At 36.0% G+C, this 57,762-nt stretch overlaps 1 protein-coding gene across 1 annotated transcript; it reads right to left on the bottom strand.

The window, feature by feature from the left end:
* Window positions 1-11,501: 11,501 nt before the first annotated feature.
* Window positions 11,502-43,813, bottom strand: LOC105101507 (transmembrane serine protease 11A). The gene is made up of 8 exons (XM_064489833.1): window positions 43,735-43,813; window positions 41,789-41,907; window positions 28,342-28,409; window positions 26,249-26,406; window positions 20,214-20,385; window positions 14,879-15,138; window positions 13,438-13,580; window positions 11,502-11,687 (listed from the first exon to the last, which is right to left on the bottom strand). The coding sequence occupies exons 1-8, from the start codon at window positions 43,811-43,813 to the stop codon at window positions 11,526-11,528; spliced, it is 1,161 nt and encodes a 386-aa protein (XP_064345903.1). The 3' UTR covers window positions 11,502-11,525.
* Window positions 43,814-57,762: the final 13,949 nt, after the last annotated feature.

The raw sequence follows: 57,762 nt of genomic DNA on the forward strand, positions 1-57,762 counted from the left end.
TATATACGTTCTTTCTTCTCCATCTTTGTATTTCCTGGAGCAATCAGCAAAGCCTTTTTTAATGAGTAGGCGCTTAGTCAACACATATTGTTGGCACTTCCAATAACTAAATATATTAATGCAGATCCTGGTGTCCTATTACTATTCACAACGGAACTTGGGAATGAGTCAGACGAGTGGGATGGGAAAAACTGCACTCAGTATGAAAGCAGCTTCCTGTTTCCTGTGGTGAGCTCAACGCAGAAAGAGAGGTGGGGCATGCGATTATGGTTTATGAGGCAAAGGAATTGCTCTTAACAGGGACTAATTCAAAAAACGTTGACTCTTAATCTCCAGATCCTCTGGGCGTAGCAGGATAGGACTTGACCCTTCTATTCTTGAAGTGCAGCCATTACAAGAGTAAGCAATGTAAAAGGACATACAAAAAATATCAGAATCCTCTTCTTCCCTGCCATAGACTTGATTTTATTCCTCCAGCCGTACATTTACAAAACCGAGACAGTCTGACCTGGGAGGACTGACAGGAACACGGTTAATGAGAGAGATCATTTGTTTTGATGGAGGATACAGTACTTGAGCTATTGAGCTGGGATTTCTTGCCTTTCTAGGCTGAGGAGGGAGATCCTGGTAAAGAGAGTATCTCCGAATACACAAGTGTCTGAAAATAGACCTAGCTTTGAAGGAAGTATGAGTCACTCAATGAAACATGCCATGACAATATGAGCAGAAGAAAACAACCCAAGAGCTGATGATCCAAGAAGGTGTGGGCCGGAGTGTTTTCTTTGAATTTGGGGTTTGTTTAGTCATCAGGTCCAGAGCAGCACAGTCATGTGGCTGTGGCTGGTAATGAATTTGTCATGACCTCACTCACAGAGTTATTATACAGATAGAAAAAGAAAGATTTTGTGCCCACCATTTGAAAGTTGTAAAATGTTGTTTAAATATAAATGTTTACATTTATTGTAAATGTGAATTTAAAAGTTGGGTAATAATTGGATTTTGTAAATATGGCCAAGTTTAATTTTATGGATTATGACTTGTAGGCAGTGGGAAATAAGTAGGTCCTACTATGTTTCAAAGGCTTTTGTTTATTTAGAAGGCACGTTGTAGTAGAAACAGTACACTCTTTGGAGTTAAAATACACCTAGAATTAAATCCTGGTTCTTCTGTTTACTACCTCTCAGGTTTCAGAAAAGTTGTTTATCTGCGTCAGCCTCAGTTTTCTTACATGTACAAATGAAGTTAAAGTACCATTCTCATGGAGGAGTGAAAATTAAATTCAGTCAAATCAAATCAAATGAACCAACAAATGTAGCCCACAATATATAATGTGGTCGTTCTTTCAGCAGTGATTCTGAAGGCAGTGTGTGTGTGTACATGTGTAGGGGTCACGATTACTGACAAGTGGAGAGAGTATACAATTTGAAAATGGCCCCAGGTGTTTCTAAAGTACCCCATTTCCTAGATTCAACATGGGACCTTGCCTTCTCCAAACTAATCTTATCCCTACAGCATTTGTTCAAACATAGTTTAAGAAATCCAAAGCTTATTACAACTTGGGATGGCTTTCATATTGGCAGTCTGTTATTTTCTTGTGCTATCCACATACTAATTTTTTTAATCAGTTTCTTATAAGGGATCAAAGAAGCCTCTTGGTCATAGATAACTTTTTATCTTGTTGAAGGAAGAAGTATATATCCTTTACTCCTCTCCTAAGTTCTCCACATGAGTCTCCCTTGGGCTGCATAGAGCTGTTTTCTTCCCTAAAGGGGTAATTTCCATTTTCCTACATACATATGCAAATTTGACTATTTTATTTTTTCTCTACAGTCAGAGAAGCAATCAGGACAAATAAATATATGTATTGATATTCAACATAAATCATCTCATCAGCTGAAAGTTTTGATTGATAAACTCAAATTAAAATTATCCAATATATATCCCCCAAAGGCTTTAAGTGATTTTTTGTTTAGTTGATAGCAAGAACAGTATGAATACATGTAACTCTTATAAGTAGTATCTATTTTAAAATTGATCTCATTATTGATTTATACCTATTGGTCTTAACTGGCTCTTCAAAACTGCTCTGCCCAGCAATTCAGCCAGATTTCCTTGGTTAGTGTTTATAAAAAACATTTCAGATCTTCTCTATTCTTCCCCAAATATTTATTTTCCATCCCTTATTCCCTGCCTTTGCTTTCAACAGATGATTTACAGTTTTACTGTTGGAGAAAAAGATAGACATCTTCAGATGGACTCTCCCTCACTTGCTACTGTATCTGTAAATCTTACACATCTGCCTGTATTCTTCCTATTATAGTGGAAGAGGTTTTCGTCCTCCCTTGGGAGCCTAATCTTTTCACTTGTGCTTTGTCTGCATGACTTTGTCCTCCTTCTTCCTAATCTGCTTCTCCACTATTTTCAGTCTCTACAAGTCACCTCCCATTCACTCTGGTTCTCATACTAGAAATCTGAGTGTCAACCTTGACTCCATCTTTTTTCTCAATGTCTTAATGTGCATAAATATTTATTGAACCCATTTTCCCCCTTGTCCTTGTACCCACTGCCACCACATGACTCCAGGCCACTGTAATTTTTCAGCTGAGTTACTGCTACAGTCTTGATTAGCTTTTCTGCCTCTAATCTTCTCCACTCTAGTCCATTCTTCATGGCTACAAGAATGATCATTACACATGTTATGTCACTGTCCTTTTAAAATTTTTTCAGCAGCTCCTCTTGTGTTTAAGATAGAGTTCACTCTCCTTAACGTGGGTGGCAGATCTCTGCGGCATGTAGACCTTGCCTACCCTTTCACTTTCCTTTCCTGTCCTGCTTCTCACACTCTATACTCTATCCACTGAATTTCCTTTAGTTACTTTAACATACTGCCCACTCTGACTCCTCCAGGTCTGTTCCCTCAGCTTGCCCTCATTTCATGCAGTGGATGAGCAGGAAAAGCTGAATACCAAGCACAGAATTGGATAGAGTGGCTGAAGTCCAACAATGATTGAATATCCAACAGAGACAGATCTGTTATTCCAAAGTTAGAGCCCTGGTTGGTAAAACTTAGGTCCTGATATGTAGGATGTAGTTATCTGGCCAGATGTCCCTGAAGATTTTGACTCTGCAGATTTCTTTTGGGCCTCTGAGTCTGCAGAAGTGGATCCTTTCTCCTTTGAGAGCTAGCATTCTGCAGGGACACTGCAGAGGCCTCTTCCCCACAAGACAATAGCTTTCCTCTCCAGGAGCTGCATGCATCTTCTCTCCTGGCTGCCAGGCCTATTACCAAGTCACAATAGAGCCATCTGGGAATGTGTCAGGCCTGAAGAGAGAGGAAAAATTCTGCGTACCAAAGGGGCTACAAAAATTTAGCAGCAAATACTGGTAGGGACTGTGGGAATACTTTGTGCTTGAGTAGATTCCAAGGGTGCTTGATCAAGGGAACTGGAATATAAGGCTGGATATATTGAAGGGATTCTTGATTTGGAAGCAATCTCTTAGTATATAGGACATAACGCCTGACAAGATGCCTAAAAAATGGTTTAAACTTGCTGCTGGCATGGCTTCTAGAAGTCTGGAAAAAGCAGTGGCCCATGCTAAGCAAAGTTAAAATTCCAAAATTTTTTTGGGAGACAGTAGAGGCCAAGGGGTTAAAAAACTGAGAATTGGGCACAGTAAATGAATAGATTATCTCAAGGCCCATCAGAAAGCACAGGACGATCCAGATAATACACCATTTACCAAGGCCATTGGGAATGTGCTGGTGAGAGAGGGACCAGTAGGAGATCAGCTCGTTCCGTTTTGCTTGGGACTGTCCAGGCTTTAGCATTCTGGACTCCTCCTCAATCCTAGGCAGGCTGGCACAGTTGGCCACTCTAGACCAGTATCACTAAGTGTTGGCATTATGGGCACATGAATGGCATGGCCACAGAGGGACAGATGGAAGCCCTATGTGGGCCCAACAGCATAGACTCCCTCTTGTCAACACCAGTCCAACTCAGAATGTCCAACCCATCATCAACAGGGACAAACACTGAACCCACAGGATGGAACTATTCCTCAAAGAGACTGACTGGCCACCTGGAAGCAGGTTGACTACATTGGACCCCTTCCATCCTAGAAATACCAGCTATTTTTTCCTCACAGGCATAGACTACTATTCTGAATGTGGGTTTGTCTTGCCAACCCAGAGGGCCTAGCCAGCAGTACTATTTGGTTTGTTCTGAACATCTTAACTGGGTAGATGCCTACAATCAAGACAAGGGTTTTCGGGTTTTTGTTTTTTCTTCCTGGAGATACTTCTTTAATAACTGATTTCATTGTGATTGTTACAGGTTATTAAAAAAATACCTTATATTATCCTGTGCATTCAGTAGTGAAATGAGGATGTCTGGAAATATCACCTGACATATATTTTCACTTTCTTGACAAGTAAAGAAAAAAATCCAAAGAACTCACAGGTTTTTTGGAGTTTTGTTTATTTGTTTGTTTGTTTGCTATGAAGTATATTCTTTTCAGGTTATGACTAGGTGTAATTTGAATGTGATATGGGATTGACATAGTTTTTTCCACTGTCATATCTTTATATCTATATTTTCATTTTAATAGAATTCTTGAGCAGCAATAAGACCATGAATTAGTATTTAAAATTAATACTAAAATTGTATTAAAGACAATATAAACATCCTGCAAGAATTTGGTACTTGCTAAGTGTTAAACTATTGTATAGAAGATTCTTTCTAGTAACATTAGTGGCATGAAAGATAGCAAAGATGATAAGTTAGAAGGAATTTAATTATAGTTTTAAAGTCAGAGATAATGTCTCATCATATATTAATGAATATATAATAGTATTTTAAAAGTAGTTTTTTTTGAGTATATGTATAGTTATGCAATCTAAATCTAAATCTAAATCTAAAACTCTAAGGGCCTTAGAATCGATTAAATAATAGATACAGATTCCCATGGTATGTGCTCTTTTTAGTATCCTGTTGGGAACCACCTTGGCTTCCTGCAAGAGCACAAACCAGGCTTCTGGCAGAGGGGGAAATTTCATTAGATGAGATGAGTGGGGGTGTTTGGGGAGATAAAATTACATTAAATATTAGTATAAAACTTTTTTCATTTTTATTTTTACATCCCTTAAAGGAAACAATGTATATATGTCTTAAAGAGAATGAATAAACCATTATTAATAAGAAGTAGAAAACATCCCACAAAGGAAGGGAAGTAATTAGAAATATTTACTAAGGTCTCTATTGGTCTGGGGATGGGTGTGTGATTGAGGAATAAAATATAGATAATTTAAAAATTAGTCAGAAAATGTAAGAAAGAAATCATAGAAAAAAAAGGTAAAGGAGTTATACCAAACATAAAAATTACACAATATACATGAATGGTTTAAACAGATGTAGTGAAAGGCAAAGATTCTTCTGATGGTTTTAAAAAGAAAGTCCAGTTATCAGAAGTCTGTACACGTCAGATACACAATTAAAACAAAACGAAAGCTAAAGAAGAGAGAAGGAACAAAGATAGCAGGCAAATTATACAGAGATGGCAAGGGTAGAGGTCCAAAACAGCATTAACCAAGATAAAGAGGGTAATTTGTATTGATAAAAAGTACACACCAAATATTCAACAATTTAAAAAATGAGAACAATAATGTAACAGCAGATACAGAAGACATAAGAATACATGAAATTATACCAAAAATATTGTCTCCAGAAAATAAATTTCTGAAAAAAAATTACTGAAATTGAATCAAGAATGAGAAAACTTGGACAGAAAAATAACTGTGGAAGAATAGTAAATATTCTATAAAATAATTTTCCTGAAAGCATTGGCACTGATAATATTTCAAGAAAGTTATTTCCTATGCTATCTTAAGTCTTCTCAAGTATAGAGTATGCTGAAATCTTCTCAGTGAACTTTACAACACTGATATTATCTTGGTTAATTAAAATCTTGATAGAACATTAATAAATGTACCAATCTAGCACTGAGTAATTATTAACTATATTTGAATTAATAAACCCCTGGATCTGTCTTTTCTAGAATAAGCTACACAGGATTGTCTACAAACCAAATCCTTGTAATTTAGAGTGTTTGCCCTTATGATCTTCAATTTGGGGTTGGTATTTGAGAATACTTTTTTTGTTTTTTGTTTTACTTATAATATCCATAGCAAGTCCTACTAGATCTTTAGTTACATAAACCTTTTATGAAACTTGGGTTTTTCCTGCTTTGATCCAAAGTTTCTTGATTTGGTTTTGTGGGATTTTTTTATTGTTATTTTGAATAGGTTGATTTTTCTATTTCTTTTTCTATGTATTTTCTGCTAAATTCAAGACAGTCTACTGATTTTCTCCTCAGTTTTATTGAGGCATAATTGACATGTAACACTGTGTAAGTTTAACATGTATGTGTGATGATTAGACACACATATATTGCAAAATGTTTACTGCAATAAGGTTAATTAATACATCCTTTACCTCACATAATTACCGTTTCATTGTTGTTGTTATGAGAACATTAAAGCTCCACTCTTGGAGCAACTTTCAGGTATACAGTACAGTATTATAACTAGAGTCACCATGGTGCATATTAGCTCCTGGGACTTACTCATCTCATAACTGAAATTTGAATCCTTTAACCAACATCTCCCCATCTCCCTGTTCCCCAGTCCTTGGCAACCTACTGTGCAGCATAGTGACTGTAGTTAATAATACTGTATTGTATACTTGAAATCTTCTACGAGTAAATCTTAAGTGTTCTCACTACAAAAAAAAAAAAAAGATAAACATGTTAGTGATGGGTGTGTTACTTAATGCGGTATTCATTTCACAATGTATATATATATAATCAAGTCATCATGTTGTATACTTTAAATTTACACAGTTTTATTGCCAATTCTCTTTCAGAAGCGTGGAACAGATGTTAATATAGTCCAAAACACCCTCATAGAAACATCCAAAATATTGTTTAACCATATATCTGGGCACTGTGTCCCAATCAAGATGATACATAAAACTAACCATCACAGAGTTCAAATAACAGACCCACAGTGGCTTAGCTGGTAGGCTGTAGAACTGGAATTCAAATAAATTCTGTTTAATTTCACATTGTTTACTTCTATGTTATGCTTCCATGCATGCTATCCATCAAATGTGTGATTTGGTAGTATAATCTTTTACAAATAGTTTAAAAGATTATTTGAACCTATATTTAATAATTCAGCTGATTCAAATGAGCAACAATGGCCAGGCTTTGTATTAGTGTTGAACTCTTTCACTAATCTGTGAAACATGTGATTGTAGAGAGGTATACTTGAACAGGATTTGAGGTCATTTGGAATCATGAAAATGCATCATAACATCCTTTTGACACAAAGATAACAATTCTCACTGTTGAAAGAGCATGCACTTGAGTTGTTTTGTTTTTGTTTTTGTTTTTAGTAATACTGGTACATTTCCTCTGATTCATCCTTATTTGTTTTTAAAGACTTTTGAACAAAAATGTTCAAAACTATGATAGTTTTTTGGGGGATTAGGAATAGTCTGTAGTCATGGAACAGGGAGAAGCTACCAGTTCACCTTGGAATCCAGTCTGTTTTTGTTTTGTTTTGTTTTATTATTTATCCTGGGCTCTAAGCTGTTGATCTGATTTCTTTTCAGAGGCATCTAAATGAGAAGGAAATAAAGAATTTGATTCAAGTAGGAGATGGTGTAATTATCTCCTATTTGATGGTTAGGTTCTGAAAATGGCCCAGTGAAAGGCAGTGTGAGAGCAAGGTGTTTTTCGAGTGGTTTTCATGAAAAGTCAGAAATAGTGTTTGTGCTTCTGCACTATGAGTAGTATTTGTTGCCTCAGACAGCGTGGGAGAGAGGAAACAGAGCTGTGCTCAGCTGTGATGTGACTCCTCACCTAGAATGGGCTCCTCCATGCTCCATTCTAACTTTCCCTTATGAATTTGGGATGTGCTCATTTAAGAGAATATGGGGAAAAGTTTTTGATTTAGAAGGTCTCCTGAAAGGTCAAAGCCTTGCCCTACTGTATCTTGATTACTTCTGGTGTAGGCAGAGAGCAGGAGGTCTTTAGAAACATTCAAGAACATGCAAAGCAGGACCAGCACAGATTGGAAAGCAGTGTAAAGAAAGTGACCCTGGAAAGCAGTTAACAACTGAGAACTGAGGTGTGTTTCCTTCATAGAAATCATAACTAGCCTCTGTTAATTTATTCTTTCACTAAACATAGTATATACAGAATATTGTACTAAGTACTATGGGGAATACAAAGATGAATAAAACAACCTTTAGCCTAACAAATTAGAATAGTTTTAGAGATAATAAATGTACATAAAATATTACACAGTAAAGTATGAGAAATGCTTTAGGGGAAGAACAAAAACATTTGATGGAGAGTAATTTTGTCTGGAATAATAAAGGTATTCTTGGTAGAGGTGATAATTGAGCTAAATCTCATAGAGTGAAGAGAACATTGCATGACCTACTATCTACGTGTTCTAGAAATAAAGAGTAACATTCAGTGTTATAAGAGCACTGAGTACAAGTAAAACAAAACTTACTGGTTGTTGGCAGATTGTAAAGGGCCTTAAAAGCTAGGGTGACATGGATTTAGACTCAGTTTGTCAGGCAAAGGGAAAATCAGTGAAGATTTGAGTCCATGGGAGTAGCATTCTTGAATAGCATCATAACCTAGCGACAGTTTGCTAAATGGATAGAGTAGAGATAAATTAAAGATGGGGAAAGCAGTGGGAGCAGGTGACATAATAACAATATGATGTTAATAATGTGAATGATTATTCCAGAATGTTCTATAGGAACTGCAGGTTAGGTTGTGAAATCAATTTTGTTGGTGGAGCAAGCATTTTTAAAAAATGAAACAGAATAGAAAATATTAGATTTTATTGTATTTAGTAAGGTGGGTATTGTTTTATGAAACTTTCGTTTCAATTTCTAATACATACGGATTTTGTTACGTATCTATGGAGCTATGATATAAAATATATTTCTTACTGTGGATTGTTGTCAAGATGGAAAAACTCTACTACAGGGTATATTCATAGAAAACCTGTCTTTACTGGAATGGTTAATGGTGCTCCATGAATATAGTGAAGGTAAGGGTAGGAGAGAGACTCTCTAAGCACACTGTGTGTGGAGATCACTCTGTATTTGAAATAGCCACTGACTAAAAACACTTATTCTGCTGTTTCTTTTAGGAACATGATAGTGAACATACAGTTTGACTAGGAGTTTGTAGGTTTTGAACACTTAGTGTCTTAATTTTGAGATAGCTCTGGCATTTCTGAAAATAATCAAGCTCCTTTGGAACAATAGTTCTCAACAGGGATAAGTCTCCCCTTAGGAGACATTTGCCAATGTCTGGATATATTTTTGAGTATTATAATTTTGGGAGAAGGAGTATGTTACATCATCTAGTAGGTCAGGGGTGCTGCTAAAATTCTACGGTCCATAAGATAACTCTCAAAGCAAAGAATTATCCAGGCCAGAATGTCCAAAGTGAGAAAGTTGAGTTGAGAAATCTTGCTTCGGAGTGACCCAAACTACTTATTTAAAAGAAATGTGGTTTTAACAGCATTTGAGAAAAAGATTCATGTTATTAGTCTAACACAGATTCAGTGATATTATTTGTAGAATGCTCCAATCACCAACTTTATTATTAGATTTTAAATGATACAGTGGTATTCATTTACATGTGACCCAGAATTAAATATTGCACAAAACAAATGCAAAGTTTTACCTCTAAGATAATTTCTTGAATCTTAACACTAGAAATCAAAATTATATCTTACCATCATAATACTGAATAGTTTATATGTGTATGTATAATTTTACATGTGAAGAAGCAACTTTATCTTGAAGTGAGTTCAGAAAATTGACAGCAAGCCAATTTAAAATTCTTAAGAGTTTCTTAATTTAAAACATTTCATAGAACTCACTGTAATTTTTCTACAACTGATGATTCAATAAATATAGACAATCATAAAGATACTTTGTAAGGAAAAGGGCATGTAAAATTGGCACCTGGGTATGAAGACCGCTGGGGATACAAATTACCTACAGCTTCACCAAGTCATTTACATTCCTTGCCTTCAGTTCTCTGAACCATGAGTATGTTGGCGCATGTGACATGTCGTCTCTCCTAAGCTTTAAAATTTTGTGAGTCTAAGTTACGGAACAGTTTTTGTGATGAATAAATTTTAAATCTCTTCTAGATTATTTTAGGATTATTTTCATGCCTTATCAGTTGCACGTGGGGGAAATTACTACAAAGTGATTTTTCCACTGGTTTGGCTTATATTTGAACCACATAAGTAAATGACACTCTGCCTGTAACCCTGATGTTTAGCTAGCCTTGTGACATAGAGTAACAGTTTCCACAAAAGTCTTCATTTAATTGTATAATGGAATACATGAGCCTGACGGTCCTAATGTCTTCATGAAACACTACCTAGGGGGTTTATTTGCTCTTTCAGATCACTTTGTTCATGTGTTCTGTATGGTAATCCTCAAAATTTACATTTCTTAATTTTTTTTAAACTAGTTTTCATGGTTGAAATAGTCAGGCTATTGCTGCAAGCCTTAGGAGATAATTGATTGCAGTAATACAAAGGAATAAACTTTTTCTATGTGGAAAGATAATGCTCATTAATTCTTCAACATATTAGCAAATTCTCAATTTTTTCTAGGCATTAATGTACAAGGACGCCTCCTGGTGGTCCAAATATATAAATGCATCTATAAAATGTCCAATTTTTGTGCCATTGTTTCGGGACTGCTCATAAAACTACCATCACCTTTCCCCTCTGTAACAAAAATACATTTTGATTAGCTAATTACTATATATATTTACTCATTAATCAGGTTTTTCTGGGTATATCTGAAGTTAAGTATATTGTGTGTGTATATATGTTAAAGAATCACCAAGAAATTAGGGAGGTTTCACAGCTGACAAAAGTTAGATTTCTGGCTTGATTTATCACCATACTTTGTTTCCTAGATATAACTTTGTTTTTAAATGAGGATCCTTTCAATGGGGTTATAAATAGAAAATGTGGGAAATCTCTTTGGAAAATCTGGAAGAACAAGAAAAAAAAAGAAGTATTTGTGAGCTCTGGAGAAATAATAGAAAATTATATAAGGGTTTCCTGAACTCTGAGAGTTTAAAAAGTTTCTCACTTAAGGGGACACCCCTAACAAAGACATTCTAAAAATATCGTGGATTGTCCTCAGAAATTTGCACTACTCCTCATTAATATTCTAGCTTGCATGATTTAAAGAGCTGCAGGCCAGGTTAAATTGATCCACTACTTTACAGATTTAAATCTTTTTTAAATTGGCTATGGGTTTTTGACTGATGAAAGCAGTGTTGAACTAAATCATGTCATTTAATCTCACTTCATTGTACTTACATCCACAGAATATTTGGATTCTCATACATGTATGATCTGCATACAGCTCTCCATGTTTAACTTGTATAGGGAATTAGAGGCCTGTTTTTGAAGCAATCCAGTTTCTGTAATAAGTCACTTTTGTGTAGACTCCAGGTTTGTTCTTTTGACCACAGTTATCTCCCCAGCTCACAATTCCAATGAGGTACCAGGTATCTTTAAGATCCTTTCCAACTAAAGGTCCCCCAGAATCACCCTGAAAAGAAAAAAAGAAAAAGAAAATAAGCTAAATATATAACTTATTACTTAAGATATTTTAATGAACCACATGCTTTATTATTGGTAGTAAATGTATAGATTACCAATTATAGGATAATTAATTGAAACATGGATTTCAAAAGTTATAAAGGCCTCAGTTCAATTTCAACATTTTAATTTTTAAAAATTTTTCAGCTTTATAGACAAATAATTTAAAAATACAATTATATATATTTAAAGTATATAACATGATAATTTGACATATATACTTTGTGAAATGATTACCACAATCAGGTTAATTAACACATTTATCACCTCACAGTTACTTTGTGTGTTTGTGTGAGAATGTTTACGGTCTACTCTTAAAATTTCACGTATACAGCACAGATTGTCAAGCTGATGTTGGATTTCTTCTGACTCTAAGCAGGGTGCCTAGACTTCTGTTTTGTCAGGCTAGGTCCCTTACCATGTACTCAGTAGCAGTGACTGTATTCCTGTCTTAGAGCTCTGTGCCCGAGTCATTTCCTCAATACCTTACCCAATTTTCTATGACTAGAGCTCTTATTACTTACTCACTGTATAGTCAGGGGGCAGGAATCTTACCTCAGCTCCCCAATCCAGTGAAAGCACTTTATGATCACCAGTCTTCCCTGAGGCTTATCACTAATCTCCCCGTTTGCCTAGATTCCCACGTCTGGTGTGTTCCTGCACTCTGGTCACCACCTTCCACTTGTCTGTCATGGCATGAACCTCTCTTTGGATTCCCTGAATTCCAGCTGCCTCCCTCTACGTTCTCAGCAACTGAAGCTAGATATGGACCAGATGCTGCCCTTACCCATCTTACTAGATGCTGCAAAACTTGCTGCTCTTTTTTTGACAGAGGTGTCTGTGTTGTGTAATTTGTGGGACTCTGGGCACGGCTTTCTGCCACCTGATAACAAACCAGTTCCTGTCATTTCACCATGGAGAATCACCTCCTTGGAGTTTTTAAGAATCTCATAAAGCAAGTGCCACCAGGAGGAAAAACACTTTACACCTTTGTCAGAAAATATTCATGCAGAATAGATGCTGTACAATAGAGGGGAGCACTGGAAAAGGGACTGATCCACCTGGTCGACTGTAACTGCATCTCACCTCCCATCCTCCACAGGCTGAGACCCATCACATTACTTGGAATTGCCTCAGATATGAATTGTAATTTCACATCTTCATAATTTTGGCGATGCCTTTTCTCTTTTTTATAGTATTCTTCTCTTATTCTATAACTGGGTGCTATTTATGCTTCAGGCTTCATCTCTCTAATACTTGTTCCAAAAATGTTCCCTTCAAGCCAAAAATATTTGTTCTCCACACTTGAAACCAACACAATATTCTCAGTCAACTACACATTAATAAAAAAATTTGTCCATTATGTAATTTATAATATCACATCAGAATTCATTGTTCATGATTGTTTTCTTTCTAGATGTGAGCTCTTTAAGGAAAGGGATTCTGCTTTATGAACTTTTGGGCTTCTGCTGTTAAGAAAATTAAATTTCATTGGTTAGTTTATTTGATAGCATCAAAGAAACTCTTCACTTATTTCATTTTGCTCAATAAAACATTTAAAAATATGCTTGTGTTGTGAAATTTGCAGTTAGAAAAATTTGAAATAAGATATCTGTACTTTACTAATATAAAGAACGTAAAATATTTCTTGAGACAGATACATTTTTTTAATGATATCAGAATATTCTCTCTCCACCTACCCTGCAGGCATCATAAGTTCCTTCCAGATACCCAGCACAAATCATTCCAGATTTTATATCATTCCCATACACGTGTGGCTGCTTGCACACATCGTCACTTATGATTTTCAGTCTGGCTTCTCGAAGATTATTTTGGGATTCCCCTTATAGAAAGTAAAGAAAACAAAGTACAAAGGAAAAACAAAGTAATTTCAGTGTTTAAAACCAGCCTCCTTAATGGAGAATGAGAATTAAAGGTTTATTCTTCAGAGTTTATTGTGTATAAATAAATTGTCTAGAGCTCTGTGAATGGATGTTACTCTCCGAAAGCCCTTTCTTATCTTCTCAAGCCCAGAGTTCAAGAATCCCTCTCACTATTGTTATATGTATGTACCTGGACCAGATTTTAGAATCCAGAGTGTGTCTGACTAAGTATGCCCCACAAACATTCAAAAATGAAATCATTTTTATTTCTTAAAAGATTGAGTTAGTATACTAAGTTAAATCATTTTTGAGAGGGCAACGGAAGGTTTGTTAGCAGAGACGATTTCTCTCTCTATAGTAATCTTATCCCTGATCACTCTTAATTAGTCTGTTTGGTTCTGAAGCATATTATGCTACAACTGCAGATCGGAGCTGAACAAAGGAAAATTTTATGATGTGACTGAGGAAAGTGAAAATGAGTGATGGAGCAAACTACGGGGAAGAGGAGATGAAAAAAAGAGAGAGGAGGCTCACAGAGATGGGCTCAAGGTGAAGGAGTCTGGGAGTGAAGGTGGGTGTGAAGATCACAACACACCTAGTGCATACCTGGCTTTGCATAGAGAATGGCACATAGATTTTAGTGTTAGAGGGAACATTTTTTTCTATCTTCCCTTTTGAAGCTGTCTTTCTCTAGTTTCATATGATTCTGACCAGGCTGCCAATCACATACCTGCCTTTCTTTGTACAGATGTAGAAGTGAGTCTTTGAGTTAGCAAGTCTATCTGAGTACCCCTGGGCCATAAGAAACCATTTCAGGAATTAAGTAGGTTCTGGCAAAGAGAGGGACATGTTCTGCCCTCAGCATCAACTAGGTGAAGATGACATAAACACTGAGCTGCTGTTGGCCACCTTTGCCACTATGTGGAGCTAGAGTCCCTCTATATGAAGGCGACCTAGGAGAAAACAGCCAAGTAATTAATGAAAAGACTCAGAGATTCAGAGCCTGATGACATCATACAAACTCAAACTGTGTCTGAAGGCAGACTCATCTCTTGACTTCCAAATTATAAGGGCAAAATTTGCAATTTTATTATTGCTTTTTTAGTTAATTTGAGTTGAGTTTCTGTCACTTGCAAAACAGGAGCCCTAACTAATCTGAACAAACTGTAGAAAATCTGACAGGATAATATTGATGTGCATCAAATCATACTGCCATAAATAGGGCTAGGTGCTCTGTGATCCATTTTGAGACACCCACCACCATAGAAGAGTGCTCCAAATCCTGTGATATAGACAGTTGAATTTGGTTGGAAGGACGCAGAGGCTTCTGGCAAACAAACCCGACGGATGTCATCAGTAAAAGTGACTCTGGGAGAGAATTGCACTACAGCAATGTCGTACTCTCTTGCTGGGGAGTGGTACCTCTCATGGACAATAATTTTTCTGATACTTCTTTTCATTAATGGAGGGTTGATTGTTGTTCCAAAGCTAACAGTCCATTGACTTGGATTTGCTTTCCTGGAAAAGGTTAGAAATGAACAGAATATATGAACTGTGTTACAGTAATCACATGTAGGCTAATAAAAGAGAAAATTTCATCCTGAAATACTTGGTTGCAATGATAGGTTTCTTTGACCACTTAAATATAGTTTACTCTTAACATTTTGAAAGGTAAAATGTACACAAACAGTATCTTTGAGCTGAAATCCAATACAGAATTATTGAGTTTTAGAACTGTAAAGCACATAAAATATTATTCATTTATTTTTTTGGCAAATCTCTATTAAACATCTGTGTTGTGCTGAAACTTATTTGAAGTGCTGGAGATAAAGTGGTGAAGAAGACAAAATTCTCTGCTGGTGGGAGTATTTGATGGCAGTGAAAGATAAAGAACAAAACAAATTAACAGATGAATAACTTACAACAGTGATAGGGTTATAAATAAAACAGGGCAACAGGATAGAATACAAGGGGGTAATTAGACAAGTCTCTTTTGAGAGCGTGGCATTTGGGTTGAGACATGGTTGACGAGGAGTCAGCTATGAGAAGATAGGAAGACAAGTTTCCAGTCAAACTTCCCAAGGGCTTAGACCAAACAGGCTGTGGTTCATGGCACAAGGGAAGAAAGGTGGGGGGTGAGGTTGGAGAGGTAGGCAGGGGCCAGATTTTAGAGTGTTTTATAGGTCATGAATAAAGCGCTTAGGTACTATGCAAGTGAGATGGGAATTCACTGGATGAGAAGCTGGTGGATCATGGTACATCCAAGGATTGGAAAGGTCATCTACTAAAGCTTATGTTTATACTTAAGAAAAATAGGGCCTAGATGTATTAAATTATATGCCTAGTATCACAAGTCGGCTTGTCTCTCACTACTCTTTATAGGATACCATCTCTCACCAAAATCTATTCATTAGTAACAAGACTAATATTCCTTAACTAAATAATTGAACTGACATCCCCATGAGGGATAAGCAAAGATACCCTTATGAATACTCATTTCTCAACCTAATTATTTCTTAACAGGTAGCTTTAGTCATAGGAAGAAGAAGATAAACATATCAATGGGATTTAAGTCCAATTTGACAGCTATTAATTGTGTTGGAATTATTTTTATTCTTAAGGCAATTTAAAATTTTGTTTTTATACAAAATTGCTTTTGTACATAAAAATAACTATCAGTTTTTCGTGAGTTTTATTGGTACAGATCTGGTCAACTTAGTCATGCCTGGATGAATTTACCATAAATCTAAGTATTTTAAACTTGGAAATGCAAAGTATAGAACTTGCATTGAATTTACTAAAATGAGAGTGCTTATTTACAGCTTTCAAACAGTGCCCTGATATTGCTTAATACAGGTTGTGTTTATTACATTTGAGGATGACAAACCTGAAAAATACACCTGACGTGAAAGATACTAAGTGAAGATTACAAATAAACTTTGTACGTTTTTAATCTGGGCCCAAATCAACAAGATGCAATTTAATAATGATGACTATTAAACTATATTTAGATCACCAAATAATTTATAAAAATTTGAAATGGTGACACCTAATCTGGAAGCCATTCCTATAAAAAGGATCTGAAAATTTTGTTGATTATTAGCTTAAAAATAACCAATTATGTGATGAGATTTCTTCAAGTGTTCACTCAATATTAAACTGCAATAATATGAAGTAACCTCAGAAGTCATTCAGTCCTCACAGATATAACGCTTAAAAAATGGGGCTTGCCATGAGGAAGACGTGCTTGTGTTCAGCTCCACCATCTCTTAACATTGAGATCTTGAGAAAGTTATTTCACTGATTTTCTTCAGTGAAAAAGGGCTTACTAATAAGCAGGGTTTACCAAGTGAAGTGGGTGTAAGAATTATACAAAACAAATCTTAAGCACCTAACCAAATATTTGTAGCATCCTTGAGCTTAATAAATAGTCATCATTGTTACAGGAACACTATCACTTGACGAGAGTCTGTGCTCGAACCCTTCTGCAGATGGGGATGTCTTCTTTGCTTTAAAGTCCTTTTCTTCACCTTGCAATCCCTTCATCTTTGAGCAGCTCTGACAGCTGACAAGTCTTTCCTTGATTCCTGAATTCTCTTCCATAAGAAAGTGCCTCAGATATATGAATAAAACTACCATCTCTACAGGCTTTCTCAGGATAAAATGTTTGCCTCCTAGGATGGTGTTTCCCAAGCTTTAGTGTGCAAATAGCCTGGGGAGCCTTTTAATACAGCTCCTGATTCTGTGGGGCTTGAGATTCTTGCATTTCCAACACATTTCCTAGTGACGTGAATGCTGCTGGTCTGTGGACCACATGTTGAGTGGCAAGGCTGTTTGGATATATTATCACCTTTGTTTATCATCTAAAACTTTTTTTTAATTTTTTTAACATTTTTTATTGATTTATAATCATTTTACAATGTTGTGTCAAATTCCAGTGTTCAGCACAATTTTTCAGTTATTCATGGACATATACACACTCATTGTCACATTTTTTTCTCTGTGAGTTATCATAACATTTTGTGTATATTTCCCTGTGCTATACAGTGTAGTCTATTCTACAATTTTGAAATCCCAGTCTATCCCTTCCCACCCTCCACCCCCCTGGTAACCACAAGTCTGTATTCTCTGTCTGTGAGTCTATTTCTGTCCTTTATTTACGCTTTGTTTTTGTTTGTTTGTTTTTGTTTTTGTTTTTTAGGTTCCACATATGAGTGATCTCATATGGCATTTTTCTTTCTCTTTCTGGCTTACTTCACTTAGAATGACATTCTCATCTTTGACAAAGAAGGCAAGAATATACATTGGAATAAAACTTTTTAAAAGCACTTCATTGTGTCAGGTTCTCCCTAAGTGTGTTTTCCAAGGCAGAATTCACTGTCGCAGGTACGATCTAATCAAAGCAGAGTCTAACATCTTATTTATTCTGGGTTCTACATTTCTTTTAATGCAGTCTAAATCACAATATAGTTTTGTAAACAACTGATTTGCAGTGGACTATCTTGTGGCAAAAATTTCTAAGCAATTTTTACATGTTAAAGCCGATACCTGCTTTCCGTACTGACAGACTTAGTTTTTTTTTTTTTTTTGACTCGTTAGAACCTTATATTTATATCTGCTTAAATTCATCATTTAGTTATTGCTTATTACTCTAACATAATTAAAATCCTTTTGAAATTTCTGACTTTCTTACCCACACATTGATTTTCCTTTCCAGAGAATGTTAGCTACTTTATAAGCATAACTTTCATATCATGTGCCAAGCCCAGAAAATATACTGTCTAGGACATGATGCAGAGTTGAGATCTTTAGTGGGCCGTTAAAAATATCCTCAGTATTTCAACAACAATTCTTGATCATCATCCTTTGGATAGAGTTGTTTATTTACTGAGTTACTTGTTACCCTTGCATTCAGTTTATATTATTTAATTTTTTCCAGAAGTCTTCCCATTTTATTTTGTCATTAAGACACTGGTCATACTATCTGTCTTGAGAGATGTATTTAGTTCTTCGAAGCATATTTTAAGGCAGACACTGACAGAAATCAAGAGCATTTAGAGAAGAACCAAGATTTGAGGTCATCTGAAAGTTGATGCTGTGAAATAAAATAGAATATTTATTTTCACATATAGTTTAGAGATTCTCACTTACATTATAATGTATAATAAGGCCTGAAAAAGAGAAACTAAGAAACAGCTGTTCAATGGATGAAGAAATAAATTTGATCCATTTTATTCCAGATGAAAGAACAAATACCAATGGATAAAAGTTATTAGGTGGCAGATTTGGTATTCATTGTTATAAAGGTATTTGCAAACGTAGAACTATCTACCACAAAATCGCCTAACTTTGGAGCTAGTAAGCTCTCCATTATTTTAAGATATTCAGTCCCAACCTAGGCACCTGACTAAGGGATTTCTGTTATTTCTACTATGTTGACCTATTGAACTCTCATGTCTTTCACACTTTAAGAATCTAAGTCTCTATATAGGTTTAGACTCATTGGTAGGCAGAACTTATTGTGCTATCAAAAGTCAAAATTTTAGGACTCAAAAGGATCTTGAGATGATCTAGTCCATCTGTTTCCCATTACACTATGGTTTAATAATTTGCCCAAGGTTTCAGAGATCAGATCCAGCTCCCCTACTGTCTGGCAATATTTTACCTACTAAGTTCTATTTCCACCTGCTTTACAGAAATACCCAGGAAGCTCTTGTTATCACCATGATAATCGATACTAGAAAATAAGGCCATAAAGTGAATCTACCTAGAAGAAATCCGAGATTTTAAACGTAAAAATCCAACTGGTTATTCTCTTTAAAGTAAAACTAAAATTATGAAAAAAACAGTCACTTTTATCTTTTACTTAATAAAATTTATGTTGTAACTATGCTCAGAATGAATAAAGAATCAAGTGTCAACTGTTCATTCAAACAAGTACATGAAACTTTATCTTTACTTCAGTTTGCCCTTTGTAGCACCATTGTCAAGAGGTGTCATAGTATATGAAGGTCTCATTGGGTGGCCCAAAACCCTCTCTTAATAATCTGTCACTCAAAGGAATCTCTTTCAAGTGCCTGTCCTTATCATCCTGATCATTTTTTCATTTTGATTTGTGAACTGCTCTAATTCCATTAGATCTTCATATGTCAAAACTATAGGTTTGATTTGAGCAATTCTCCATTATCACATTACCAACTTCCTATGTCCACTGAAGATTTCCATTTCACTTTGTAATTAATTTGATAATTTTGAGACTGGCCCAAATCTTTGGCAGAAACAGACACTAGTATTAAGAGGATTGTTTGAGAAAGAATTAATTATATATGTTATTAGTAAATATTTTGTTTTAGGACTTCTGTCTCTTTATACAATTTCTTTATGTAAAACTCTGAGGACCTGATCAGTATACACTAGGATAATGATTATAACCCCACTGACTTTCCAAATAAGTGCTAGTGTAAATTATTTTAGAAATGAACCTGAAAAGTTTTTCTCATTTTACCTCAGTAGAATTTGGGGGCATTATTACTCAGAAGATAAAACTCAAAATTTTTTTTAGCAGTAGTAGCAAGTTAACATCAATCACTTACTTCTTAAAGCAGTGCGCTGCAGTGACAAGCCACGTATTACTAATCAGGGTGGCCCCACACTGATGTATATTGTTATGCTGAAGGGAAGCTTGCCACGGCCAGGCAGCCTTGATTGCAAGGTCTCCGGACATTATTCTGTTGACTGTTAATGGAACAACTCTTTTACCACAACCTGAAAGACATGAGATCATTAAGTCATAAGAAACATCTCAATAATCTTTCACACAGAGAGACTAGTAGAGTATTGCCATGCAATATTTACATCTGTCATTATATAAACATGCACAACATTAATATCCATCCTCTGTATTTCCTGATAGCTGGTGTTTTGCTCACTCCCTCCATTTGTAAATGTGGATATATATATTGCCTTCTGAAGCTATGTAAGGCTGCAAAGGGTTGACACACCACAAAGTATGTGTCCTGAGGACTTGCAGTATCAATTATCCAGATGTTCTGGGAGCTCCTACTAAGATGACTGTTTCTCAGCTTTAGGTGAGCCCATCATGTTACTTTGAAGTCCTCTTTGACTGAAGGAAGAACTGGTTAGGGAGGTAACTGCCAATTCCTTGGAACTCCTTCTCCTATACATTTTTCTGACTAGTTCCTAAGGTGCGCTTGAGTTAATGTATCATGGCCAGTCTCACTCTTCAGGATGGAGGGTTCCATGTTTCCATATAAACATCACATTCACTATTGGTGGAAATAAATATGTAATGTACTATGTGCATCAGATCAGAGGTTAGTTTGCTGCCTAGGGTTCCTGCTAAGAATTAAGCCTGTTTGGAGCATGGTGCTAATAAAGAAAATATGGTAGGTTCAGTTCTTGTTCCTATAAGTGAAGTATCAAAAGGGGAAATTTATTTTACCAGTACTGATTACACCCCCACTGTGGCCAGTCATTTTAGAAATCTCCATCACATTTCTCTAGTTTAGACAACCATTTTTCTCATCTGGAGGACTGCAACAGCTTTCCGGTTCATCCTCCTGCCTCTGGTCTTGCCCCTGCAGTCCACTCTCCACACTGTAAACTGAGTGACCTTTCTGATATGTGTAAAATCCTTTAGTGACTTCTCATTGCCCTCCAAACAAAATCGAAATGTTTCAGCATGGTTCTGGTCCTTGATCACTATTAATCACACCCCTTTCCCATTCCCATGCCCCCTGCCAAACCCCCATTCTCTGTTCCAGCCATACTCGTGTTTTTCATTTATAAGAAATGACCATGTTCTTGCTTTTCTGAAGACATTTTTACATACCACATCCCCTGCTCAGGACACTAATCCCACTTGTCACTTGACTTGTGGTCTTTCCTCTCTCTTGTATCGGGAATTACCTTCTGAGCCCACAAAGATCAGGTTAGTTGACTCTGTGACTGACTCTCATAGCATAGTGTACTTTCTCTGTCATAGCACTGATCACATTGTTTTTAACATTTTCTAATTTATTTATGTCTTCCCCTACCTCTGAACTCTTAATTTTAGAGGAGGAATCATGTCTCATTCACACTTGTATTCACTTCCTGGCACTTGGTAGATGTTAAAGATATTTGTAGAATGAATGAATAAAAATATATAGTGTATTTGCAAGACACGGATGAAAATGAACGAACACCTTTGCTCAAATTCATCATACTGCTATAAAAACTTTCAAAATTTAGGGCACAGTGATATGAAGTGAGTGAGTGGAGCTGCTGTCAACTACGAAGATGAGTATAATTAATGCATTTTATAGGTCAGTCACAAATAATTGGGGCTATCTCCTCCCCATGTTTCACTTTTTCATTATTTTATTTCTCAGCATAAAGCGTATTCCATAGCATTTAAAAAAATTAGAAAGGCAAGCCCATTTGTTCAAAATCAGAAATATATAATTTCTTTAAATTGTCCCCAAATTTCCACCATGTAAAATATTTGCCTAGAACATGACAAAAACATCAGTCTCAGAGTTAGAAGAGATGTATTTTCATCTCTTGCCCAATTGTTATTTTCTCCCAAAGAAAATGTGGGACATGGATGGGAAATTTTGAGCTAATATTTGAAGATACTGTCCTTTATGATATGGAAATTGAACTTGTTTTTATAAGCTAATTAGACTTACATGCTTGGACAGTTAGCTTCCCTGTTGATGAGCTCACTGCTGAAAAACAAAATAGAACAAAGAATGATGATTTGATATTCTTCTGGTTAGTCTCAATGACCAGAAATTATCAGAGGATACTGACTAACTATGGATTCTAGACACTTGAGCATATGGATCAGTCAGGAAAATAACTACCTGATGTAACAGAATAGGTGTACAATTTTTGTAGAAATTCATAGACAACCTTGAATTAGGTGAATAATACCTCAAGCAGTGAGTAATTAAGACACAAATAGTGGATGATCAAAACCATGAGTAGTTTGCATTAATACAGAACAGTGGCTCTCCAAAGGTGCAGGGTAAAGCCTCTTTGGATTTTCCTTAAGGAGATAGAGAAAGTGGAGAAAGGGAGTGACTAGATGGGATCTTTAGGCTCACACCCAGCCACAAACAGGACAGGCCTGCTTTAAGATTTCATATAAGCCTTTCTTTGGTCAAATGGTTTGGGAATAAAAAAAAGAAACAAAATGCCCACATAAACTATATTTATAATGCAGTTCTAAACCTGTTGTGTCTTCTTATCAAACATCTGCTTAATATTGGTAAAGGCCAACTATTGTACAGAATCTAAGATTAAAATCTGTCAATTTCTAGCAGAGTTAGGAATCTGATAAAATACATACAAACATTTAAACTTAAGTTGGTGGAAGTCTGCATGAAAATTGTAATGGTTTTCAAATTAAAAAGACTTAATGAGTATAATGAGGCTAGACTGTTTTACTTATTTCTACCGGTGCCGTGTTTCTGAAACTCATATTCTCTGCATCTAATTTCCCATTGTGCACAGTAAGAATGTTTCTTTCTACTTACCTTCTATAAATTTCATTTGGGAAACAAGTGATGGTGAACTTTACAAAGTGTGAGCTTTTGAAAATAATCCAATTTAAGAATATCCTTAAAGGTTTGTCCAAACCATTGTATGGTGAAGAATCAATTGGTCAGGACAGATTCTCAGTGCTTACTTACGAAAGGAACTCAGTTTTCTGTCAAATGTTTTATTATGGTAGTAAATTTCTTGTTTTTTTTTTTTAAACTTCAGGCATACCTTGCAGATATATATGCATACACACACACACATATATATACATATATATGTATATGGGTTTGATTCCAGATCACCACAATAAAGCAAATACTGCAATAAAGTCACTTTTTATTGGTGTCCCAGTGCATATAAAATTTATGTTTACCCTATACTGTACTGTATAAAGTGTGCAATAGCATTATGCCTTAAAAAATGTAGATGCCTTAATTAAATCACTTTATTGCTAAAAATGCTGACCTTTATCTGACAGGGTTGCCACAAACCTTCAAAAACAAAAAACAAAATATAAAAAACAAAATATCTGTGAATTGCAATAAGGGGAAGTGCAATAAAATGAGGTATTTTAATGCCACATATTAGTAATACATTAAAATGGAAAATGGTATAATGTTAGAACTCTTCAGTTAAAACTTCTTCAGCTTAGTTTGAGCAAGATACAAATCACGCCTTTCCAGGGTTAAGTGCAATGGTTGGGACTGTAATTGGATTTTTAAAGAAAAAATTTTTAGGGAGAATGATTATACCTAGGGGTAAACTATCCATACACAGGTAACTGCTGTTGAAGATTTCTAACTTTGACCAAATATTTTTACTTTGCATGCCTGGGAGTGAAAAGAAACATTAACACCTTAGTTTTGAAAGTGACCCTCAAACACATATCTGGGTTAGGAGTCAAATGGTTAGTATCCAGGGCTGTACATGCAACAAGTAACATGATGGGAAGTGGAGCCACATCAACAACTTGTAGGCAGTATGTAGCCCTTTCACAGCCTTGGCATTTGCAGTGCAAAAGAGCTGATTTTAGTTTTGCTTTGACATATTACACATAAGGGACCCACACCATGCAGTTATTTGTCAAAACAAAACACAGATTCTTGACAAATTATGGATAAATCTTGGGCTAGAGGGTTATTTCTAGACTTGGTCTAGAATTTCTGCAGTTTTCCATTTGCTTGAAGTCCTTCAAATTAAGTGTTGCTGGAGAGCAATGTTTTTGTCTATAAGAATTGCCTTGAGGATTCTACTGATCTTTCTACTAAATGAGCCTTTCCTAAGTTCTGGTAAACACTGCTCTTTTTACATCTGGAAATTTGGAGACCTTCAGTGTTCTAGGCCTCCCCCACTTTTTTTTTGTTTTTAACGACGAATCACTCACATTAATGCTTTCAGGTTTCCAAAGCATATGCACAATTTACTAGCTTTCTAAGTGGTAATAGTCTATATGTTCCATACTGTGTTCTGTATTTTCTCATATATCTTCATGGTATTTCTATGATTTCAGGAATAACAAACATTATCATTGCAATTGTACAGATGAGAAAATGGAGGCAATGCATGGGCCAATTATTTGGATGGTCCTGTGGTGACTCAGTGGAATTAGAATTAGTCAGGTAACTCTCAAGTCAGGTTCTCCATCAGCACATCCTGCCCTTGACTCTACTTCAGTCATTAAAATACACTGCAGGTCACAAACTGAGCCTGTAAGAAACAAAAAGCCCAGGCAGCTGATGACCATTTTGTGCTTCTTTTTTGGTTTCAAGCTCAGGCTTTTAAGTTCCTGGCAAATTAACTGGTTATCAGAAATTGCATAAAACACATCATGTAACTTAGCAGAACTTCCATTATTTCACAACCTTGATTCATTTGCTTCCCCACAAGCAAAAAAGTAAAGAAGGTGGATTAAGCCTTTGACAGGTTCTTCCCTCCTGAGTTGGGAGAGGTCTCCAGATTTATTCCCTGAATAGCTGACTCTGTCTCATCAGCGAACTCCTGCCCATCCCATCCCCTCAAAATTTCGCTTCCTGGTCAGGTTTCCTCATAAAGAGTCAGCCATACCCTGAAAGGGCAGGGCATTCTGTTTCATATCTGATATTAGTCACACTTAACTCTGATTCTCTCAGTGTCCATTGGAATTTGTAGGGGAAATCTGCACTTGTCTCCCGGAAGTAGATGTTTATGGAAACAGCTTAATGGACAAGGATAAACAGGTTTCTGTCTAGCTGGACTCCTCAGAGTCTTTAATGTTAGTATAAGGGATGAATTTCCTAGGGGTGAATATTACAGACAGAATTTCTAAAATGTATTCAACCACAGAGCCCTTTTTTCATAAAGCCTCTTGAGAAATTAGAGATCTGGATTTGAATCTTTGCTCCTTTTAATTATTGGAATCCTTAATTTTTTTTTTTTGCCTCTCTTTCACATCTACAAAGGTGCTTTTTGCCTACTTTGCAAGAATATAGAAATTAGATGCTGCATGTAAAGAGCATAGAAAAGGACTTTGATAAATATTAATTCTTTTTTTTAGAGAAGCAATAATGTTTCCAATGATTTTTTCCCCCTAGTTTAGTGATTTTTAAAGCATTACTTATAAGATGGCTTTAGTGGCTCCAAAGTTGGTTTACTATTTTCCCAAGTACCCAGAGGAAAAAAAAGTTCACACTAACTTCATAATCTCACTGTTTACAGAAGCTATCCATACTTTTAAAAGGCAACAAATGAGTTTATGTTTTAGAAACAGAAGAACAATTATTGCTAAATACTTGGTGTTTTCACTTGCTTAGTCATGGAGGCCATGGCTGGGTCAGATTACCTCTCTGTTAGTGGTAAACATTTGCTTTTATTTTGAGTGAGTGCCAGTCAATTACTACAGGAAAAAACACTTAGTAATTAACTTCAGACATACTTACATCAGAGAATAATAAAACCTTTAAATGCCACTTTTTAAATTGAAGGTTTTCCGTCTGAATTCTAGGTATTATGTGGAATGGAAATAATGATATAAAGTTTGATTAGACATAAAATGGAATTAATAGAGAACCTCACATCACATAGAAAGGTAGCTGCTTACCATTAACTTGAACTGATGAGGCATTTATTGACAAGGCTCTGGTGTTTCTTATCTTCTCATTCAAGATGCGATGGATTTTTTTTCTTACTTCCCTTGGCTCAGCAGAGGGGAACTGGAACACCATAATGACATCTACTTTTGCACCATCTTCCTCTGGACTACGACACACGATTGAAAGGTACTTGTTCAAAAAATACTTCAAGTATATCTTATGCTCTTTTCTGTATTTTCTCCTACTAAATTATGCCTTAATTGTTGAAAGTGTCAAGAGCTGATCATCACACTCATATGTCACTCTATGACTCAAGGTCATTTCATATGTTCTCTCTGCAAGTTTTCATTATGTTTTGAGTGCATTTTCCCCATTAATTTGAAGGCTTGTTATAGTAGTTGAGTAAGACTCAAGCACCAAAATGTTATCATCAAAATCATAAACTCTGAAGCCTGGAAGAAACTTAGTGGTCTCTCTGGCCAGTCACTCATCTGATAATCATAGTCACCTCCATGACATAGTGCTCGTCTAACCTCAGTAAACTAATTAAAATGATGGGAAATTCATTTCCCTAAACATGCTATTTCTTTTTGGTCAGCTCTCATTTTAGCAGAGTTCTTCATTTGGAGTTGAAATATGTCTCTCTGCATTTTCCATTCCATTGGCTTAGGTCTGCCGTTTGGGACATACGTAAAACATAAACTCCCTCTTCTACATAAAATATTTGAAGACAGCAATATTTTTCGTCTCTGAGTATTCTCCAGATTAAACATGTCCATTTCTGGAAAATTTTTCATGTAAACAGGTTCAAGTTCCTTCACATGTGTGGTTGAATTTTTACATACTAAACTAGAAAAACCAAACAATAAAAGGTCCCTGAAAAATGGAAAACTGTGTATTGATCTGCCATCTCTTACTTTTACATTTCAAAAAATCCAAGATCTAAAAAGCACTAAAGGCCTATTTTCCTGAATCCTTCAGTTAAAAAAGAGGAAATCATATAAATTAGAAGATATTTTAGATATTGTATTTCACTTAGGCTCTGGAATGTGAAGATATAAGTAATTAGAATTTTATAGTAAATTGGTAAACAAATTACCAAGTAGTTTTTCCCTCTTCTCAGATCAGAAGGAAAACATTATTTACCAGGGGGAATTTCTCTGGACCCACACAAAAGCTTACATAGTGATAATGACAACAAATTCAAAGGTATTAATAAAACTGTGATAACTTGGCTAGAATGTTATGGCAGGTGAGAATTTGGAAAAGGAAGGCATGAAATTTAGAAAGTTTCAGCAAATATATGCTTTCTGTCTCCTAAATATTGTAGAATTTATCCAGGTGTATTGTAAAATCCTTCTGCAGGTCACTAGTTAACTCAGTAAAGCTTTAAGGAACTTGGAGTGAGTCTGCCAATGAGGCATTAGTCTATTGGTGAGAAAAGTCATAATTGTTTCTTTCAAATAAGCCTGTCTGAATATATTCATTTTATTTAAGAAGATGAGTCATACTGGATAGATTTGCATCTGTTACATATATGTTCTGCTATATACTTTCCATATAACACAATTGAAACCTCTGAGCAATTTCTGCAACTGATATGAGTCTTCCCCCTCTACCACAACAAGCATAAATTCCTTAAAACAGGAACATCTTTTTGTTTAGGCATGCCTCCTGTCACTAGGGCTTCGTTAGAGGTAAGAGTCATGATCCTATTTTGTGGTCAGCTTTGCCTTCTTAATATTTTTGAAATGGCATGTGTAATGAATACAGCTCGGTGCATGCAGTAACATGCTGCTGGATTTCCTCAAGGCCATGGGTTCTGGTAGTTCCAGGACTTACAACAAGTTGATGGGGTTTGAATTCTCGTTCTGTTACTTGTGGAATTTTGAACATATCACGTAACCTCTCAGAGTCTTGAATTCTGCGTTTACAAAATGGTGGTCAATCCTATATTTCGAGACTATTGTGGAGATAATATTTATGAGAAATACAGCCAAGAGCCAAGCCCAAAGAGGTAACAATATATGAGGGTTTCTGTCTCCTTTGCCTTTTTTGGTCCCTCCAGGCTGTGAATCCACCTTTGCCCAAACATACGTACGTCAGTCTGACTACTTGGTTCTTAATGTAATGCTTGTTCAAGGCCGAGTCTATAAATATCTCATCCACCTATTATTACAATAAGAGAGAAACCATATGTTAATAAGATATTTTATAGTAAGAATATACCCCTGATTAAATGTTAAAGCAATAGAAAAAATTTTTAACATGAGTAATGTCATTATTTAAACCAGTGGGTCTCAATATAGTAGTGCAACAGAATCATTTGCAAAATGAAAGAAAAACAAAAACAAAAACAAAAACAAAACTTAAATATGCTGGGGCCCCTCTCCCAGAGTTCTGATTATAAATGGTCTGGAGGGGACCTAGACATTCATATTTGTAAAAATCTCTCCAGGTGACTCTAATATGCTGGCATAGGTATCTAGGGTAGGAGATATCTTCCTAAAACTCCGTAGAAGATGAAGTAGAAAGATGTAGAGAGAGATGGGACACAGAGGGAGGCCTTGAGAGATGGTGGAGAGAACCTTGGCTCAGTACTGGGTTTGAAGCCTCTCCTTCTGCTCATGAACTGGGTGACTTTGGAAAGGTTACTGAACCAACTGAAGCCTCAGTTTCCTAACCTCTAAAACAAAGATTTTGATATGCTACTCATAGGCTTTTAAAGATTAAACACATGTAAAATGCTGGGTGTATTTTGGTAGTAAACTGCTTGGGGCTCCCTAGCCCCCATCCTGGCATTACAGGTCTCAGAATTCTCTGCAGGTCTTTGACTGTAAGTAGAGGGAAGAGGCATTAGGGATTTAGGAAAGAGCCAACAATTTTCTAATTGTTGATTGTGAGCCCTAGGGTAAGTCAGAGACGAAGAAAGAGTAAGGTGGTTTTGCAGGTTTAGGTCAAAGTTGTATTACTCAGTTTATGTCAACAAGGAAGGAGAAGAAATGATACTGTTTTTGGTCCATTTGCTCAGAATTTTAATTGCCTGCCAAGGCATCATGAGGCTGTGGCCTGTCACACCCAGATTTTGGCTTGCAGTAACCCCTAGTGACCAGTTGGTGGCAATAGTGCATGCAGGCACTGTGCTTCATATTTGATAGTAGATGAGCCAGATGTGCAAAAACCATGTCCTAAGTCTCTAAGGAAGGGGCAGGAAAACCAAATCTCATTTTGAAAGACCCAAAAAAATAAAAATAAAGGGAAGATTGCTTCAGAGATCAAGGAGAAAGTTGTGATTTCCTTAGCCACTATCAGGCATTCATTAGGAAACAAAATATTGAAGATCCCCCTTAACACTTACAATAACTGTATGGTACAAGAATTATTTTGATTCTTATTTGAAGAAGAAACTGACACCTGGAGACATTATGTGAAATATGTCCCTGGCATCATGTGGATTAGTAAACTGGAACTTAAACCTAGGTCTTCTATCTGTAGTTCCATCTCTTCTCATGAATCACACAACCTCCTTGTTAAATGTTATGTACACTTTACTTTCTTCTTTAATTTCTTTCATAGAATCTATAACAATAAGTTATAAAATAAATGGTTGATTGACTTGAAGATAAAGTGTAAAACTTTTAAAGATATATTTGGTAATATATTTTTGAGCTTTAGATCAAAGACAGTATTGAGAAAATAGAGAATTTGCTAGTATCCAGAATATACATTTATTTATATTTAAATAGGGAAAGCTTAAATGGGCTGAAGAAGTGTGGGGTTTATATGTCAGAAATGAAATTGTTTTGGAAGATATGTTTTCGCAAGAGTGACATTGTTTTAATCATTTTTCTTCTGATACCCTCAGCCAGTTTTATTATTCAGTATCTGAGGGGAATCCAAAAGAAAAGAAAAGGCTAACAGAAAACAACAGGGTGAAAAGTGAACAATAGTAAAAGGAAGAAAAGTAAATAATGGTTGGGCATTTAAAGAAGTTTGGCTTGTAATTATCCTCTGAAATTCCACCCACAATTGATCCCTTGGCTGTTTGTGACTTGTTGGTGAAAGTATTAGATTAAGTTTTTGACTCTGGATGACATCACTGGTCAGGGAACATGCCTTCTAAGAAGAGTCTCTAGCCCCAGTGTCAGTTCCATCACTGAATAGTTCAGGTGTCTGGGAAGATAGGAGCTGAAAGAATAACATAGGCAGAATCTAGGTGGAGGTAACCAGTAATCACAGAAGTATAGAAATTTCTTCCCTATAATTCAAATTCCAGGACCCAGCCCCTGGAATAAAGCCTCATTGGTTGGGCCTGGGGTGAGGCCCCAGTGATTCAGGCAGTTGGGAAAACACTTTGAGAAATACTGGGGTACAGACTGGCTGAAAGGGTTCCTACATTAAGGGAATTTACAACAGAGGAAAAATCAAAGAAAACATGAACATCAACTTTATTGCTGAATGGAGTTTAATTATGAACTAGCTCTCTTGAGACACCCTTAGAAATGTTTCCCTGGCAGATTAAGGCCTATTTCATCAGAAACATTCTGCCAGTACTTTAGCACTCTAATTCTAAATTCTCAGAAATTTCGAAGCACACTTTTTTTTTTAAAGCTGTGTGCCAGCTTGTTATAAATTTATTATACATAACCTAATACAGTTAGTGATTTATAAATCTATCATGCCTCCTATTTGGGGGCATTTGTAGAGTTTTGTAGTTGAACTTAGTCTCCAAACATTGAACAAAAGACCCTCTTTCAAAGTATTACCTCTTTATGTTTGATGATTTTGAAGTGCTGGAAGTTGCACTGAGATTAAGTTCTAAGAGGGCAATTGAAGGTTAGTTGGGTGTTTAATGAAAGAGTTAGGGAGAGGCCTTCAACTCAAACAAACAGACGCGCCCAGCCTTTCAGCTCTCATTCCCAAACTGACACTGTTCACACACGTAGCCTGCCTTTCACTATAGATGGTTCTCAGCTGGCTCCTCTCAGAGCAGTCTTTTTATTTGCATCGGGGCGTTTCTGGGTTTAGGCCACAAACTTCAGAGAGATATGCCACTGAAGACTGGACAGTGGAACGTGAAGGCAGTTTCTTCCAACATCACACCAGTTGAGCCCCTGAGAACTAAACGTTTAAAGCCAAAAACATGCTGAGAAAAAAAATTCAGATCCTCTTGCTTTCTCCTAATTACAGTAAGAGTAGAATACAGAGGATGGTATAGGAGATTCTTTAAAAAAACCAACAACACACTTTTACCCTTATGTAAGGTTCAATTGAAGTTGCTTTACTCTAAGGGCTGAACTCAAGGTAGAAATAAAGACTAGAGCACAATAGCATTTGAGCTTCTGGTCATAGAGTCAGATGTTCGAGGCCCCCCCCCCCCCCCGTCTGTCACTGATCCCCCTCACCCATCAACACAACCATTACCTTGCATGATTGGCAGCTTTGTTTTCAGGCATGGCTCTTGTTTTCCTGGGTACTTGCCCTTTTCAGGCTATTCCTTTGATCTGTAGCCCCCTCCCATTCTGCTAGCTCTGCAGTTCTGAATCACAACTCTGCTTCACGGTCTATTTCAGATAAGACCTACTTTAAGATTATTCCTTAAACCTCAGAGTAATCTTTCCACTTCTTGTCTTAATTGTTCTTACTCCTCTTATGTAATCTACTTCTTAATGCAGTTATTTATGCAAATATATTATTCCCTCTACTAAACTGTAAACCCTTTATGAATAGGGAGAGTTATCTTTTCATACTCTACAATAAGTAGAGTATGCTTTTGTTGAATGAATTAATAAAAGAAAGTGAGAATTTATTTATTAAAAAGCCTTACATTTACCAGGAAACTTTTATAAGAGATTTTAATGAGCTTAATTAATGAGATTAATGCTCCTAGCGAAAAAAGAAAACTGCTCATGAATTATTCAAAGGGAATTTTTTTCTCCTTGTTGATGTGTTCAGTAATATGTTCAGTAATCTCTGTAGTGAGACTACAATAGTTACAACAGTGGGAATAGTTACCAATGTTGTCTGCTGCCTGTACACCAAGCAGAAACTCTATTGTATTTGATCTTATTGCTTTTCACATCAACCCTCTGAAGTGAATACTGTGATAATTTGCATTATTATATCAATAAGGAAGTGGCTTGCCCGAGGTGACATAGCAGTGAGTCAGTTGATCTCAGGGTGAGCATACAGGTGGATTTTCACTAAGAGTTCCTACCCACTGACATGCAGCAAGCAGTATATAATGATTGCCCCTTTCCAAAGGCAGCCCATATTCTTTGCCCTCAAAAAATAAGCACCATAATCTTGATGGTTCTTATTGAAACTTTTAAAAGTTGTTACTGTATCTACTATTTAAAATCTAGATTTTTGATAAAACCCAAGATTCAAGAAGTCAGCTGTGAATCATTACTGTAAGCTTATATGGAACATGGCCAATCTGAGTACTGGTGGTGCTCACAGGATTTTGAGGCTTCTTGATCTCTTGGAAATCCAGGCACTTTGTTTTCACCAAACTCTTGTTTTTAACTTTCACAGCTTTGAACCCAGCGCTGTATCTATTGGAGAGGGCAGTTGGATCCACTGTCATATGGGGTCTGTGGGTATGTGGGTGAAGTACAGTGGAAGTCTGACTTTCTGATTACTCTAAGCCAGGAGATAATAATATCACCAAATCAGTTGTGACATTATGTGATGTTATCAGACTTATTTATTTGATTGCACTTGTCTTTCCTTAGTGTTTCTTGAAGACTATCAGAAAGAAATAGACAAACGTCTGTGAGGAACTAGTCACATACAGCAATTAACAATATATTCAATAATCTTATCGTAAATTGTTCTATATTCCTGAGACTGAGAGGCAAAGTAAATTCATAGAATTAAAAAGTTTGCAGTGAAGGTTTTAAGAGATAAATTATTAACTTTCACTGTACCACAAAAACCTAGACTCTGAATTACCTTTTTAAAAAAGAATAATATCTAATATGTATCTGTTTAAATTTGTACTAAAGACATTTAAACCAGAATGCCTGACGCAAGGGAAAGTAGACTCTCCAGGTGTGTTGTCCTTGAAATCTCTAACTTCAATTATTCTATCAGAGAGAGAGGGAGAATAATTTCTCTTGGTCTTTCTTATATGCCTGAATGATGAATGATAATCTAAATAGGTTATCCATCAGAGTGGAGACTGTATTACTTTTACAACTTTATTAGGAAGTTTAGAGATGGCTCATATTACTTCTTTTCTTAAAAACTTTTCTCAGAAAACATCCTTCCACATCCTTCCTTCAATCACAGACTGTTTAGGCTAGACATACATATGAAGTATAACCTTCAAACTCCTTTCTCTCTCTGTGACAATTGTTTCTATTCTTATCTTCTCCCTTAAGATTTGACATAGACAAAAGAGAGTGTCAGCCAAAATAATAACAAAAGACAAAAAAAGTCATTATATAATGATAAAGGGGTCAATTCATCAAGAAGATATAACAATCATAAATATATATGCACCCAGTATCAGAGCATTTAAATATATTAAACAAATACTAACAGATATGAAGGGAGAAATACACAACAATACAATAATAGTAGAGGTCTTTGATACCTCACTTTCAACAATGGATAGATCATCCAGACAGAAAATCAATAAGAAAATGTTGAATTTAAACTACACTTTAAATCAAATGTACCTAACAGACATATACAGAATATTTCACGCAACAGCAACAGAATGTTCTTCTCAAGCACACACAGAACATCCTCCAGGATAGATTATATGATAGGTTACAGAACAAATGTTAGCAAATATTTAAGAAGATTGAAATCACACCAAGTATCTTTTCTGACTACAGTGGTATAAAACTAGAAGTTATTGACAGAAGGAAAGCTGGAAAATTCACAAACATGTGGAAATTACACAACACACTCCTAAACAATCAATGGGTCAAAGAAGAACTCAAAAGGAAAAAAAATCTTGAAACAGAAGAAAATAGAACAGAACATACCAAAACCTATGGAATGCAACAAAAATAGTGCTAAGAGGGAAGTTTATAGTGATACATGCCTACATTAAGAAAAAGAAAGATGTCAAATAAACAATCTAACTTTACTCCTCAAAAACTAGAAAAAGAACAAACTAAGCTCAAGGTTAGCAGAAGGAAAGAAATAACAAAGATAAGAGCAGAAATAATTGAAATTAAGACCAGAAAAACAATAGAAAAGATCAACAAAACTAAGAGCTGTGTTTTTGAAAAGATAAACAAAATTGATAAAATTTTAGCTACATTATCTAAAAGAAAAAACAAAGAGGAGATTCAAATAAAATTAGAAATGAAAGAGTAGGTATTACAATTGATAACACAAAAAAACAAAGGATTGTAAGAGACTGCTATGAACAACTGTACACCAACAAATTGAATAACCTAGAGGAAATGAATACATTCCTAGAAAAATACAATCTATCAAGGTTGAATCATGAAGAAAAAGAAATTCTGAGCAGACCAATAATGAGTAAGGAGATTAAATCAGTAATCAAAAACGTCCCCAAAATAAAAAAATCCAAGACTAGACGGTTTCACTGGTGAGTTTTACCAAACAGGAATTAATACCAATCCTTATCAAACTCTTCTAAAAAATCAAAGAGAAAGGAACACTCCCAAACTCATTTTGTGAGGCCAGCTTTACTTTGATACCAAAATCAAGTAAGGACACTACAAGAAGACAACTGCAGAACAATATTCCTGATGCAAAAATTCCCAACAAAATATTAGTGAATTAAATTCAACAGCACATTAGAAGGATCACACACCGTAATTAAGTGACCTTTATCTCTGGGATGCAGGGGTGGTTCAACATATGCAAATCAATAAATTTGACACACCACATCACTAGAATGAAAGATAAAAATCATATGATTATCTCAGTAGATGCAGAAAAAGCATTTGACAAAATACAAGATACTTTCATGTTAAAAACACTCAACAAATTGCATGCAGAAGGAACATAACTCAAAATAATAAAGCCCGTATGTGACAAACCTACAGCTTACATCTAACAACAGTAAAAGGTTGAAAACTTTCCCTCTAAGATCAGGAATAAGACAAGGATGTTCACTCTCACATTCTTATTCAGCATGGTCCTGGAAGTTCTAACTGGAGCAATCAGTCAAGAAAAAGAAATAAAAGGCAGCCAAATAAGAAAGGAAGAAGTAAAATTATCTTTATCTGCAGGTGATGACTTTATATATAGAAAATCCTAAATACACCACCGAAAAACTGTTGGAACTAATCAATGATTTCAATAAAGCTGAACATACAGAATCAGCTGTGTTTATATACACTAACAACAAAATATCTGAAAAAAATAAAGAAAACAACCTCATTCATAATAGCATCAAAAACAGTAAGATACTTAGGGATAAATTTAACCAAGGAGGTGAAAGATCTGAATACTGAAACTACAAGACTTTGATGAAACGAACCCTGTACGCTGTGGATGGGCGTGTAAATTGGTCCAGCCACTATGGAAAACAGTATGGAGTTTCCTCAAAAAATCAAAAGTAAAACGACTGTCTGAGCCAGTAACTCTACTTCAGGGTATATATCCAAAGGAAATTGGGTCTTAAAGAGATATCTGCACTCCCGTGTTCATTGCAGCATTATTCACAATAGCCAAGATATGGAAACAATCAGTCTGTCAACAAATAAATGGATAAAGAAGATTAGTGTATATTTCTACAGTTGACCCTTGAACAGTTTCGAGGTTGGGGGTGCTGATCCTCTTTGCTCATGTAATGCATAGTTGGCCCTTCGTATCCACCATGTAAATGTTTATTCATGTAAACATTTTATCTGTATTCATGGTTATGCATCTGCGGATTCAACCAACCGTGGATTGAATCATGTAATACTACAGTATTTACTAATGAAAAAATTTGCATATAAGTGGATACATGAAGTTCAAACCTATGTTTTTCAAAGGTCAGCTGTATATTCCTCAGCCATGAGAAAGAACGAAATCCTGCCATTTATGACAACATGGATTTTGAGATCATTATGCTAAGTGAAATAAGTCAGAAAGATGAAGACAGATACTTTATTTTATCAGTTATATGTGGAATCTACAAAGCTGAACTAGCAGAAACAGATAGTAGAACGGTAGTTACCAAAACTAGGGGAAATATTGATCTAAGAGTACAGACTTACAACATAAGTAAGTTCTGGGATTCAAAACACATCTTGATGACTATAGTTAATAACACTGTGTTATGTACTTGACAGTTATTAAGAGAGTAGACGTTAAATGCACTTATCACAAAAAAAGAAATGGTAATCATATGACATGATGGAGGTGTTATAGTGGTAAACATTTTTCAGTATGTAAGTGTATCATATCGTCATGTTTTATACCTTAAACTTGCACGATGTTATATGTCAGTTATATTGCAATGAAGTAGAAAAAACTGATACAAGGAAATGAAGAAATTAAGGATGAAGACATTTTTATATAATAAGTAATCCCAATGTGTTGGCTAAGTAAAAGTGATCCAGCACAGTATATAGATTTATGATCTTTATGGATTTAAAAATTAAATGGGAGAAGAACTGATGTAGAAATGAACTTTCTAGCATAGCTGAGTCTCTTCCTGACAAGTAGGACAATTTAGTGGAAAGACACATGTTGGAGTTACTCATATGACTCCAAATTTCCATGCTTTACTAGCTGTGGATCTTAACTTGAGAGGCTTATTTCCCTTATGTATAAACTATGGATAACAATGCCTCCTTCTGCAGTGTTATATTGCAGATTAGACATGAAATATACATCAATTAGCTTTTTCTTTCAGGATTCAAATTAAACACATTGAAGGTGCACATATTTCTCTTTTAGCCATGCTAATCTTCAATTACAAGATGAATGTAAGTCTGAGCTCTCAAGTAAGAACTCAGTCACATTCTACAACCAATTTTTCTAACCTCTGAATGCAAAATTCTAATGATAATCTCTGCTTATTTGTTTCTCAAAGCTTTCACATATCATCTCCTTTCCAGGCATAGGGTCATAGCATTACACCAGGCATTGGGTCTCTTTTACTTCTCTTAATCTTATGCAACTCCAAACTATAGACAGTCTAATATCTTTGTTAATTTAAGTTTATCTTGACCCAGCTGCTTTTTCTCAGGAGACGACCTTCCTGTTTTAGAGAGCTAAGTCATCAGTGTCTTCTAATTCCTTTAGAGAGTATTCCTAAACTACAGTATCTCCTTGCATCACTTTCTGTTCCCAAGTTCTTTGTGTCTACAATTCTAGACACACAGTCCCAAAGACATTTTGAGGATCATTTCAAGCCCTGTGTCTGGTGTTTTTGAGTACAAAGAAGATAAACTTTTGAACTGCCTTGGACATAGGGAGAATAGTTTTTTTTTTGCCTGGGAGATAACCCTAAGAAAATTCCTAACTGGTGCCATTGTTAATGCAGATGGTGGTCATTGGCACATGTTAATAGTATACAGTTGACCCTTGAACACTATGGAGGATTGGAGTGAAAATCTGCATATCACTTTATAGTTGGTTCTCCATGTCCCTGGTTTTGCATCCACAAATTCAGCCAACCACCAATCATGCAGTACTGTAGCACGCATTTATTTTTTAAGAAATCCACATTTTACATGGGCCTATGCAGTTGAAACTCATGTTGTTCAAGGATCAACTGTAACTGAAAGAGAATAATGTATCAGGAATAAATAATATTTGATTTCTGATATTTTGTGGGATGGTAGATGGGAAGTAAGTTCACACAGATGATTCTAATGGATGGCAAAAATGTATTAAGAACATGTAATCTCAAATCCTAACTATAGTTTACTCTGTGATCTTAGGTGAATTAATTTTTCTGTACCATGATTTTCTCCTCTATAAAATTGTGATAGTAATTGTACTTAACTCATAAGGTTGTGTTTGAAGATTAACTGAAATAATACAGGTAAGGTGCTTAGTGTGCTAAGCTAATTGAGTGCTTATTGAGTTAACTTTGCTATTGTTATGGTGTAACAAGTTTATAACTTTCATATTTGTAATGATCATATAATTTAAAAATATTTCTGAAATACATTTCTCTAAATGAACTACTCCCTCAGTCAGTGATCCTACTCAAACTTATAATAATAATGATAACGACCTACCTATCTGGGAGTATTATAAATTACTGGTGTCTGGTTACTGGAGTCTTCCCTGAAGAATGATATGAAAGAGGAGATACGTTTGTGCTATTTTCTCAGTGAACTGGAATGGATTTCAGCAGTATTTGGGCATGAACTCATTTTACTTTTGCATCTCTGTTTGCATTCAAATCAGTAAATCCCAAATTATGAGAAAGAACAGGACCTACAACCTGTCTTCTTGGCTGTCTAATTAGCACCCACATAGGGCAGAGAGAAGAATCTGGTTTTATTAATTGGGATTTAGTAGCAATAAACAGAAGTGGTTCAGGATGAGGTATGAACTCCTCCTGTAATTCTCGTAAAGGTAAATTGGTGGAGAATGGAGGGAGAGGAAAACCTGTCCCATTTAAACGGCTAAAATACACACAACCTTTCCTGACCATATGAACCCTAGTTAATCTTCCTTTTTTTTGAAGTTCTTCTTCACTGTTGTTCTCAACATACAATTAAGTCCTTAATTATATGACGTCATGCTGTTCATTTTCATGTGTGTTACTCTCATCTCTCCAAAGAGATGGGAAACAGTTTGAAGAGAGGGATCATGGCTCCTCACTGTAAGAGTCAGGTGCCAAGAAATGTCAAGAGCTGGATAATCATACCATATATTGGGAAGACAGATTGTTTAGTTAGTTACATCGGGAAAACTAGCTCACTATATGGAGAATAAAACTTGGGTTTCTACCTAACGTCATATTCAGAGGTGAACTTCAGATGCATTAAAACCCTTGTGTAAAAGGTAAGAAGTATAAAGTTAATAGAAGCTAATACAGCATTGTAAACTGATTATACTTCAGTAAAAAAGTTAATGGATGGAAGTACAGGAAAATAATTTTATGACTTAAAAAGAGGAAATAACTTCTTTAAAAAAAGCTTTAAAAACACAGCCATAAAGCAAAGAAAATTAATGAATGATTGCTTTAAAATTATGAATTGTTATTTTATGAAGGGCATATGATCCAGATTAATAAATGATAGAATGGGTAAGTGCAATGTCTACTACCAACAAACTATTCATACCTCAAAAATGTAGGAAATTCTTGCAAAGCAGTGCTAATAAAACAAGTCTAATAAAAAAGGCAAAGGAAAGGTATAGGCAGTTTATAGAAATGAAAGTCCAAATGGCTAACAAGTATATCCAATGATGCAAAGACTCATTAGTAATTGAAATACACAATAGAAAAATGCAAATTAAATCATGAATCAGATACAACGTAATGCCTATTAGGTTGCCAGAAATTAGAAAGCCAGATATTACCAAATGCTGACAAAGACCTGAGGACACAGGAATCCTCATGCACTGCAGTTGGGAGTACACACTGATTCAGCCATTTTGAAGAGCAGTCCAGCACCAATTAGTCAAATTAAATGTGTGCACACCGATGACCCAGTAATTCTGCTTCCAGGGATAAGTAGGAGGCTGTTTAGTGCAGCGTTTCTTGAGATGATAGACAGGAGGTAAAATATGGTGGATAGACATTGTAACTTATCATGTAGCAGTTAATAGCAATTAATTAAATATACATTTATCAACATAGCTAGAGCTTAAAAAACAGATCTGAGTAAAAAAGTGTGAAGCAAAATGATAATAGTAGACTGAATATTTGTTTCCTGCCAAATTCATATGTTGAAATTCTAACCCCCAATGTGATGGTATTAGGAAGTAGGGCCTCTGGGAGGTGACTGGGCTGTGAACCTGATCATGATGATGCCTGATTTCAGACTTCCAGACTCCAGTACTATGAGAAATAAATTTCTGTTATTTGTAAGCCACTTAAACTATGGTACTTTGTTATAGCAGCCCAAACTGACTAAAACAAGTAATTTATAACACAAAGAATAAGTTAAAAGCATGTGCTGTGCACAACAACAAAATACATTTTTGCAAGACTGAATACAAACAAAAGAATACATGTGAAATACAGAATGGTTGCCTGCCAGGGGAGGTGAATGATAGTGGGTTATGGGAATAAAGGAGAAGAAATAAGTAATGACAGCTAGAGAAGGGCCTTGTACGTCCTCATGATGATGATTTGTCAGTACCTAACTCAGCCTTTGCACCTGAGGTTCTTTCACTCCTAGAAATGTATGCTTTACGGAAACTTCAAAGTCCACCTCCAAACACATAATGTTATAGATTCACCTCTGCATTTCTTTCTCTTTCTTTTAAAAGACCTATTGCATTCCTGTCCATCCATGTACTTCAGTAAAAATATTTCTTAGTTAGCCTTAAACAACAGTGTTGGCTGTAAAACATAAAGAAAACAGATTTTAAACTTTCCTGATAAATTACAAATATTCCTCATTGTTAAAGAAATTGTGTATCTTTTCAACTAAAATGGATTAATTAATTTATTGTTATTATTTTTATATTATGGAGTTTATGTGGAGTCACTCAGGATCAAAGGGATAAAAGAGGTACTGGAGTATGTATCCAAGTTTTTTCTGGCATTCCTTGAGAAATCATTGCAACATATTTCTGGCAACACCATAGATGCAGCTTATAATCTTTATTTTTAATTCTCATTAAATTATGCACATTTGTTCTCTCTTACAGTCTCATTCCCCCAAGTCAATAATTAACATTTATAAATTGACATATATCCTCCATTCTTTTATATTCAGAGCACCTTAGAAAATAGCATTTGCAGTCAAATCTGTGCTTTGTGCTTCCTTTTCAAGGAAGTTAACCTGACCTTTGTTTTTGAGCGAGGGTTCACAGACATCCTGAGCAGAACTACTATACAATTGGGTTTACTTTTTTCTTTTGGGGGGCATTCCTGTATTTTAGTTTAAACAAAATTGTTAGCACTTCATTTGAGCATTACACAACAGATCTGGGTTTTTCATCTTAATTAGTATGTTTGTGAGATAAAATGAACATTGATGATCGTGTTTCCTTTCACATATATTTTAAAAATATTTTAAATCTTAAGATATGGCCCTACTAAAAAAAGGCGTGTGATTTTAGAAATAATCACTTCCGGTATGGTTGAGTTTTCCATTTGAGTACTATTGTGGTGGAAGGGGGGAGCAGTGGGCTGGGATGCCTTGGCTTCAGTTCTCTCACTTTTAGATGAGGTGGCTGAGTTAGAAAGAGTGGTTTATCAGAATCAGTCATTTGTTAGAATGTGGATTCCCTTATTCCCCTATCACCACCTACCCATCCCATCAGACACTGATTCAGGAGGTCTGGAGTGGGGCCTAGGACTCTACAAGATGATTCTGATGCAAGTGTCTGAAAGTCATGTTTTAGGAAATAGTAAGGGAAAAGATGCACAAAATCCCTTTACCTGCATTATTTTGTAATAGAAAGAATTTTATCTGACTTACCAAGTTTTCGCTCATCTCCCTTAAGTCCTTAAGGTGGTATGGGCTATATTGTCCAGAGTTACTGTTGACTCGTAGGTCTGAAATTTTAAAGGTGCCGTGATAATACTCCACTTTCTGACCTGTGATGAAAAGGAAAAGTAGGAAATTAAGTGGTTTGGGGATAGATTTTGGGATCTGAGGCTCAACTATAATGGGACTATGATGAAATCTTGAATATATCTCTGAGATTTTAATTTAGTTTCATAATAAAATAATGATTAATGTTCTATGTTAATAATAGCAGCTGATGTTTATTCAGTGCCTACCATGTGCGAACTCTGTTCAGGGCACTTTACATGTGTTAATTCATTTGATTCTTACTAAGCTGTCTAAGGTTGACATCACGTTCATTTCACAGATGAGAAAAGTGAGGCATGAGGCATTAAATAACTTCTCTGTGCTATACAACTAGTAAGTAGCCTACTCAAGATTAAACCCAGATAAATGGCCCTAGAGCTGGAACATTTAATTACTATATTGCTTCTTGCTGAGGTGAAATGTATATATAACTTATACTGGAAGTAGAGGTAAATGAATGTTCTTGTAAATTTTGATTTATAATGGGAGAGAAAGACACTAAGAAAGACATGAAAAGAAAGGCAGGGAAAAAACTGTGTGTGGTTGGAGATGAGAACAGTGTGTCACAGGGATGAATCAGTCAGATCTCTGCTTGCCTCTCAGGAAAGGTAAAAAAAACAGAGCAGTGGATGCTTCTGAGGAATTTGGTAATCTTAGAAGTGTAGCCCTGGTGGGGCAAGAAATCTACAGAGTTAAAGACAGAGTGGAGCAGCCACAAAACATCCTCTCTCCTTGGAGAGCTTAGCTCAGGCAGGACACAATGGGTTTCCCAGAGACGGACCTAGGAAATAAAGGGGACCTCACAATGGCCTATTTCCTAGGGACACCTCTGGACTCTAGTGCGTTTTCAGTCCCCCTGATTACTAATCTATATAGTCCATATTGTTATCAAACCTTATACTCATGGGAAAGGGGCTTCTATGCATTAAATTAACTGACCTGAGAGTCTTTTGTCATTGGAATCAACTACAGATGGGGTTGTCACATGAGGCCCAGAGCTAACATGTGGCCCAGAGCTAGGTTCTTAAGCCCTTTAAAGCTCCTATAGAGTTTTCAGTCCCTCATCAAGTCTGAAGAAGGTGACAACAGATAAATTCATCCAAATAAGCAGTCTGAACTAGTTGCTTTATCACATACATCTGTGTGAGAGTGCTATTGTGGAGATTTGCTAAAAAATGTAAATGGTTTTCACTCTGCAGTGATGCAATATAAAAAGAGAATTCTCAAATGAACTTCTGTGTGATTATAAATATATCAGGCCATAAAAATCCCTGAATATTGTTTTGGAAAAGAATAAAATTTTCTCTCTAAGAATAAGTAATAATATTGCATCGTACTTTTACTTTACCAGTAATTTCAAAATTCATTATTTCATTGAACATGTGCTTTTCTTTTTTCCCTAGAAATGTTAGTGGACAGAAAGTGATGAGTGAAAGAGCCAGTTTTAAAAATTAATTTAATAACTAATTTATTATAGTTTTTCACCTTAACATACAATGAATGATTAAAATTTATTATGATGACTAGTAAATTTCAGATAATTACTGTTTTGATCTTTTGTGTAGATTCTCAAAAGAATACTGCAGCGTGCTCTCCAAGGAGGTAGGAAATTTGTCTGCACTGCTTAGTGCTATTTCTTGAGTGCCCAGAAAAGTACTTGTTTATTGTAGGCATTTAGTAATTACTTGTTGATGAAATGATTAAATAAATTCACAATGTGAACATTTACTGATGAAACAGTATTTGAGATGAAATTAAATTTACGTGTATGCAAATAAAGCTATACAGAAAAATGAAATCAAACTGAATGATACCCATATTTTACCTACCAGAGACTAAGAAGTGAGCCAGAAGTCCGATGGCCACTGCCACCACTGTCAGTAAAGACACAACGAGAAGGGCAATCATCCATGGTTTCAAATCTCTGCTTTGGGTGCCAAATCCTACTTCTCTATGAAAAAGAAAAATCACCAGTTACTCTCACATTGAAATAGTTACTGACTTTCTGGTTCTTCTTAAGTGCATGTTGCTTAGCTTGCCTTTCTCAGCAAGAAGACATTTGTCTTCAGTTTTGGTCAAGGTCATCTTGGCATGAAGGGAGGTGTTAAAAAATCAGTATCTGGGAATCCATGATATTGCTCCTGGTTTCTATTTCTAGAGGCATTGGGTGGCTCTCTGTGGTGGCCAGTCCTGACTTCTCTTATCAGTGTGGTCCAAAGTAGCACATATGCTTGAAAAAGGACCATTCCTTCTTTCTCCAACAATTTAACAAAAAAATCTCTTTTATGTGTCTATCCTTTTAAAGTTTACAAGGTGATTTCAAGTCTTTTGTCTCATTTACTTTTTATCTGTTACTTTTTAACTATCATGAAATTTTTCAGACACAGAAATTTAGAAACATCGTATAATAGAACACTCCTATATTCATCATATCATTTTATCAGTTGTTAACATTTTTGCTGTAATGCCTTTATTTTTTTCTGCTGTATTTTAATGTAAAGTAGAACATCATGTTTTTTTTGCCAAATCGTTATTATATACAATTAGGATATTTCTAACATAATCACAATACCGTAACACTCTTAAAAAATTAATGCTATTTCTCCAACATCTTGTAATACCCAATCCATCAGATTTCTGTTGTCCCTGTTACATTTACAGATGGTTTGTACAAATCAGGACATTATCAAGGACCATGTAGTACCTTGGCTGTTTTTTAACTCTTTTTGAATATAAAAGAGCCCTGCTTCCTTCTTAATTTTTAATGACATCGACTTGTGGAAGAGATCAAGCCAGTTGTCCTTTAAAAGTTCCAATTTCTGGACTTATATGAATGCTTTCTTTTGATCTCATTTAATTCATTCTTCTATCCCCCTCGTTTCCTGTCAGTTTAAATTTAGATCTAAAGACTTGATTAAATTCATTTGGCAAGAATACTTCAAAAGTGATGCTGCATACTTCACATTGCATCACCTCTGGATTAGAGGACATTTCCACAGTTTTGGGGGAAAAAAATAACTCTCTGCTCTTCCTCTAGCACCTTTTGATCAACAGTAGTGCTGATCACATTGTATTAACTTTTTGTTTGCACGTATGTTAACCTACACTTAACCATGAACTCCTCGATGGGCTGGACTAGTCTTGTTCATCTGTTTATCATTAAGACATAATAAGAGGCCTGGTACAGAGTAGGAATTTTATACATCCTTGAGAATCGGGCAGGAATTATACCAACCTTAAATATGAAATAACAGAGGCTGAGAGAGAGGATACCTGATTTGTTTGAGTCAAGTGGCTTAAAAGGGCCCGGATCATCTAACTCATTTTCTAGTGATTCTTCTCTGCAACATGCCAGTGTAGTCAACTTAATTTATCCCTATTCTTTAGAATTCATCTTTTTGTGTATGTTGATAACCAAAATCTTTGGGGGCAGAAGGTTTTTTTTCTGGTTCTTTCATGGAATTTAGTGCAGTAATTTACTCTAAGTAGACTTTTAACAAACTGATTTACAGGAAGTTTTAATTTTAATATAAAAAATGTGTATATATAAATGTTAGCATAAAAGATAAAAACTGTTTGGACCTAAACAGTTAAGAGTTGATAGCTTTGGTGTACGTAATACATTTAGCCAATAAACCTAGTGGAACTTGAGAGACTTGAATTCTGTTGAGTATGGAAAATGTTGACAATGCACATTGACTGATTAAAAAGAATCTAGACAACTGGTTATGGAAAGGCAGTGTGTCCTCTGATGGACAAGAGGTAAGCCAGAACATAAAAATGAAAAACAGAAGTTTCATGGGTGTGACATTGCTTAGACTCTTAATTGGCTTAAAACTAAATTCGGAAGTAAAGAGAATTTAGAGACTATTTAGCACAATTTACTGTATTTCCAGGTGAGGAGACTGAGGCCTAGAGATGATTAAGTGACTTCTCCAATATAACGGAACTAGCAGTCATCTCCTACTCATGTCTTCTAACTTCTATAACACTACTTTTTTTCAGTGCCAGAGTGCCTCTCCATTGATTACATTTTAACTCTGAAACAGATTTATCTTGTATATATTCATCTATTCACTCACTCACTCATTCTTCATTTATTTGACCATTTATTGTCTCAGATAATCTTATCGGTGTGTCTTCAGGTTATTCAAAGCCGAAAAAGGACCAGAGGAGAAAGGCTAGACCTCAAGGAGATGTACAAGCTTTTAAATCTCTCTTCCCGTCACAGTACAGTTCCTCTGAGTAGCACAAATGGAGAAAGCAGATGATCACATCCCCACCACCAAGATGCACACAAACTCACACTATTAGTGCTCTTTGGGGCACTAAGCAGAAGAGCGATTAACCACTCACGGGCACCTGCTTCAAGTACCACGGCAGACACATCTGTAAATGCCATACAGGCAGCGTGAGCATCTGGTGGGGAGCAGGGGCCAGCAAACAGGGCTGATGAGTTGTCAGAGTGTTTCTCCTTTTGAGAAGAACTTTGGGGAATATAACAGGTGTGCAACGCCAAGTTACGAAAGCTGCTTTTGTGAATATGAACAAGCAATGCGTGAAGGCAAAAATGCATCATCAGCTGCCCCCCGGAGAGGTCCTGCTAGTGACTTGCATAGATCACTTCTGATCTGAAAAAAAATGTACTCAGTAAAGCCTTTGGAATCTAGCCTCTAGCCTATTTGTAAGTGGAGATGCTCAAGCATTTTTTTTTCCTGCTTTATGTACACTCCTAAAACAAACACTCATGTATTAGTTTTTTGTTGCTGTGTAACAAATCACAAAGTTAGCAGTTTAAACCGACACCCACTCATTAGCTCATAGTTCTGTATGTGGCATGGCTGAGTTCTCTGGTCACGATCGCACAAGGTTGAAATCAAGGTATTGGTTGGGGCTACAATCTCATCTGACATTGATGACCCTGTTCCAAGGTCACTTACGTTTTAGGCAGAGCTCAGGTCCTTGAAGCTAAACTGAGGTTCCTGTTTCCTTGCTGGGTGTCAGCCAGAGGCTTCTCTCAGTCTCTAGATGCCACCCACGTTCTTTGCCATGTGGCCCACTCCATCTTCAAAGCCATCAATGGGGACTCTCTCTCCTATCAAATCTCTCTCACATCCTGAATCTCTCTCTCTGGGTAGAGCCTTGTCCTTTTTTAAGGTGTCACCTGATTAGGTTAGGTTCACCCAGTATAATCTCCCCATTGAAAAGTCAGCTGATTTGAGACCTTAATTTTATCTGCAAAATCTCCTCACAACAGCACCTAGATTAGTGTTTGAATAACTGGGAGAAGAAATGTATATACCAGGGGGGTGGGTATCTTGGGGGATTTTTTCACAACAAAAAAATACTACGACTTTCATCAAAATGGGCAGAAATATGTAGCCCTCAAAGAAAAAAGCATGTGAGATTTGAAATCTCCTCTAACTTTTGTGGGGTTAGGGGAGAACTGTTTCATTAAAAGGGAATTCCGTGTTAAGCATACAATTAGAAGAGTATTTTATTCAAGGAACAATCTGGGGGAATACAAAGTGAATTGTTGGAGATTAAAGTAGGAAGAAAGCTAAAAGTATTCCCTGATCATGACCTGATTAGCACTCTGCATTCCTTTAAGGAAAAGGTAAATATAGATGATACATTTTCAGAGTAACACAGTCTATAATCTATGTGAAATCCAACTTATTATACCCATTATACTTTCATTAAGTTTAATTATTCAGGGGTTAGAAGGGTGTATTTATGACATGCTTTTTCTAAAGATGTTATCAATGAAAACATGGTGATAATATGAGTAATTTTGTGTCTTTGCTTTCTGCAGTCTTAAAAACCAAAAGATACACACCCTGAAGATTGTATAAAACAGTATGAATTGTTAATGATCAGAGCTGGGATATTTATTTCCTCAGGAACCAAGCTCTATGCTGGTGACTTCTAAATCTGTGCATTCAAAGATGACTTGAGTTAAAAGACATCATCAATCCCCTACTCCACATAGATCTTCCTTTTCCTAGAAGGAACTCCCCTGAAGGCAGCAACTTTGGCTCAGTTTGCAGTCAACCCTTTATCACTTTATCTCCAAACTCTAAATCTTTCCTTTTTCAGGATTATTTTTCTGCTTTCTTGTAGCTACATGTTATCATGATACAAATGTAGATACATGAGATTATTATATAAATGCCAATTTACAGTCAGGTTATGTTCCCATAAAGCTTAATAAGGACAGTTTTTTGAAGTTTAAGATACATTATCTGACTGAAAAAGAATTTATTGGTTGGCTTCCCAGGCCAACCTACAAGTCTACTTAACTCCAAATGTAACTGACAAAGGTGCTAAATGCATTGAATTTTGGGCAGTCAGTTGGTGCAGAAAACTTTGCTCCTCTTTTCCAAGCCTGATGCCCATCCCTGGGGGAAAGTTCTTATAGAACTAAAGTGCCAAACTCTCCTTCCACCAATGAAAATTGTCATTCCCTCTGAGTTGCTGAACTCAGTTGTATGTTACAAAAAAGCAATCTTTTGTGGTGATCTAATATCCTCTGATATGTAAATATCTGTCTCTGGGTACTCTGTGACTATTTTAGAATGACCATTCAGTACTAAAAGGGATAAGAACAAGAGCTACTATTTACTAAGTGATGAATTTCAGGGCCTGTTGATCTTACCCTGCAAACACTCTTGTCAGTAAAATTATTTATCTTCATTTTACAGGTGAACAGTTTGCTCAGTTCAAACAGCCAGATGCAGAGTTAGAAACTAACTCTGACCGCTCTGACTCAGAAGCCCTTCTTTCTCTGTGATACCAAACTTCCTTTTGAGACTGATTTTTTCTTTCCTTTTACAGGATAGGCTTCCTTTTAACCCAAATCAGTAACGTGTGGAATTTCAAGTAGCATAAAAGGCAGGTGAAGAGTTTTATAAAGTGAAGGCAGAGGTGGTTTTCTGATCAGAGAATCCGCCCTTCTCCATTGTGGTTCAGTCTTGAATTTGTTTTTGTTTTCACGTCTTCTTTCTACTAGCTTTAAATTCTTGTGAACTCTCAAAAAGTTAGGATTCCCTTATCCCTCTCCTGACAGTGGTAGAGGTCATATAGAGGAGAGGAGGAGGAAGGAAAGGGGGCTACGAAAGCAGGCGTTTGCAGAGAAAATTAATGATCATATTTGGGCTTGTCTGTATACTTTGGAGGCTTTCATTTAATTTGACACTTTTTTTTTCATGCTTCCACGTGTTCCCTATATATTTTATTTCTTGAAATATTATGTGTACATGTGTCCTCTTACCCCAATTATGAAAGATCTTGAAGACAGTGAATAAGTCACATATGGCACTGAGGCATTTCTCAAGAAGTATTCCCAAATAGTGCGGTAAGAGAGGTTTCCCATAAATAGGTTTGGAAAAAATGGGTTAAATAAGGTTAAATAGGATTCTCACTATTTAAAATCTTAGAGCCTTTAATGGGTTTACAAGGGGTAAATGTGAGGCAGCATCTCTGCCTTGGTTTTGTATGTGTTCTGTTCACTGATACAACCCCGTGCCTAATACATCTAATTATCTGACTCTTAGTAGATACTTGAATACTACTTATCAAATTGGATTGAAATAAAAGTTTTCCAAATGTATTTTTTTTAAATCACCATATCTTGTGATACTTCCTGGGATTCTGATGGCCCACAGAACACAGTTTTGAAAACATGGCTCTGTATGTGTTTACACCACTGTAGTGCTCCATGGAATGCTTCATTGTCAGGAGGTTAAAAATAAAAAGAAGAAACAAAGAAAACTTCTGATATTCCTTCTGTATCTAACTCCCAGATATGAATGGGAGTGAGGGTGGGGCGAAGAGGGAGATGCAAAATTGAATCAAATACCAAAGGAAATTTCCCCTAGAAAATAATGAAGAGATTCAGGCTGACCTGAATTCAGGGGACTCAGAATTCTTAGTTACACTTCTTTTTTTGCCAGCGTGCTCAATTTCCATCCCTGGGACCACAGTGAAGGCATTTCCTTAGAAAAGTGAAGAAGTAGAGTCTTGTCTTTTCTGGGGTTCTCATTTTCTTTTTCTGAGTACCCTGTGTAATGTGTGTTTTTGATTTAGCCCTAACACACCTTTGACACAAGGTGCAGCCCCACCTATTAAAGTTTGAAAATTATGTATCAGATTAGAGGTTAAGGTCTAGGCTGGCACGCTGTGCATGTGTGGAAAATGAATTGTTTGTATACAAATGCCTGGGTCAGAGCATATAAATCATAAATATGTCCCCAAAACTACTAAGAATTGATCAGCTATTGGAAAGTTTCTTATTCCTCCTTTGTCCTTTCACATGTTCATATGTCTATTCATTCGACTATCTGTCCATTCATCTACCAACTATTGTTTATTTCTACAACCTTTTATGGAACCTCTATTATGTTTTAACTCATCATATAAGGCTTAGGGAGGCAAAGATGAATAAGACATGGTTTCTACCTTTATGCAACTCATGGTACAACCTATAATGCTTTTGTCTCAATCTGTGCCATATGAAAGCTAATAGTGAAGCACTGTACGCTTCTTTACTATAAATATTTAAAATAGCACAAATAAGTTTCCATTAAGGTAACAAAAATGAGAGTTAAAAATGATAAAATAATAGAAAATATATACATTGGTCTCTACCCCCAGTTTCTGGCACAAAGCTTCTAAAACCCTTAAAATTTCCTAAATGATAGGAACACTAGGAACATCTCTTGTTCTAATATTTCATCTTTGACCCCATTTCTTGACATAGAGCTTTTAAATCCCTTGGAGTTTCCTGGGTGATAGCCGTGTCTTTTATTCCAATGAGGTAACTCTTGGTGGGCTCCTAGCTGGCTTCAGGATGGAGGCTATTCACCAGAAAGACCAAGCCATGATTAGAAGTTTAGACCTTTAAGCCCCACTGCCCCTCCTCCATCCTCTGGGAAGGGGAGAGAGCTGGAGATGAGTTAATAATAATTCATGCCTGTATGATGAGACCACCATAAAAATCCCAGTAGTATGTGGTTCAGAGAGCTTTTGGGTTGGTGTACACATCTGTGTGCTGGAGGGTCTGCCCCAGCTCTATGAAGATAAAATCTACACTGGGGACTCTTCTAGACCTTGCCATATGCATCTCTTCATACGGCTGTTCATACATATCCTTTAGTAACCTCTGTGATAAGCAGGTAATCTAGTAGGTAAACTGTTTTCCTGAGTTCTGTGAGCCAGTCTAGTAAATTGATCAAATTGCAGGAAGGGACTGGGGGAAGCTCCAATTTACAGCCAGTCAGTCAGGAGCACAGATAACAGATGGGACTTGCGATTGACATCTTAAGTAGGGGCAGGAGCAGTTTTATGGAACTGAGCCCTTAACCTGTGGGGTCTGCACTAGTTCTGGTTAGTGTCAGAATTGAATGAATTACAGGATACCCAGCTGGTGTTAGAGAATTGCTTGGGGGAAAAACCCTGCACAGCTGCTGTCAGAGTGTTGTGACTGTGGTAATAATGTTAACAGTACACAAAAACACAGGAGTTTTCTAAGACAAAGATTTCTTTAAAATTTCCATTAAGTCTTTACCTGCCTGGACAGATCTTCTCTGGGCCTTCTGAATTGCAGATCTGCCCTACCTTTTGGTAGACTTTGACTTCATTCCCTGCTTGTAACTCTTTAACATGTATCTTGAGAAGTTCATGAAACCTCTCTGAATTTCAGTTTTCTTGCCTATAAAGTGGTGATAATAAATACAGCCCTGAGATGTGAGGCATTGAAGTGAGTGTATGTAAGACTCTAGCAGGTATCAAATTCCTGCTCTGGGCCAGGAGTTTTCATAGGAGTTATCTGATGTATTTGTTGCCACAGCTTGATGGGGTAGGCCTAATACCACCTTCCCTAAAGAGGAAGGAAACTGAAGATCAGAGAGGAAAACTAACACAGGTTACAGAGCTGGAGGGAGGCCTTACCTGTCTGAATTCAAATCTATCTGTACCACTCATAACCAAGCCACTCTGATAATGAAGGTGAAAGCCTTTAGTAGTATACTATTCAAATGTTGCTTATATTATTTCTGTATCCCAAGCAGATTAATTTCTCATTGCCCAGATGTTTCAGAGACATAAGTATGACTGTATTGGGGGTAGGATGGTGTGTATAGCTTGGGTTTAAAGCTCAATAAGTCAATTTGCAGACAGCTTTCGTTTTCTATAAAGTTGGGTAACAATAGCTAGCTTATAGTATTGTAACGAATAAATGAGATAATGTGTGGAAATGATGCATATTTTGTAAATAGATTAATAGATGGTAGATGCTATTATAATAACTCCAAATAAACTACTACCCAATATAGATTCATATACTTACCCAAACACAAATTCCTATCATCTCCATTTCCAAGTACTTCATATACATATCTGCCAGCCTCCCTATTTTATCTACAGATATATTATTCTCCGTTTGCCAGACAATTGAAAAGAAGAAAAGCAAAAAAAAAAGAAGAAGATGTTACAAACCAGTCTTTAAATTTCAATGATATGAATATAGATAAAGCCCTACTGAGGGACTAGCATTATAAATTTTTTACTCAAATTTTAAATTAAAAAGCAAGAAGTGATATTCTCTTGAAAATTATCAAAAAGAAGGAAAAACAGGATATCCTAATGGTTAAGCTCAGGCTCTGGCTCCAGACTGCTTCACATCCCAGCTCTTCTACTCATTAGCCTGTGATGTAGAACTTGTTACTTTTTCATCCATAAAATGGAGATAATAATAGTACCTAATCATAGGACTGTGAAAATTAAATGAGCTAATATAATGTGGTGCATTTACGGCACCTAGAAAGCGCTGAGTCTGCTGAAAACTAAAAAAACAGTAAAATTTAATTGATAATTTATATGAAGTTTAGTGATCAGTAAGTAACATGGAAGTTTTACCTTGTTATTTTGCCTTTAACTCTGAACATAAGTTTTTGAGTGCTACAGAGCATGGACTTGGCAGATTAACAAGTTGATTAAAATGAGTATTCAAAATGAAATTAAAATGTAAAACGTGAATACTTGCAAAGACTTTCCCAGGAGTTTTTCTCTAAAGCAGGTTAATGACAAGGAAAAATCTAACTGTTGCATTTATTAAGCAATGCCAAAAAGAATGAGCGATAGAGATGCCAGACTTCTGGGAATAGAACAGCAATCGCAGATGAATGAGTCATTTGATATTTTATCTTTTATAAGAGAAATAGTTGAGATTTTAAATAAATGTATCACCTAGCTAATACATTTGTAGGAAAAAGTAGGGATATGAATTTGCTAAAGGCAAATGCAAATGGCTATTCACAGCAAAGTTGGAACACTAAAGACTATCTCTGAATGGTAGAGAAGAGGGTCATAAATCATAGAAAAGAGATCAAGTTTCAATAGAACAGAAAAGCAAAGATATGAATCAAATATATTTTAAGAAGGTTTTCATGTATTTCTTGTTAATAGAGTGTTAAGAATAGTGAGCACAACTGTAAAACACATCACAGAAGTAGTTAGGTGAGACACAGGGTGTTGTAGTAATTATTAAGCACTTGCTTTGCCTCAATCCTTAAGCCTGCCTGTTAGTGTGACCTGCCATCTTCAGCAAATCCTCCAAATCCTGGATTAATGTTCCATGAGTTTATCTTAAAGAAGCCATAACATTCAGTGTTTCCCACTATCCCTTTTCTCAACCAACAAGTGCCATGGATATCCTGAGAAATGAGACTGACCCTTAATATTATTCCTAAAATTTACTTCCCTTAGACTGAAAACACTTCTATAGACACATAAATACTTATCGGAAAAGAAGACTTTTAGTGTCTGTAGTCGTGAGACTTGATATTTTAAATGGATTATTTGGGGAATGTGAAATATGAATGGTTGGAACTACTCCTTTACAATATTATGATTTCCATAGACATGGAGTATGCATTTTCAAATTCAATGAATTTTAATAAGCAAAGCATTAATTCTAGACATTTGCATTCGTTTACTCATTAATTTGTTTAACAAATATTTATGGAATGCCACATTGTGTGTGAAGCATTGCAGACCCTGTCTAAGGATCTCAGAGACCCTCTGGCAGTTACTAGGTGCCCCCTAAAGAACTGATCCAAATGTGCATTTTATTAATGGAGGAAGGAAGCCCAGTGAAGTTGACAACTTAGTTACCTATCTAGTGTCAAATTCTCATCTGTGAATTCCCCAGGTAGAATCCTTGCCATGTAGAGAGGCTGAAAGAGTCCCGGAAGGCTGGACTTAAGGAGCTGTGGGTTGCAGCTTTCTGATTCTGACATTATGCAGCTCTGTAGACACAGGGAAGCCTCTTGGACTTCTGTTTCCCTAGATTTCTTTCTTTAAAATGGGAGCTGATACCTGTTCTACTGATCTCACAGGGGTGTCCCAACTATTAAATTAAATAACATACGTAAAAATGTTTTGAAAATGGCGTAAATCTAAGCGGTGATGAAATATTATTGTCTTCATGGATGTTTAAAATCACTATTTTAATTGTATCAAAGATTATGCCAAGAAATCTTTTTTTTTTTTTACATATAGCAAACCTTATTTTGAAAAAAAACTTGAAAACTAGTTTTTTAATATTTAATAGGAAAGATTTTAGACAGTAAAACATGTTTTCCCCAGTCTGGATCTTGTCTCTTTTCTCCTCTAAGAAGTCCTGAGATGTCTATGGTGAAGGCAGATGTGTCTGCAGTTTTTGACCTCCCAATTTGCATTAATTTCCAGTGACTGACGATAAGGTACAAGGAAAAACAGCTGAAGGGAAAGTGTTACAGAAGCTAACTTTAGTCAGATTGCTGAAAGGAGACTTTTCTCAAATTAACACCTTTCTCCCTCACCACCAACCCCTGTCAAATCAGAAGCAATCAGGACACAGTGTAATATAGTTTTTCATTAACTTCTTCTAAGATCCCAACTATTGAACTTGGCAACATGAACTAATGTTAATAATGATTTTTAATACCAAAGTAATTGATTTTAACTGTAGAGATAATTCCAACAATTTCACAACATCCTGTGCAGATTGAATCCATTGAGGACGCCTCACAGGATCCAACACACCACACCAGAAATCTAGGCACTGACAGACAATAGAACAAACAAGCCACTATTAAACAAAACTTACCGATACATCATCTGTGGGGGGAAGAATCTGATCTTAAGAGATCTGCATCCACTCAGCTCAACTTTCTAGTCAACTATATGAAATCTCTAGCAGTATCAGAGATCTACAGCTGGAAGAAGTAAGGAAACACATTACAAGTAGTTGAAATGAAACTAGTTCAACAAGTCTGAACAGAGACGCCTCAACCCATAGAATGGCTCTAAGAAAACAGCGCAAAGACAGTGTAGTCTCAACAAGAAGGCAGTATTTCTCTTTTTGGTATTGACTAATTTTAAGGGAGAAGAAACTGGTTGTAAGGATTTGAGTGAGAAATACCTTAGGAATGCACTGGCATTAAGAGTTTAAAGAAGATTATTTGTAGGTATACAAATATCTTAAAGAAACCTTCACATAAAAGCTCTCAATAAAAATAATCAGATATTCTTAAAACTTAGATTTGTGATATGATTCAGGAAATACGCCTAAAATTTTTGTTAAACAACAGCTATCTTCATGTATCCAGGGTATAGTGAATTTATTAATACATAATCATTTTTCTTTTTTAAAATACCTACTTCTCAGAGTACATACAAATAAATTCATATCAAACTAGATTTTTCCTAAAATGACTTAAGGTAATAAATGCATATTTAATTTATATTTATATAATATATATTTATACATATATCTCTCTATGTATTTAAATACCTGTGTGTGTATATGGAAAGAGAGAGAGAGGGAGAGAGAGACATTTATAAGAATGAAGAAAACAAAAGAGATCAGGGAGACAAAGATTATTTTCAGTAATTTTTCAGTGAGACATCATGAATTACCAACTCTTTGTGAATATTGAAACATTAGAAATGAGGCTGAAACTCTTTTTGACCATGTCCTAATCATGGTTCCTTTCAGTTTCCTCAGAAGCAACTAGTGTTACGAGGGTCCATCTCTATAGAACATACTAAGCATTTACAGACACACACATATAGTCATAGAAAAACATATATGAATATTTTAATTGAACAGTATCATACTTCGCACATCCTTGTACAATCTGGTCTTTATTTAGTTTTTAGAAGTTCTTTTAGAAGAGACACAGATCCACCTTATTCTTTTTAACAGCTACATGAAGTATGAATATACTTAGCGTTTAGCCTTGATTATAATCTTACAACCAAATGATACCCATTTAAAGGGAAACACTACTTTAAATAAAGGTTTTCAGGGATCATCGCTTGGGAAAGTACAATTGAAATCATCTTAGTACCACATAGTGCTTTAAGCACATAGACTTTCTAGAATCAGAATGCCAGGGTTCAAATCTTAGCAGTTTCCATGTCTGTAAAATAGGAATAATATTGGTGACTACTTTGTAGGCTGAAATGTAAATGTGTTAATAAATGTAAAATGCTTAGAATAGCGCCTTGTGGAATGGTAGTACTACAGAAACGTTAGGCATTATTATTGTTAGGCCTTTAGTTTATACACATTTATTTTCTTTTTATTTACAGAAACACTTAGTGAAACTTATTCTATTGAACTGTACAAGGAGCACACATGGTTACACTCTTTCATTCCCTTCCCTCCCCTCCACTCCCCTCCCCATCCCTCCCCTCCTTTCCCCTCCCCATCCCTCCCCTTCCCTCCTCTTCCCTTCCCTGCTGTTTTTCCTGACACAGTGCTTCATGGAATAGTGAAAGGAAACTGGACTTAGAATGGACTACTGATGCCCTGAAAGTTATGTGAACCTGGACAGGCTACTTAAATCCTTTGAACATCAGTTTCTTCTTACATGAACTGAGCTGGTTATGTGCATTACTTTTGTGAGATTTAAATGATAGCAATGTATGTGGAACTGCCTAGCATGCTATCTGGTAATAAATGACAGCTTCTGTTGTGGGCGGCAGAAGGCCTGGTAGACAAAGCCCAGACTTGGTGGGAGATACACCTTTCTGTAAATCCTGGCTCCCCACATAGCTGCTGCTTAAACCTTCTGCATCTTAGCTTCTTCATGGAATTAACAACAGCTTTCCAGGTTATTATAGAAAAAAATTAAACAGTACATGCAGAATGCACCCCCACACTAGCTGGCATATATAAGAACTGAATTGGAAACTGTATTGAGATCCAAGGATGGCTACCCTGAATGTCAGCAGGGCAGAACACGGCAGGAAGTTTGCTCAGAACTTCTCTTTCAGCCCTGAAGTCATCTGCTTTTTAGCTTTTTCTTTCCTGGAGGGTAGAGGACTAACTGGTTGAGTATGAAATAGTGAAATACTGGAAACGGTTGCAATGCATAAGGATTATATCATGAGACAATAGCAATATACCTTTCTTGAGTGATATGCAAGATATTTCTCTGAATGATATTCTTCATCCAATATTTTTGGCCTCTCTCTGCTAAGGGGAAATTACGGAATTGACCCAAGGAGACAAGTGTTCTCATATTGCAAATGGACAGTTGAAAAGTATCACACAGCTTAGGAGTCACTGCACATGGTTGCTCAGACTACTGTGTGATGGTTATTTCAGAGACGCCTAATATGTTAAACATCATGGCATTCAGTAATTCTTTAAGTAGATATTTTTCCAGTTCCTGTGATGTGCCAGGGTATGTTTTGGGTACTTGGAGATTAGAGTAGTTTAAAAATTCATTAAAATCCCTTCCTTACACATATGGTCAACTCCTTTACTTCTCTTTCACTTTGTACCCTCTCAGTGACAAAAT

Source organism: Camelus dromedarius, chromosome 1 (assembly GCF_036321535.1).
Source record: "Camelus dromedarius isolate mCamDro1 chromosome 1, mCamDro1.pat, whole genome shotgun sequence".
NCBI lineage: Eukaryota > Metazoa > Chordata > Mammalia > Artiodactyla > Camelidae > Camelus > Camelus dromedarius.

Bases quoted from the DNA above. Each gene is read 5' to 3' on its own strand.
- LOC105101507 (XM_064489833.1), bottom strand. From the start codon at position 43,813: ATGATTGCCCTTCTCGTTGTGTCTTTACTGACAGTGGTGGCAGTGGCC. The intron at 15,139-20,213 runs GTAAGTGATTGA...AACCTTTTCCAG, and splicing joins GCAGCGCACTGCTTTAAGAA to GAAAGCAAATCCAAGTCAAT. The intron at 13,581-14,878 runs GTGGGTGTCTCA...ACTTTCTATAAG, and splicing joins TGGAGCACTCTTCTATGGTG to GGGAATCCCAAAATAATCTT.